This window comes from Tauraco erythrolophus, chromosome 17, assembly GCF_009769465.1.
Source record: "Tauraco erythrolophus isolate bTauEry1 chromosome 17, bTauEry1.pri, whole genome shotgun sequence".
Classification (NCBI taxonomy): domain Eukaryota; kingdom Metazoa; phylum Chordata; class Aves; order Musophagiformes; family Musophagidae; genus Tauraco; species Tauraco erythrolophus.
The window spans coordinates 15,309,148-15,370,860 of NC_141481.1; the positions used below are offsets into that span (position 1 = coordinate 15,309,148).

At 43.9% G+C, this 61,713-nt stretch overlaps 3 protein-coding genes across 8 annotated transcripts; 2 read left to right on the plus strand and 1 right to left on the minus strand.

Annotated features, from left to right (window-relative positions):
* The first annotated feature begins 18,455 nt into the window (after nt 1-18,455).
* Nucleotides 18,456-26,561, plus strand: KDM8 (lysine demethylase 8). Its single transcript, XM_086622557.1, has 8 exons — nt 18,456-18,962; nt 19,273-19,439; nt 20,249-20,381; nt 21,261-21,302; nt 22,068-22,217; nt 24,785-24,877; nt 24,988-25,729; nt 25,851-26,561. Exons 1-7 carry the CDS (start codon nt 18,456-18,458, stop codon nt 25,150-25,152), a joined length of 1,257 nt encoding a protein of 418 aa, XP_086478683.1. The 3' UTR covers nt 25,153-25,729; nt 25,851-26,561.
* Nucleotides 26,562-26,598: 37 nt separating this feature from the next.
* NSMCE1 (NSE1 component of SMC5/6 complex) lies at nt 26,599-42,476 on the minus strand. 4 transcript variants are annotated; one of them, XM_086622559.1, is made up of 8 exons: nt 42,445-42,476; nt 41,265-41,408; nt 32,559-32,680; nt 31,526-31,603; nt 29,382-29,528; nt 28,299-28,415; nt 27,277-27,397; nt 26,599-26,816 (listed from the first exon to the last, which is right to left on the minus strand). In XM_086622559.1, exons 2-8 carry the CDS (start codon nt 41,380-41,382, stop codon nt 26,734-26,736), a joined length of 786 nt encoding a protein of 261 aa, XP_086478685.1. In that variant the 5' UTR covers nt 41,383-41,408; nt 42,445-42,476; the 3' UTR covers nt 26,599-26,733. The 4 variants fall into 4 exon arrangements, with proteins under 4 accessions (XP_086478685.1, XP_086478686.1, XP_086478687.1 ...); XM_086622560.1 differs by lacking the exon at nt 42,445-42,476 and adding an exon at nt 41,764-41,893 and having other exon boundaries at nt 41,265-41,340; XM_086622561.1 differs by lacking the exon at nt 42,445-42,476 and adding an exon at nt 41,871-41,885.
* A 743-nt stretch (nt 42,477-43,219) lies between these two features.
* Nucleotides 43,220-60,366, plus strand: IL4R (interleukin 4 receptor). 3 transcript variants are annotated; one of them, XM_086622114.1, is made up of 10 exons: nt 43,220-43,257; nt 48,286-48,399; nt 52,570-52,708; nt 53,592-53,746; nt 54,813-54,967; nt 55,575-55,731; nt 56,504-56,603; nt 57,222-57,291; nt 57,431-57,507; nt 57,613-60,366. In XM_086622114.1, the coding sequence occupies exons 2-10, from the start codon at nt 48,330-48,332 to the stop codon at nt 59,789-59,791; spliced, it is 3,102 nt and encodes a 1,033-aa protein (XP_086478240.1). In that variant the 5' UTR covers nt 43,220-43,257; nt 48,286-48,329; the 3' UTR covers nt 59,792-60,366. The 3 variants fall into 3 exon arrangements, with proteins under 3 accessions (XP_086478240.1, XP_086478242.1, XP_086478241.1); XM_086622116.1 differs by lacking the exon at nt 43,220-43,257 and having other exon boundaries at nt 47,634-48,399; nt 57,583-58,058; nt 58,161-60,366; XM_086622115.1 differs by lacking the exon at nt 43,220-43,257 and having other exon boundaries at nt 47,634-48,399; nt 57,613-58,352; nt 58,407-60,366.
* The last annotated feature ends 1,347 nt before the right edge of the window (nt 60,367-61,713 follow it).

Here is a 61,713-nt window from a genome sequence, read left to right on the forward strand (position 1 = left end):
AAAACACAAGGACACACAGGACTTTATCACCTGAAAGATGATGCCTGGGATCTCCTTCTACTCCAAAACAAGTACAGTTGAAACATACAACAATTTTTAGGCAGCAGTGTCAGCCTTGGCTTTTTAACTCACTATTTGACCTTAACTTGCTGCAGTGATCAGAACGAACACGGCTTGCTCGGCGTCTGTGGCACTCTCCCACTTGTTAGCTGCCCGGGTCTTAGTGCACAAAGCACAGAGCAGCAGGAACAAATGAACAGTCCTGGCTGAGAGGAAAGCAGCTGAAATACCCTTATGAAAATTCAATGCTGAAAATGCTCTGAACTTAATTTTAATTTTTTCAGGCTTATGTTGAAAATAATTACTATTATTATTACTATTATTATTACTATTATTATTATTATTATTATTATTATTATTACCACCAAGCATTTGACTTAATTTTTAAACGTGATTATAAACCTGAGAATAATTGTGATATCTTCCCCAAGGTGGGCATCAAAGGTAGAAAGTTGTGTATTTAATTAATGAGGCTGCAGATTGGATACAGGTACTCACGTAGCTTCTAAAGCCCAAAATGGGACGCTGGAAAGGATCCAGGTATCCCTCAAATCAAGAGGAGAAAAAAGAATTTCAGCTGTTCTTGCCCTGGTCACTCTGTCAACAAATCAATGAAAGAGCTTCAATACCTACCATGAGAGCTTCAAATGCTGCATCATGTCCTCATCCTCAACAAGCTACTAAGAAGCTTCCCTGTTCTCTAATTTCTGTTCCACAGAAGAAGAAATTTCTTCTGAACAATCTGACAACGCATTGGCAGAATAGGCTCTGCACAAGAACACCATAACTCCTTATCTCTTGCCAGCCTACAGAGATGGTGGAAAGGCTATGGAGCAGTGACTGTGCATCCTAGAAGGCAACAACTACAAGTCAGTGCTTAGCAAAGACACAGAAAAAAACGGTGAAGGATGAAAAGCCATGCACGGAAAAGTGCAACTACCTTTTTCTTACTACCTTAGGTTCCTCATTTTTTCTGCACAATCACTATCACACATGACAGTGACTCCTGGCACAGTTAGATCATGGCCTTCTTTGGCCAAACACTGCACACATATGCACCGTGTGAAACTGTCTTTAGCACTGGAGGTTTATATTCCACTGGATATATTTCTTCTGAATACCAGAACAGAAAACAGCAGCTGACAGGCAACGGGCTTTAAACTGAAAGAGGGTACATTTATACTAGATCTAAGAAAGAAATTTTTTACAATGAGGGTGGTGAAACACTGGAACAGGTTGCCCAGAGAAGCTGTGGCTGCCCCATCCCTGGAAGTGTTCAAGGCCAGGGTGGATGAGGCTTTGAGCAACCTGGTGTAGTGGAGAGTGTCCCATGCCCATGGCCCATGGAACTGGATGATCTTTAATGTCCCTTCCAACCCAAGCCCTTCTGTGATTCTGTGACAGCAGAAAGGTAGACCTTGTGATAAAACAGCAGTCAGACCTACATCACTTTACTGCCCATGAGTACTTTGGTGCTTGTAAAACTGTCCCTGCACCACATCTCCAGACTGAGTTCTCCTCGTTTTTCCCAGTGAGGCCAGAAAACGTCTCAGGGCTAGTGTCACAACAGCTCTCTCCAAGCAGTTAAGGAATCAAACACCAGCATCCTTTTCAGCTACTCAGCCCTTCCCTCCTTCCTATCCAGAATCTTTTTGGCCAACTAACTAGTCAGAAGAGAGACACACTCTGGGCAACTTCAGGAATAAGGAAAAGTCCTAGTTTCTTGCAGCAAAGTGCCAGAGTTTCTTATCATCTGGATACACAGAAGAAATAACTGTGCAGTATACAAATCACCTGTCACCATCCTCCCTGGAAAACTCATTATTATAATAGTCTAATCATTGTGATATCCACTGGCGTTACTCCCACTAACGTTAATCCTGATTAGTTCATCTGGTATTAATGTGGATGTCACAAGTACTTCCACGTGATCTTCCAGGCTTCTTGTGTGCTTAAGACCACCCTGGTTTCTGCTTTGAGGAAAAAAGCTGCTCATTCATCACCTGTAAGAGTCAGGCACCAAAGTCCCAGGATTGATTAACTAAGCTGATCCCTTCCCTTAGGTCTCCCAGCGACTTCCTCTTAGTGAAAAAAGTGCTTCGCACGCTACCATTGTGCAAGCTACTCAACAACAACCTAACGACAACTACTAAGCTACTAACAACAACCTGTCCACAACTCTGGAGTCTCCAAATCTGATATGTAGGGCCAGTCTTTTAAAGAGAGGGGAGCAGCTGAGGTTTCCCACACGCGCTCTTCCGTGTCCGTGCTCTCCCCGGACAGCGGAGGGGAGCAGCCTGCCGGCAGGTCCCCAGGCACCAGGCATTCCACAGCCCCTGGCAGGTGGCACAACTGCTGGGGAGAGCCACGTTCTCCTGTAGGAACAGGAGTGGGGACAACTCGCTCTGCTCAGCCCAGGCATCTTATCGCAGAGCCAGGAGTTTTACCACCAGCTCCTCCGACGCTCTCGTACGTTCCCCTGCCTCAGGCACGGCCGGAACGCCCAGCAGGCCCCAGGCAGGCGCATCCGCTGAGCCGCGCTGCCCTCTGCAGGGCGGCCGCGCCACGGCCGGGCGCAGCGCAGCGCGCAGGGAGTCCTTCGGCCTGGGTTCATAAACAGGCACATCGGGAACTTAATGTCAGCAAAGACAAAGGGCTTCTCAAAAGGAAGGGCGTTTTCTAGGGCTCTAAACACACTCATCTTTGGCTCAGGCTCACAGGAGCAGGAATCGTCTTTTCTTCAGGAAGAACGTGCGCCCAGGGATGCAAAGGAAGACGAAGAGTAGGGCAGTAGTGGCAGTATGTACCCACTGCCTGTAACTGGGGGAACGAACAGACGGAAGGAGATGAAAGGGTAGCAAACCCCATACTCTCTGCTTCACGTTCTGGTGCAGCGGATGGGACACGCATGGGGATTCCCTGACGGCACACGCCGTCACACCCATGTCACAGTGAGCTCAGCTGCTTGATCACAGTCACGGATTTGAAACGCTGGTGCCGTCCTACTTCGACAGAGGACTTTACAGCTCAAAAAGCAAAGCACCCGGCAACAGGAATGTATTGGCCCAGAACCAAAAGGATGGACATGTTATGCATAGGAGAGCACGTGCACACTTCTCTGGGGCTTGTCCAGTTATAAACTCCTGAAGTAGCTGTGGAGAAGGGGTGAGTATCAAACAACAGGGACACAGCAATCAAAATGCAAACATTAGTAGAATAAATGAAGGGGGAACCAGGGAAGATTTTAGCATTACATCGGAATGGGGAAAGACCAGAAAGAAAGTAATTGAGATAATTTCAACTAGTTACTTTTCATTAATGAGCTCAAATTCAGCACAATGAGGCTGTGTTTCAAAGGTGCAACTCCATCTGGGAAGGTCACGGTCTAGCACGTGCTGCAAAGGCCTGCCAGTAATGCTGTCTCAGCAAAGGGCTTTTAGCCCAGCCCTAGGCAAGAGGAAAAAGCGAGACCCATCACATCCAAAGCAGCTATCTGGAGGCAAGCTGTGGCACATTTCAGAGATCATGTGTTTATAGTCCAATGATGTTTAAATCTTTTGCTCTCATCTGTCACCCAGGGACATCTTTGCATTTTGCTATTATTTATCACCAAAGTCTATTTTCATTCCAGCCCACAGAGGCTAGTGAACAGGGTTTCTTCATTTTTATTTCAGAGAATTATTACTTATGTTGAACCCATTTGTCTCTAACAGAGATGTAAGATGTAGTTCCCTAGGAATTCAGATGTTATTTAAAGTTCTTTTCCAATATCCAATTTGCCGTTTATTTATTTAGGGAGCTATTTCAGCAGGAACCTTGCTGTTGAGAGACACCATGGCTTGTTCACAGCACTGGTCCTGAAGGCAGCCAGGAGCTGGGGAGTCAGGCAGGCGGCAACATTACAGATTAAAGCAGTAATTACAACAGAGAATACAACACTAAATAAAAGCAAAAATAGCAAAGACAAGGGAGGAAAAGGAAGCATAAATTGGGAAAAATACACCGATGCTTAGGCTAACCACAGTGCAGGAACTGGAGTGGGCTCCTGAGCGAGCACTACATAGCCAGGCGTCACCTCATTTCAGCGTAGCTCTCCCCGTGCATGTTGTGACCACGTATGTGGCTGCTAGACGGGCTAGCCACCTTTCCAGAGGCTATCAGCTATCAGCCAGGCGTGCACAGACAGGATGGCTCCTGGACTACCGTTCAGCAGAAGGGCTTGTCTGGCTGCAGTGGAGCACAGGGCTGGTAACTCCCAGCAACAGACACATGAAGTCCTGACTCTGCTCTGTTGCAGACCCCATGTGCAGCCTTGGGCAAACCTCTTCACTGTCTCTTCTGTCAAAGGTGCTGCGTGACAATGACACTCCTCACTGTCTCACAAGAAAGTGATATACTTGTGACTGTCTGATCGAAGAAGAGGGACTGAACAAAATCTTGCAGCCAAAATTCCCAGGCCCCCTCGCAATACAGCTCACAGCCAGACATGCAGTGAGGAAAGGAACCAGACTCGGTACAGTACCAGGAGCTGAGTAGCCTCATTTGCATGGAACTTCTCTGGGAATAAGGCTCCTTGTACGGAGAAGCAGCCAGGTCCCTGTGCACAGCACCACATTGCCAACCGGACACTCCCTCTGCACCGCTTGCTTGGTGGGACCAAAAAAATACATTCTCCTTAACTGCAGGGGCTTCTGAACCAGCATTAAGAAGGTACATCCATGCCCCAAACACAACGTAGCTGCTAATTATTCCCACTGCTGTTAGTTTCCTTTGGTCTCACTCTCTGATTATTTAATGAGAAGTAGATTATGCAATAATTGAATGTTGGAACCAGAGACCCCCACCCCAGCAGGGGATACACATTATTTACCCATAAATAATATTCCAAGGGTTATTACCATGTAAACTGTGATTAATTAAATTCACAGGAATCATTTCTGAGGCATGTAAATGGGAAGATTCCTGCAGAGGAAAAGCTGGCGAGCTGGCTCCATCCTGACAGCAACACAGCCATGAAGTGAGAGGAAGCCCTGAACTTACCCCATGACTCTTGTGCTACACAGTGAGCAACAAAGCATGCAAAGGAATGGGAATGGTGGAGACTGGAGTCAGTGCCTGCTTAACCCGTTCAAAATTCCCATCTAGAAAGGCCACAGCCTCCTGACCATCTCGGTTCCTCCATGCTAGCCGGCTGCTATCCCCTTGCAGGGGCATTAAGAACACTCCCTAAAAAGTGCATAGAGTTAGATCCCCATCCACTGCACAGAAGCCTCCATAAACATTCCCATGGCCTCACCAACTCTTGCAGAGAACTTGGAATGGATCCCAGATGCTGGCTGAATCTCTTCTTCCCCTTTCTTCCTCCACCCCAGTCAATCAGGAAAACCGCACCAGATCAGGGGCTCGCCTACCTATATCCAGTGGACTCTGACATCCACGCAAAAAAAGACACTTGTCTCCTGTCTTTAGATCTGTCTTCCAATGCTGGTGATACAACTTTCACTGCAAGAAACAAACTCATCGCAGCCTAAGGTTGCAGTTATCTCTGATGAACCAGAGGCAAAGTTTAGAGGTAAATAAAAAAACAGCAAAAAATATTGGCACTAAGTGTAAATCTATGTCATCTGCAATTTCTTACCTAAAATGTGTCAAATTTAGGATAACAGACATGTAAGAGTGACCACATGAGTTCAAACCTAAAGTCCATTCAGCCCAACATCCTGCTTCTGGCAACAGACAGAAGAATGTTTACAGAAGAATATAAGAATTAGAAAAGCACATAGCAGCACATCCCTAACCTCTAGTGGTGTGCATATAGTTCGGAAACTTTTTGAGTCAGAGTGGGATGGGTCTTTGGTATTTAATATTCACAGATAGATATTTCTTCCACAATTTTATGCTTTCATTTTTTGAAACTTCTAGCACCTACAACATCCTGGCGCAAGGAGTTCCACAGCTCCAGTATGCACAGTGTGAATAAGTATCTCCACTTTTTTTTTTTTCTTTGAGTTTGATATATGTATTGTCATGTCCTTCTCTCCACCCAGCTCCTTCATGAACAGAGGCAGTGAACAATCATTCCTTCCTCATCCTTCTTATTCCACCTGATATTATACACATATATTCCATTTAATTGTCTCTTTTCCAAGGCAAAGCTCTTCTCATAAAGAAGCCATTCTAGATCTTTGATCATCTTTGTCTCACTTGTCTAACATTTTCTAGTTCAATTCTTTGCTTTGTGAGATGAGGGGACAGCACTGCAGAGAGTATTCAAGGTGTGCAACACCAGGAATTTATGTAAGGACATCACCCTGTTACCTGTTTTGTTCCTTCTCTAAGAACTCCTAACATGTTATTTACTTTATGACTGAGCGCTATGCCAGCACTGCTGTACAAGTATTTATTACAATTCCAGGTCTCATTCATGACTTAACAATCACCTCTGTACTCATCACTGTACACACAAGAGTAGGATTGTTCCTCCTTCTGCTTATCACCTGCTATTTCTCTACACTGAATTACATCAGGTCAGTCACTCACTACATAGAGGAGCTTCCACAGCGCTCTGCAGTGAACTCATATTTTTACTACCTTGAATAGCTGTGAGTTGTCAGCAAACACACAGTCGTCATTTGTCCTTTTCTCCAGACCACGTACGAGTGTGCCGAACCGCTGAAGCACAGATCCCCACAGGATTCTTCTGGTGACCTCCCTTCACTGTGACAACTGGCCATTTACTCCCATAGGCTTCTCAAGTTATGTGCCCATCGGGGACCTGTCCTCCCATCCCAGAGCTGTTTGCTTTATTTAGAAGTCTTGCACAAGGGACTTTGCTGAATTCTTTTCAGAAATCCAAGCAGAATATATAAATCCAGTTCTTCTGTCCCCCATGCTTGCTGCCTCCTCCAGAGAGCTCCAAGAGATTTGTGAGACATGCCTTTCTCTGCAGGAGTCCTCAGCCTTCAGTTGTCACATTTACTCACACGCTACTTCATGCGTTCCTAAAAGAACAAGACACTGATTCCTCCCTCACTCCATGCTGTCTCCAGGTTTTCCCTGATTAGGGTACAATGACTGGTGCACAGGGAGTTTTCCCAAGTGCTAACTTTGACATACCCTGGGAATATTCAGCCAAACATTCCCATGAAATCCTGCCTGAAGCTGCACTGAGCAGCACAGGACAGCTGAGAGAGGTGCCCCCGCTCCTCTCGGCGGAAGCGTGTATCAGAAAGGTCCGAGGCGGTGCAACGACGGGAAGGTGAGCACTCTCGTCCCACTTGCGTGACGGTGCTCCTTCTCCAAGGGCACAGGAAAGCTCCCTGGCTCCAGGGGGCCAGTCTGCAGCTCTGCCATCGGCAGTGGGCTGCTCATCTGCATCCACTCACAGCCCTTAACATTCCCTGCTGCAGGGGCTCCTAAAACCATCTTCAAAACACGGGGTTCGGTTCCACACTCAGAGGCACAGGAGCAGCAGGGAGCAGAGTGAAACACCATGTGTAACTTGGGAGCCATTTCTCACAGACTTTGTTTAATATCTTTGAGTGAAGAAGACAGAAGAATACAGGATTCATCACTTGAAATTCTACATAGTGACAAACTAGCAAGTGCATTTAACAACCAAAATATACTTTATAGACAGTAATGGATACTGTTAAAGTGTAACCTGGTATTTGGGTTATCAAAGGCAGAGTCTATCAATTTTTGGTTTTGTATTAAAGTTGTTTTGCCCATCTGTTGAAAGTGGCTCATTGTGATTTCACAGGGCATTACACTTTATGTCTCATTTGCTGCACCCAAAGGAATTTCATTCTGCTGCATTAAAAAATACCTTGGGACGCTGGCTAAGCTTTTAACTTTCCAGAACATGCTGTTTCTTGCCTGTCTCCATCACAGCAGTTGCCTTCTTTGAGCGTCTAGTTTATACATACATACATGTATGTAGTGTAATTCACATATCATATCGCCTTTCTTACAACGAGGATTCTGTCTCTATCCTTTTGTGCCAAATCCATGGTCATCAGCCCAGCTTCTACCACACTGGTCTGGACAGGATACACCTGATCTCTAAAGCACATTTCGCTCTTAGCAGTGCTTTTGCTTTCCTGTGCACTATACGCAGGTGGGGAAACAGGAAACTGCATCAAAGTTCATTTTGCTACAGATGTCATACAGATGTGTACTGCACACACAGAAACACCTGGGTATGTGTTCCCTCTCATGTTCATCTTAATTTTTTCTTTTAAGGTAAAGTACAGGCCATTCTAGCTGGGGTTTCCCATGCCAAAGCAGGAGTACTTAATAGATGACCATCCTGGGGTCCAGGATCCATCCTGGGCATGGATGAACAAGGAGCTCCTGGACAAACTGAAACACAAAAAGGAAGCCTACAGGGTATAAAGCAAGGACAGGTAGCCTGGGAGGAATACAGAGAAGTTGTCTGAGCAACCAGAGATCAGGTTAGGAAAGCTGAAGCCCTGACAGAATTAAATCTGGCCAGGGACATCAAGGGCAACAAGAAAAGCTTCTATAGGTACATCAGTGATAAAAGGAGGACTAGGGAAAGTGTGGGTCATCACCGGAAGGAAACAGGGGACCTGGCTACCCAGGATATGGAGAACACTGAGGTACTCTATGACTTCTTTGCCTCAGTCTTCACTGGCAAGAGCTCCAGCTGCACAGCCCAAGTTGCAGAAGGCAAAGGCAGGGACTGGGAAAATGAAGAACCACCCACTGCAGGAGAAGATCAGGTTCGAGACCATCTAAAAAACCTGAAGGTGCACAAGTCCATGGGACCCGATGAGATGCATCCACAGGTCCTGAGGGAACTGGCAGAGGAAGTTGCTAAACCACTGTTCATCGAATTTGAGAAGTTTTGGCAGTCCGGTGAAGTTTTCCCTGCCTTGAAAAGGGGAAACATAGCCCCCATTTTTAAAAAGGGAACAAAGGAAGACCCGGTGAACTACAGGCCAGACAGTCTCACCTCTGTGCCTGGCAAGATCATGGAGCAGATCCTCCTGGAAACTGTGCTAAGGCACACGGGGAAAAAGGAGGTGATTGGTGACAGCCAACATGGCTTCACTAAGGGCAGACTGTGCCTGTCAGATTTGGTGGCCTCCTATGATGGGGTTACAGCGTTGGTGGATAAGGGAAGAGCAACTGATGTCATCTACCTGGGCTTGTGCAAAGCATTTGATACTGTCCCACACGATATCCTTGTCTCTAAACTGGAGAGACAGGGATTTGACGGATGGACCACTTGGTGGATAAGGAATTGGCTGGATGGTCACACTCAAAAAGTTGCAGTCAACGGCTCGATGTCCAAGTGGAGGCCAAGCTCTCAATGCCTCTAGCTCCCTGCATGCTTGCCCTTCCCGTTACTGTCATTATTATCACATTGCCTCAGATCTTGCTGTCATTGGACCCTTATTCTGAAGGATCTGGCTACAAAGTAAATTTGAGGAAGAGTTAGTATATTGCTCAATCTAAGCTTCCTACTGGGTCTTCCGCAGCTGCGTTATTGCTTCACAACACTGTTAACAGGAATTGATGTTTTAGATCGGTCGGCGAGCTGAACCTGCGGTGCAACACGCACTGGCAAAAGCAGCGAAGGGGTGAGGTCCTGCACAGTTGTATGGTCTGGTAGACCATCTTTTCAGAGCAGCACTACACTCCACAGTTCCAAACACAAGCTGTGTGTAAAGCGTAGCTAGGTGACTCATCGTGAAATGTAGCCCACTCCCATGATGATGCATATTACATCCTTTTAAAATTGTTATGGAGAGAATTTCCATGGCAGAGGAAGCTGCACAGCATTTTCACGGATTGTTACAACATGAAGGGATCCAGAGTGCATGCTGCTTCTCTTACCTTCACTGCAGTGACCCAGAAAGTTCTCTTCCCCAAGAGCTCCAGCCTGCTTGAACTAGAGAGTTGCTCACAAATAAACACAAGATGTTCCTTCTCAGAACGTGGATGAAAATACACTCATCCTATTAATTCTCCTCACCATGGCGAGTAGCTGCTCATTTCCAGAGCACAACGGGAGCATGACCTGACTTTGTAGGACGTCAGGCACTCCCGCCCTGGCCACACACTCTGTATGGTCTGTGAGCAGCTTTGCTACCACTGGCACCATACAAGGTGGGTATATGCAGCTGCTCAGGAAGAGTCAAAACCAAAATTCCACTCTATGGCAAGTGCAACATCTTGGAACTAGTCAGGAGGAGGCAGCGGAGCAGCAGCGGCTTCTGCCACTGCAGCAAGCGTCCATCCACGATCTGCCTGCATGGAGAAAGAACTGTCCAGTGTGAGAACAACAGGGAACAATGCTCAGAACCAGCCCCTGATTCCGCTGGGCACACACAAAGCCACAACAGAGCGGTGCTTCAGTTTTTTCTGCCACAATTCAAGCGGTGACACCAAGCTACATGCAGAAGAGAGAGATGCCCAGCATCACAGGCAAAACTAAGTCTGAGCTTGATGTGTTTCTCTCCTGCATTTTCTCACAACCTCCAATATTACTATAGTGACGCACAACATCAGAGAATATAATTGCTGTAGTGATTACTTACAGCCATTACATTAAGCTTTAAAATGCTCCTTTCAAATTGAACAATGTTTTTTCAAAGTCAACAGCTGGTTCACAGCTTGAAAGCAACAGTTAAGATAAATTAAATAAAAAGGGTAATAAAATCACAGACTAAATTTAATTTCTGAAGCACATGCAAACTCCAGCAAAGCCTTTAAAATATCTTTTAAAAACATCCACAGAAACAAAAGTCAATACAACCAACAATTATACAGTGCTCATTAATAAGAATGCGATGTATGAACAGAAATAACTGTGTACACTTCTAACTACACTTAGAGCACAAAAACAAATTCATGCAGCATTTATAGCCCTAGTCTGGGGGATAAATCAAACAGAAGTTTCAAATGAGATTTGCAGATCTTGGGAGGAAGAAAAAAAAATGTTTATATAGATATTCTTCCTCTTAAGGTACATACATATATATAAAGTGTGCTTAATGAAAATGGCGTGTCCCTGCCCTTAGGATGAAAAGGTGATCTGGTGTGCGCTCAAGATCAGTGTAATGCCAGGAGCCTTTCTCAGCTCTTGAAATGCCCTACTGGAACGGCAGGCAAGACTTACATTTCTAGAATGTACGACTTCATTTAAATGCCAAGAGACTTTTCTCTGGCCTGATTTTCTGTTTGCCATTGGGAGAACACTATTCACCATTCCAACAGCCTCTGCTTGGCTAGCGATGAAGTGCCAAAGCTACACATCCATTGGGATGAGGCAGAGAAACGTAAAGGAGCCATGCCCTGGCTTTCTTCCACACTTCTGTCAGAAAGGCTTCCCACCTTTTTTTTTCCCCACAGCACCATTCCGAACAGGCCAACTCATGGGCAAGCTGCCTCTTGGCCTCCGTCTTTTATATTGTTGATCAGCTGTTCAGCATTTTACATCCTACTGCACTTGAAAAAGAAAATGACAGAAGAATCAAGAACACGTATTCCACCCTCCTTACTGCAACTGGGTTTTTTGCCGTACCAGAAAGGCTGTTTCTCATCAACGCTCATTAGCAAGAAGAAATATCCCCAATCAGTTTTCCTTGTAAATATCTCCAGTAGGCAGACAGATTTGGTGTCCCAGTTTTACAACAGAGGTGCACGAGGTGTATTGCAACAGACAGGTGTATCTTCTGCGTTACACACCACTGTCCCTCCTGCCTGGCTGTCCCTCCCTTGCAAGCACATTAGAGACCATGACACAAAGAGGAGATTAGCCAGCCACTTGCTCTAAAATTCACTGGGACTACCTGTGCAGTAAAACTGCACTAATTACACACCCAAAGAATGAGATGAACATGTAAAAGAGGATGTACCTCATTACTTTTAAGGAGAGGCATCTCTGTGAAAGGAGATGACACCAAGTATTTCCCTACACTTGGTGCACAGGCAAGATTTTGGCAGGCACTCAGAATGAGAAGACATGCTGGCATACATTCGGTGTGTGATTCACCTCATCTACACTTATCTGCTGAAAAGGCAAGAAGGTCATCTAAGCTAGTCTTCTAGCTTCCTTCTGTAGCCTGAGCAACACCCACAAAGCACAACTTATTCCACTTGCTTGCCTACCCTACGTATCCCATCTGAGGCCGGGATGGGTCCCTCTCAAACAACTCAAAAGAGCCCAGAGGATCGGCTTAGGCTGGACACCCAGTGCAATCTGGCCTGGGCTAAAATTAAATCTCTTACCTAGGGTCTGCTGAGACAACAGAAAGAGTACTTACTGCCATAAAGATTTTTTAAAAGATTTGTTGTAAAGATTTTTTGTTTCTTCTAACGTTGAAGGAGCTGTCTGAACATGTTTGCAAATACGAAGGAGGTTCAAGTTGATATAAGCAAAAAAAGAAATAACTAAATTTTAAAAATAGTCTAACTTACATAATTTCCATCCAGCAAAGGTAACTAAGGCTACATACGCAAGCAATACTAATACTGACTATGTCTCAGTTGCATCTCAGCACTGACACATATGTCCCAGATGGATCTTACATAATGTTTTTGGAAAAATAAGCGTTTTCCAGTGATTTCTGAAAGTAGAACTGGGTGTGCTCTTATAGCTTGCTCCAGAAAGAACATTGTGTGTCCTACACTCACTACAACGAAATGCATTCCAAAGTGCCATGCAAAATGTCACCTTATCTCGCTTAAAGTATTCCATCTAGTAACATCAGAGAAATTATGGCAATATGTTGTTCTACATGAAAGTACATGACAGAGCTATTTGTGAGACCTGGCAGCTGCCACTCTCGGCAGAGCAGATGGCAGTGATAAAAACACAATGCAGGGAACAGGTTGATAGAGACGTATCCGTCATTACGCTTTCGTTGCACAATTACACTCAGCTCCAAGATACAATTGAAATGTATGGCTGTGTCACTCCCGAGCAGGAAGACCTTGCTTATCTGAGGAAAATAACTCTTGCAAAACAATTAATCGTGTACATATTATTAATCAGAATCATTCATCTCCTGTCCATAGGAGCAGAAAAAGCAGTCAGGAAAGACATGCAAAGTCTTTAAAGTCTTATGTGTTCAAACTTTTGTTCTTGCAGAGGGAGAGACAACCATTCATCCCCTAAGAGTCAGCCATGGTAACAAACGTTCTCATGGCAATCATCAATTTACACTCCCATCTAAGGACCAGAGGGCATGTTACCTACCATTTTTACTTTTTTAAAAAAACTTTTTTACTTTTTTTTTTTTTGGGGGGGGGAGGTGAGGAGGGCTGTTAAATGATCGTATTGCTCATGGAAGGTACCAGCCAACCATTCGTGGAAGCAGAAACAGTCTACTTACCCTAAGGCACACACGGCAGGGCAGCAGCAGTACCAGCCTTCCCCCCCTTCATCCCTGCCCCAGGCAGAGGGCCATTGCTAGCGCTGACACTTCTGTGCTGCGATGGCCCATAAAGGCATATGCCACCCTGGCCAACCACCAGAACATCTTCCTGATGCAGAAGGCTGGAAGGGAATGGATTGCCGTCATCTCATAGAAGCACCACAATCACAAGCAGCAGTGCCTACCAGCATGGAGCCAGTAACACCGACGTGGCAGAGCTTCAGGTGCCCTTGGCCGCACAGCGGCTGGACATCAGCCCTGCGGGCAGGTCAGAGCATCGACATCAAACTAAACAGTTTCTCTCACTTTGCGGAATGAAGGATCTACAACAGACGCCAGTTTGGCTTAGATCAACCACTGGAAATACTGACTCAGAGAACAAGGACGCTAAACCATAATCGTAGCCTGTTAGCGCCATTAAGACACTCGGTTATAGTAAGGCTTTCTTTTTAAACAGGCCAACTAATAAAATCAACTAGAATTTTAAGTTCTAGCTGAAAATCTGTTAGCTTTTGTAACAGAGAATCTAGACTTGGGACACAAACATAAAATGTATATATATTGTTTACTTTAATATATTACCTTTTTTAATGTTGATTCCATCCTTGCTTATTAAGTAATCAGAGTAATTAACCTTGCAGTACATGTGTACTAGTTTTGAAATGTGTGTCAACTAAACAATAAGAGTGTTTTTAACACTATATACGTTCTTACAAGATGTTAGTGGCGACCACTTGTTATCTTCCAAGATAACAAAAATTAATGTCTAACAACACAGTAATTAATGATACGTACCGGTAATTAACACGATAAAATATAATATGGTTGATACACAACCAATAGATACATCTCAATGCATATATAATTGAAATAGTTAGGAATAAAGATTAGCAGGTTTTAAACTTTTGTATAGTCAGAGAAAAAGCTGCTTTCCTAGAAAAAAAAGTGCTGATATCTGTCACTCATTTTGCTTCCACTAGAACAAGAGATAGTAAGCCTGATAAGAACCTGTTAAGAGATTCTACTTGAAATTCACATACAAGATTTGCTGTACGATTACATTTAAATCTTGTGTGGTTTACTGTGCAAGCCTGCATTATATCCTGATACAATTTCAAAAATTTGAGTTAGTTTAGGAAACAAATAATTAAAAAACTGGCATCTAACCAGTTCGGTTTATGTAACAGTATACAAGCCTAATAAAGACAGCAGAGCTGATAAGAGGTGGAACCCCAAAAGACAGTTACGAAGTATAATTATCAGAAGATGTTATTCAGCTGCCCCGTCTCACTCCTGCAGCGCTCGCAGCTTGGCACCTCCCATGGAAGGTGGTGACCTCGATCTTAAATGCAACTGCCTATACCAACACACGAAGGGAATTCACTCTACGATGGTTTGAGAAGTGGAGAAGTTAATTTATACCAGAAGGCTGACAGTCCCTAACTCCAACTCACAACTGCACTATTATTCATCATAAAAATACCTGATTGTTAAAATGTGGCTGCAAACCTTGGATCTCTGCAAGGTCCACCTCACTCCTCATGCCCTGAACTGGACAGGCTTCATCTTGCAGGTTGTTTTTGAACTTTTATGCTTTCCACTTGCAAAGGTATCGTGAAATTCTGGATCTATGCTCACCTGACATGACTACAGAGACCTCTTCTTTAACAGCCCACTACAGGTACTGCTAGATCCTCTTTCCTTTGCACAAATAACTGGCCAAATAACACCTTTTAGAGGCTAACATGTTTTAGAGTCCCAGCTTTACACACCATAGAGACACAATTTATGCCACCCTTGTGGCAAGCTAGAGGGTAAGCGTAATAAGATGTATATAAAATTAATATTTCTGAATATACAGGATTTATAAAATATTGTGACAACCATGAAAATATTATTAAATGTTATGAAAGTTTCAATATAACTTCCATAGTTTCACCTTGGTTTGTCTTCTTTACAAAATGGGAAGGAGATATATCAAGAACATAAATTTTCCTTTGTTGTCATAAATTTCTTTTTATTTAAGAGCAATGGCAGTAACTCTGATAAGCACAATGTAAATTCCAGCTTAGGAAACCATCACTGCCGAAAGTCACAGTGGAAAGAAACACTAATTCTCAGGACAGGCTTTCCCCATCAAGGTGCAACAGTCATTTCAGGACTGGTCTCGTCAACTGTCAGGATAAGGGCAGATGTCCCACAGGAAGCATCTTCCTTTCGCAAAGCACAGGTAACAAGGAAACAGAGCACCTCCCTTGCTAATTCCAGAGTGCCAGGCTGCCAAAAGGCACACGGAGCTCCTGAGGAGCTGAGTGGCAGCGTGAAGTCCTGAGGAGATGGAAAATCTTGGGTGCTGCTGTTGTGCTCCTGCAGTGATTGTCCAAGCAATGACTCGGTGTAAGAACATACCGAGTTCACAACATGCTCATACGAGCACCAGAAAGGACGTGAGTCACAGCGCACCTGGGATTTGAGACAAGGTGCTCCAACAGCAGTTTCCTCCCGCTCGGACCCTTTTTTGGCTACTCTGCTCATGCATCGGAGAGGCAGCTGACGGACGCCCCCAGAGAGAGCTGCTGTGCTTGCGTGCCCCTGCTCACGCTGGCCGAGCACTGCAGATGCCAGAATGACTCCCAGGGTGCTCTCCGGATTGCTGGATGTGGCACGGCGGTGGAGAGGGTTTCATCTTTAATAAAAACTCCAGACAAAGTCAACCCATCTGATGCTCTTTGGCCACCAGCAGCGCAAGAAATTTACACGTCCCTGCTTGTGTTTACATATTTGGGGCATCTGTTTATTTTTTATTACTTCTGGCCTTGGCCCCTATACTCCTTCACAGATCAAATAACTGCTTTCCCTATTTGCTAATTCCAACAGCTGGTTATTACTCACCAGACTCCTGATACTACTCGCCTGGGGAAGAATCATAAATAAATGTGTACAAGCAAGCAGATGCTGTCATTTTAAAAATTGATCCACCTAGTAAAAATGTCCTACTTGGGACTTCAGTGGCGAACCACTGAGCATGTGTCTTGACATCATTTTAACAAAATCCAAAAACAATCACAGGACTCTGATCATTAATTTAAATTAGTAAATGAGGAAAGAGTGCTATAAAAGAGAACAGTATTGCAAATAAATAATTGAATTCTGAACAGGCCAAACACCTGCTTTTTCCAATTAAGACAAAGGCAAGATAAGATACAGGGCATTTTTTTGATATTTGGTGTAACTAATCACTTCTCCACCCCTGGCAGACAAGGTAACATCAAGTAATGGTGTGCCCTGGAATCTATGACTGTAAACAGAAGAGAGAAATACAGATGGTTTATCAGACTTTATTATCTCTCTTAATTGTGTGCCTGTTTATTTGGGTGTTTTTAAATCGGCAATTTCTTTCTGAATGTCAGGGCTAGGAGAAAGTGAGCTGCCTGGAGCATATTTTAAAAATACATAGAATATAAAAGAGCACAAAAGGTGCTTCACAGACCATACCGCAGGAAGCAGCAGGGAAAAAAATCTCAGTACGGACTTCTCCTCCATGTTTTAAAAGGGACATCTTTCTGCAAGGTTAGGCAGTTTGGCTTTCACAATCTCTAAAAAATCAACTTCTGATGAAAACAGCAGAAGTTTCAGCGATGGTGGCACAATCCACAGGGAAACAGAACTCTCTTTCACATCAATTTCTTCAGGTTACACAGATGACAATAATCTTTGTTTGTTGCAGCAGGAATTAAATTACCTCTCATTGACTTACAATGGAAATGTCTAGCACTGAAGTCATCCACCTCCTTTGTCAGACAGCTCACCAAAAAAAATCTGCATTAGTTTACAGACAATTCAAAACTAGTATGCATGTACTGCAAGGTTGAATACTCTGATAGCAAAACTTCCCAATTCAGCTTTTGCAAATCTGTTGTGTTTTTTTTTCCAGTAAAGACAATTTCAACCAAACTCCTAAGATGAAGTATGATATTATGAGCTTTTAGTGGATTTTCCTCCTAGACTAAAGGCCAAACACACTACAACAAGACTTAACACACACCTGAAAACCTATCTTTATTGGCTTAGCAGATACACAGCTCAGCCCTTTCAAGACCACTGATGCTGTATCAGCATTCAAACCATTGTACCAAAATATGTCTGACTACAAATAATTGTCTTCCAGTGTACACTCAAAAAGAAACACTGAACATCCCTGAGCACCCAAAAACTAAAATCTACTCCCAATTGGTTTTTCACCTACAGTAAAACTGACAAAGCTCATGATGGCCTTAATGCCCCACTGTTGCGCTAGAAATCACGTGTTCAGAACTTGGTGTTATTTAAAATACCAGAAAAAAAAATCCCAGCTCAGGGCTACAGCATCCCGGAGCACAGGGTTACAGCACCCCGGAGCTCGGGGTTACAGCGCCCCGGAGCACAGGGTTACAGCGCCCCAGAGCACAGGGTTACAGCGCCCCGGAGCTCGGGGTTACAGCGCCCCAGAGCACAGGGTTACAGCACCCCGGAGCACAGGGTTACAGCACCCCGGAGCACAGGGTTACAGCGCCCCGGAGCACAGGGTTACAGCGCCCCGGAGCACAGGGTTACAGCGCCCCGGAGCTCGGGGCTACAGCAGCCAAGAAGAAACTCTCAATCACGAAAACATGTTCTGAAAAACACCGAAAAGAGCCGCGCAAAGAAAAGCCTCCAGCTGCCACCGTACCAGCTGCCGGCAGCAGCCGCCGAGGCGCGATATACGAGAGAAATAACGACCCCCGACACCGGCGGGCCCCCGCCTGCCGGCCACCGGCCGCCCTGCCCGGCAGGGCCCACCCCCGGCGCACGGGCAGACCGCGCGGGGCTCACGGCGCGGACCCGCCCCCTCCCCCTCCCCCTGCGCGACGCCAACGCCACTTCCGCAGCCGCCGGGGCGGAGCCGCGCGGGGGGAACGGCCCCGCAGAACGGCCCCGCCCCGCAGCCGGCGGAGGGGCGCTGCCATGGCGGCACCCGGCGGCGCGGAGGGCCCGGCGGCGGGCCCCGCGGCGGGCCCCGCGCTCTGGGCAGAGGTCCAGGCGCTGCTGCCCGGCACCGAGGAGGAGCTGACCTTGGCGCTGAGCGGCGAGGTGGAGGACTGCGTTCTGCTGCTCCTGCGGCGGGCCCGCGCGCTGCTCTACGGCGCGGCGGGCCGGCCCTGCGCGGCGGCGGCGGCGGCGCTGCGCCGTCTGGGCGACGTCCTGCGCGACTGCTCCTGGGAGCGGCTGAACGCGGGGCCGTGGCGGGAGGTCAGCAAGGCCTGGCGGCAGGCGTACGCCTACGGCTGCCTCTTCGGGGCGCTGGGCGAGGTCGCCGCCGGCCGCCCGCTGGTGCCCGCGCTCCGCCTGTGCGACATGGGGCTGCTGATGGGCGCCTCGGTCCTGGACAACGTCCTCGCGCGCCTCGTGCGCGTGCTGCAGGCGCACGTGCCGCGCGGGAAGCGGCGCGCGGCGGCGGAGGGCAGCGCCAAGGTACCGCCGCGCGCGCTCGCGCCGCTGCCCCGGGCTGCCCCTTCCGCGCGCGCCCCCGCGCGCCCCTCCGCTTCCCGCCGCCCCCGGGGGCTCCCCGCAACCCCGCCCCGCCGCCCCCTCGGCCCCCGCCGCCCTGTCCGCGGGCTCCCCCCGCCCTCGGGCTCCCCCCGCCGCCGGGGCGAGGCTGGTCCCCTCCGGGCGTCGCCGTTCCCCGCTCGCCGCCGGCCCCGGGACCCCCCGCGCGCGCGGCCTGGCGCAGGGCGGCGGCCGAGGCCTTCACAGCCGCTGGAGGAGGACGTCTGTCTTCCAGAGGGTCCGGATTGAGCCCCCTCCAGTCCCGGTCGTGCAGCCGGAAGACGCGCTTCCGCACCTTCGCTGCCCTTCGCTGGAGCACTTCAGAGACAACTATCTGATACCACAGAAGCCCGTGGTCCTGGAGGGGATTATTGACCACTGGCCGTGCATGAAGAAGTGGAGGTGAGAAATCAGAGTGTCTTCCCTGTCCCGTTAAGGGTGAGTCGTTCCCTGTGTCAGGTGCCTTGATGTCGGTAGAGCAGTAGAGACCTTCGCAGAAGACGGGTGCCATCCAGAGTGGGTTTTGTTGGCAGCACCTTCCTGCTGTGGTGTTGTCTTTGCTCTGTAGAAGTTGCTCCATAGAGGAGGGAAGCGCGTCAAACCATCCCCAGCATCGCACGATAAGCGCTCCGGTGCGCCAGGGAAAGCGGTCCTGGCCGGGACGGTGCTGGGAGGCAGCGCCCAGCCCTGCTCCCGGGGCTGCGCAGGGGAGCACTTTGCTGGGTCGCTGGTGCTGTGTGGCTCAGCTGGAAACTAGGGACGAGCACACGTTGCTGACTGTTCCAGTGAGCTGCTTACATCGTAAGCTGGTCTGTGTCAGACACAGGTCAGTGATTTTCATGTCTCAGAACTTGCTGATAGTGCCATGGAAGGTGAATTGCAGAGATGCGTGAGTAAGCATGATTGGCCTTTTCATTCACAAGTACGAGCATCGATGTTTGTTCAGTGGAACAACAGTTAAATGAGGTAAACAAGCTTTTAAAACAAAACAAACCTGGCAGTTGTGGCATAATAAACACAAACTTGACTGCTTGTTTCCTTGCTGCTAGCATCCTTTTCTGCTACCTTTTGTCTCTGGTTGGTTGGTTTTAGAGAGAAGAAACTCATGGTAATAGAGTTTTATTACTCTAAAAGATTGTGATTGATTGGCCTGCATTCCAGACTAGTAAGAAGAGCGGTACAGAAGGGTAATGGAACTTTCTTTATTTCAGTGTGGACTATTTTTGCCAAGTAGCAGGGTGCCGTACAGTCCCTGTGGAATTGGGTACTCGATACACAGATGAGGAATGGTCTCAGAAGCTCATGACTGTCGGTGACTTCATCAACCAGTATATTGTGAATGAGGTCTGTTACTCTCGTTTTGTTTCATCTGCAAATACAGCAGTGTGTTACTGGTACAGAATTTCTGCTTACAGCAAACATGCATAGAGGTGATGTCAAGGGAGGGGGTATGCTGTTAGCACAACTCTGAATTAAAAGGTTTGACACGTTTTCAACATTCGAAGCTACAAATAGTTACCACAAAAATAGCTAGGTTTGATTTTTATATATAATCAAATGTACAGCAGTAGAGTTTGAATAAATAGAGAACTTCTGCAGCAAAAGCCTGAACGGAAGAGTCTAAGGATAAGGGATCCTCAGCCAGCAGTTTTGTTGCTCTCAGTTACTAAGCTGCTTTGTGAGATCTAGGGTCAAGATCCCGATTCATGTGCCACTGGGTAAAAAAAAAAAAAGTTGATTAGCAATTGAATGTCCTTTTACTTTCCCAGCTGAGAATCCGAAGCCCTCATTTCTGTTTCCTAGTCTACTGGCAGGAGGGACCATGTGCCATTGCAAATTGATCTGTGGTGGATCCTGGAATAAAACACCGAGATACAGGGAGTAAAGGTGAACCAGCAAGGTCTAGCTATGAAGATGCAGAGTGTTGTCACAGAATTGACAGCAGAACTGTCGAGACTCTGTAGGATTATAGCTAGGCTTCTTCCAGGAACTCAAGATAGATAACTCGTTAATTGTGGGGATATATCTGCGCTCTTAAAATTCCAGTGTAGCTGTAAGTTACTGTTTCAGAAGAACACCTTATACTAGTCAACTGTTGAAACAGCTCTAGTACTCTGAAGTAGGACATTGGAAATGGATGTTATCTGTAAGTAAATTAGCTGACTGAGAAGTCTTACCCTGTATGTCACTTTGCATTTTTTTCTTTCTCTACTGTAATTTCAGAACAGTGTAGGATACCTTGCCCAGCACCAGCTTTTTGATCAGGTAAAACTGAGTCAATATTTTATCTTTCTGCAGTCAAGTGTTTCCTGTGTAGCACAAGTCATCTCTGAGGATGTCAACTCTACTAGATGGAAGGGCATATGGAGAATTCACAGTATTGCTTAAGTTTCTGTTCCCGCAATCTGAAGGAACAGAGGGAGGGGTTTGTTCCATTTGGCTGAAAGGCATGGAAACAAAACCATTTCAGGGGTGAAGACATTCAGTCTTAGTGCTGTTTCTGGATGATGTAGCATATACTTAAAGGGATATCACCTGGAAAGCTGCATTTCCTCAAAGAATACGTAAGTCAGGGAAGAGATTTGGACAGGAAACAGTCTTCAGTGGTGATACGTTCACTGTATTCTGATATGTCATTCCAGTTAGCCAGAGATTATGTTCGTGGGAGATGTAAGAAGGAATCTCAGAGAAGCAAGCCTAGTGTATAAAAGATCAGCCACTCCTTTTCCACGAACAGCAAACCTGCTTGTTCTTGTGGGTTTCTCCGGTTTCTGCTAAAGCAAAGGGAAGAATGAGAAACCCCTTTGTTTCTCCCACCTCTCCTTCCAACAGAATCTGCTTGCTAGGACAGAAAGTGTGAGGACATTTCCTGCAGGTTCCTAACAGTTCAGCTACTTCTCTCCTGCCTTTGCTGGACAAGCAGGTTATTTGCTTTCTTTGTGTCAAGCCTTGTTCCTCTGTTCTATGAATTACATACCTTTGGCAAGTCAGCACGTACCCTTTCTAATGTTTATTTCTTTATGGGAGTAGATCCCAGAATTGAAAGAAGATATCAGTATCCCGGACTACTGCTGCCTAGGGGAAGGGGAAGAAGATGACATCACCATTAATGCTTGGTTTGGTCCAGAGGGCACTATCTCACCTCTTCATCAGGATCCCCAGCAAAATTTTTTAGCCCAGGTCTGTACTCTACTGACTCTACACATGCCATTAATAGTATAGCTAGAAGAAATGCCTATGGTGTGTTAGAGACAAAGGTAGCAGACAACTTGATGAACAACTGAACGATAGAGAATATGCAGATACTATTTTGCTCTTCTATTGCGTTTGTTACCACTATGCTACTTCTAGGCCACAAGTGCTCCTCACAGTGGTAGACCATTACTTACCCTCATTTTACAGATGGTAAATGGAAATCACAAGAAGCAGCTTTTCCAAGGTACCACAGGAAGGAATTTGTAACAGTTGGGAAGAACCTGAATCCTGTCATAGTGTACCAAGAAACTTCTTTTTTTTGGAACAGCAAGATTTTGGGGTAGACTTAGGGGCATACTTTAATCCACTTCAGGTTAGCCAGTAAAATACCTACTTGTGCGTGAGAGTCAGATGAAGTAATATTTGCACCGTGACCTCACTGCTGTTAAGTGAGTTACTGTCGGTAGGCTTCTTGGTGATGACTTTTAGTGCAGAGTAACACAGTAAAATGCTGGGCCCCTTCGTGGTGAGCACTCTACTAAAGTCCAAAGACACATTCCTGGTCCAAGCAGTTGACAACTGTACGTCTTCAAACACTGAAGGGTTTCTTGCTTGCTGGAAGATTGCCATTTCTTCCTCCATACCATCAGTCTCTTTGAAAAAAAAATACGGCTTACACTTTCCTTTTCCAGCAGGATCATGACATTGAATGCTTTCTACTTGTGTTTATTTATGGGTTGAGCCTTAGTTCCTCTGTCCGAAACAGCTGCATCTTGATAACCTGTGATTTCACTTGGAACTGAGGCTTAATTGAGGCCTTCCTAAAGTGGGTTTTTATAACTGCTGTGCAATTATGTACATACTGTATTTCTCTTCCCCACTAACCCACCTGAGACACGCACACATGCACCTGCATTCTGAAAGTGAAGTGCCCTACTATACATACTAGGTAAAGCTTCCTGTGAATTTTTTTGGGTGGAAGTCCATTATAGGAGTTGTTGGACTGAGAAAAGATACTTCCCTTATAAACTTCAGAAGTTGTGTTCTTGTGCCTGAAGAATGGGAGAGTATCTCCCAGTGCTGTAAAAGAGTCTTTGTAATTTGGACAGCAAGTGATGGGACAGTTTTCATTTTTTCAGTTAAAACTGCCCTGCCTCTTGATGCCATTTAAACTGTGGCTGTGGAGTACAGGAAGGCACAAGTACAAGTAATGAGGTGGAATGATCCCTACTGGCTGAGTGGTAGCTGCTGCAGAGATGTTAGTATTTCCATTAAGGAGGAAGCCAGTATCTGGAGACGCAGGCTGTGGACCATTCACTTGTGCCTTCAGCCTTGCAGTATACAAGGCCCTAACCCAGCGAAGGAAGGACCCACTAATAGCTCACAGCAGTCCAGGTAACACCCACCCCCCCAAAACAATTCAAGGATTCAGAAGATGTGCTGTCAGAGCAATAACAAGCATTTTCCTTCCGTCCATAACTCGCTGAAAATAACACTTGGTTCTTTAGAGAGCTAATTAATATCCATAATCTCTTAGGATTTGAAGGGTATCCTAAAAACACATGGACAGCCATGGTTACTCAGATCAATGCTCTAGCAGTTTGACCAGTGATAGTGAAGAGTAGCACAGGCCAGGAACACATGGATACTTGTCCAGCCCTTAAAACTACATTTATGTGCTGTCCTTGAAGCAGTGAACTCTAAACATCTCGCATCACGACTTGGGTATTGACAAGACTTCAGCACACCCTGGTATATCATGTGGAGAATAGAGGAAAAGCAGCTTGATCAGGAATCGTTTGGTAGCATAATGCCAGTCCAGAGTACTGTGGTCAGTCAGAGCACGGACTTACCCCTTAATGTGATAGTTCCAAACAAATATGATCATGCCTGGCCCTTGAAGAAACCTTGAATCCTGGCACAAGCAGCATGCATATTCACCGTGTACCTTCTGTGGGTGTTCCACTGGTACCGGTGCAGGAATCAGCTTTGGCTCGTTTCTTCTGCCACTTCCCTCCAGGCTCTGACGACTTGCAATTCGCTGTAGCGCTCAGGTCAGCCGGCCCGTTTGCCCGATGAACTCTAGTCTTCCAATTCCGCACTCCAATGACAGGACTGATTTAATGATGGCACAGAAATAAGCTGAAGGAATATATGAAAGCTGAACAGTCACGCCGTGGGTACCTCTGATGTGAACTGCGCTGAAGACACAACATCCTTATTCTTAGTTCTTCTGATTACTTTCTCGCTACGTAAAGCTCAAATAACGTTGTATAAATGGGGTGCCTTAAACTTTGAATTTAAACTAATTTGGTTAAAGGCATTTCTTGGTATTTCAAATTCTTATCTGCTCCAAGGGAACAGGTACTTCAATTCCAATAGTCTGCTTTGTTTTAACTTTTTATTATAGCAGTGTCTGTTTATTACTTACAAAGACAATGATGTTTCTTGTCATCAGGTGTATTTTACTGTTAAATGCCAGCTAGGGCCTACAGTTGCCAGTAACGTGCAGGTTAATGACAGATGGAAAACATTTATTGTAATATATACAGGTATTCGGGAGAAAGTATATCCGTCTATATTCACCGCAGGATTCAGAAAACCTGTACCCACATGAAAGCCAAATTCTTCACAACACTAGTCAGGTAAATAGTTGCCCAAAATTTTAATATCAGTAATGTTACTCTATCAAGCCGTGTTTGAGTAAGGACATTCTACTGATGATTGTTTTGGGTCTTTTATGTTTTTTTTATAGGTTGATGTGGAAGATCCTGACTTAGTTAAGTTTCCCAATTTCAGAAAGGCTGCGTTTCAGTCCTGTATTCTGATGCCCGGACAGGTTCTGTTTATTCCAGTTAAATATTGGCACTATGTGCGATCACTTGATATCAGCTTCTCTGTCAGTTTCTGGTGGTCGTAGCTCTGAAGCATGCATGAAGTCTGTTAGCCTTGTAATAGCAATTAAAAATTGGAAAAAGTAGCATCTGGCATCTTCTCACAAGAGCGTTATTTTTAAGCATGAGAATGTTCTTCCCTATTCAGTGGTTAGAGGTGAATTAAAACCAACAAACTCTTGCATCAGCATGGTGGAAGAATCTGGATGGGTAAACGGAATGAAGATGCTACAGCCACTTTATTTTTGTGGATGTTTCTAATATGAACTCCTCATCAAGAGCATCTTTAGGTCATCATCTTTTATGCATGTGTACATCTCAAACAGCTCTACATACAGGCGCTGCTAGGACTCTGCTTCGAACTGTGTCTGGAACATCAAGTTAGTGTTGCCTTCTACGTGGATTTAATAACAGTAAAAACTGGAGTTACATGAACAATGAGGGATGGTGCTACCCAAAGGTTCAATACATTTAAAAGAAAAAAAAAGCTAATATGAAGCAAGATACCAGCTTCCTATATGGAAAAAGTTACTAGTGTTAAGGCCTAGGAACATAATTACTTGTAGTTACTCCATAGTTTAATTGCAGTTAAATAAACTTGTCGTGGGTTAGGTTGAACCGCCCCACACACACACACAGCCTCTGAGTAAAACCAAAACATGGAGCTTTTCTAGCTGTTAAAAAACCAAACTCTGTCCCAGCTAAAACTAGGACAAAACTGAAGCTTAATCATACTTTGATTATCATCAGCTGAACTGCTGACACTCTGCCTTCTGCAGTCCGTCACACGTTTCCACCACGGAAAAGGTATGCCACCATGCCATTCTGGTACCTGGCACTATCTACTCCTTCTCTTTTTTTCCAAGTCACTCTTGAAGAAAAAAGCATCCTTACATAAAACTGAAGAGTGAAGTGCTAATACTAAAAATTAGAAGAATCTTAAGATGATAATTTTTTTCAATGCTTTGCAGACATAAGCTGGTGTTGTCCCAAAAGTCTTGTCCTACTCCTTCCCAATCATTCTGACTGTGGGAGTATTCCCTCTCTTAGCACAGCTGCTTGTGACTTGGCCTTATGTCAGATGAACTCCTCTGCGTCGAAAGGAGGGACAAAACCCAAGCAGCGCTGCCAACTGAAAGCATTCAAACTCCAGATCAGATGTTCAGCCAGCTGCCTTAGTGAGAAAACCACAAATGCTGTGCTGATATTCCACCCACCTGAAGCCCTGTGGTGGTAGTAACAGGTTTAGTTTTCAGTTGTGCAACTGGACCTGTAAAAACAGGGAATGCCGTTGCTGAGAAAGGCTTCTTTTAATAGTTGACCTGCACACATCAGCTTGCAGGACTGACTACAAACATTTGCATCTTTAATTCCCAAACATGCACTCAGAGTCCCAACCCAAGAGTATGGAGAACCACATAAACAAAACAGCCTCTAAGCGAGCTGTGCAGGTGTAACCGCGAAGGAGGACATGAAGGTCAATGATATTTTTATTATAAGATTCTTAAAACTTCAGGAGAAAAGTAGTACACTGAAACTAACGAATACAATACAGTCTTGCATTCTGCAAGGGTGGGGAAAAATTATTTCACTGAGAGCAAGTTTTACTAGCATCGTCTAGTGCTGAGAATGAAGCTCTTTTCTGCTCTCCCTGTTTTCGATGGTGACTGCAAGTCTATCCGATTCATACCTGTGAAGGAAACAAAGGGAAGGTTAATGAAGACATGCAAAAAAAGGATGATACTGTATAACCTCCAGATTTTTAAAATGCTTTATGTATTCCTGTTCAGAACGTTGAATTTCCCTGGCTAAATAGAGGAATTTTGAAGAGATTGTGCTCCTCTTAGAAGCTCAGTATTTCCAGAAGTTTTAGTGTCATGTTTTGTGTCTGTCCCCTACTCCTCCCACCGCCACACTTCAATGTTGTTAGAAACATGCCCAGGATCTGCTGGTGACCATAAGGCACAATCCGTGCGCATCCAGGGCCCAGTGTTGCCCGTGGATGGTTTACTGCCTGAAACATACAACTGAAGTCAGGAATAACTGATATTCAGCTACAGTTGTAAATAATACAGGCAGTTCCACTGAATATCACAGCCCATTCTCTAGTATTATTATGCTCAATTTTTTTTAAATAGGTTGCTTGGTACCTGGAATGTCACAAGACCAGAAATCATTACACTGTGGACAGCGTGGTTCGATCTGAGCTCGAAAGTACTTTCTGACACAAGGTAAATGCATTCCAATTCCACAGGATTCACACACTTGGCTCTGAAATCAGAAGTATTAATAAAAAAAAAAATAAATCCTTCAAACCTATCTTTCAGTTTAACATAAAGGTGCTATAAAGGGTGGCAGATACGCAATGCTTTATTCCAGAGAATGGTTCATACAGTACAGTTGGTGGATACTCAAAAGTCAAAGCTGGTAAATGATAAAAGGTTTTTCCTGGAAACTAGGAAATATAATTTCCCTATATGGACAAAGTTTAGCTTGAAAGACAAAGAACACTGAGCTATCTGGGTACAATAAAGGGGACCAACTGGGATGAAAAAAGTAACATACAAGCATGTTAGTTGGGAAGATGAGAAGATGCAGGGTCAAGGAGCAAGAGAAGGCAGTAGTTTTGGAACAGGAGTTCGGGTTGTAACCACTTAGACTAAACTGGTAACTTAACGGATATCAAAATATAGTGCTTTAGCGTGCAATATATAAACATATGTGTTCATTCTGAAGTTCAAGACACAAGCAATTCCTGACAAAATTCCAGGACCAAAGACGAATGTGTGTCAGATGAAGACTGCTATTTGTTAGGTCCAAAGATAAGATGGCAAACACTGGACTGTTACACCTATTTAAGGATAAGGTTCATCTCTAACCTGCTGGCTTTGGAAAGCAAGATAGTACGATAACGTTCATTCCTCGTTGGGTGAGTTTGCTTTCTCCAAATATAAACTTGGAGATACTGCTCCAAGTTTTTTTTTCCAAGGACAGAAGATAAAATACCTACACTAAAAAAAAGAAGGGATTTTCTTTATATACAAGGGCACCATTACCACACTACAAGACCAGAATTTTTCAGTGCCTGCCTAATACTCGAAGTATCACAAACTTCAGCTGCAACCACTTAAGTACCAGCAGATGCCTACTGAGGTAATAAAACAAATGTTACCTGGATGGCAAGGCTGTGACAGATGTTACACTTCCTTGCTGCATCTTGGTAGTTGCTGAGAATGTATTGTTCCATCTCAATTATGCAGCGAGTATGCAGAGTATATTCTCCATTTCTCTAAGGAAACAAGTGGCAAGACGAGCAATTTTAATTCCTTTTACCTTTTTTTCTTTCCTAACCACCTGCTAGCAAGCATTTGACATCCACTTTTTTCTGACATTGTGAAACCAACATGCTGACACTGATACAATGTGAAGCTGAAATACTTTTGAAGTAGCAGAATTAATTTGTTTAGTCGATCAGAAAAAAGATCTCACACCTTTAACAGAGGTCTCGTCCTTGGAAGGTACAGATGAGGAAGTGTGCTCTGCTTAACAAAGACATGCAGTTTTGGGACCCTCCATTTGCACATTAGTGGCAATTCTACTGGCTTTCCCCAAAATCTAGGCATTTACTGCTGAGGTATCTTCGAAAGTCTCTGCTAAATCACTCTAACGTAAGTGAATGTGTGGCAGCAGCTTGGAGATCTATGATGCAATGAATCCAGGAGAAAAGGGACTGAGGTCTTACTTGTCTTCGCAAGCAACTGCAGTGTCCACATGGTAAGCTAATCTCAACTTCTCCTCTCATGACGTAAAGGAGATTTCAAAACATGCAGCGGCCCACGTGTTTCTGGTACAGGAGTTTTCAACACAATTCAGCCTTGCTGCTTGTCAGGATATATATTCTAAATCACTGATTTAGAAGAGCTTTCCCCAGCTCTTGCTCCAAGTTCAAGTGTGTCATGCTGTGGTGTACAAAGGATGTCTGTGTGTGGCAGTGCAGGGCTGTACACACACACACCCCTAGCTCAGGTACAAGAAAGTGAAATCATGTCCTGTAGAGACCTACCCAAGGAGTTTTTCCTTGTAAATACACTACCTTTCCTGCAAAAATCACTGGAGCAGCAATAAGCACAGGCTTCAAAAAAACACTTTTGCCATCATTCATTAAAGAACAGCTCCAGTTCCAGCCGTTGCATCCATAAGAAACTAATAGCTGGACCTATGAAAATATGAACACTTGAAAAGATACGGCAGTTACCTCAGAGAGCCATTTATCCTCCACAAAAACTTTCAGCACTTGTTCTGCTTCCTTTTTCTTCATTTTCTTTGTCTTAAGTTGGTCAGCCAAGTTTAAAATATCTGTCGAAGAGGCAAAGCCATTTTCTGATAAAATTATTAGGTCCATCTACAGAAAGAAACATTTTGAACTATTAAAAAACCCAGTGCAATTAGATAAGACACACCTTAGAGTAATGTGCAGCTTTTTCAGTATCCATACGTATGAGATACACTACAGCATATGGCTTGAACCACAACTGTAAAACAAAGGCCAAAAGCGGAAAAAAAATCATTGGTACCTTGACAGTTTGAATCTTTGCCAAGAAAACATTTCCACAATAGAACTGTACGGTGCTGCCTAAACGAAGCTGCGTTCAGGGACGCCCAAGCGTACTTCATCGGGGGCCCAGCTTCAGTGTCTCTACGCAAACGCACGTAGCATGGGGAATAAACAAGAGTTAGAGATGTGTGCGCCTCAGGGTTATGATCTTGTTGGCATCACAGACAGGTGGTGGGATGAATCCTATGACTGGAATGTCAGAATGGAAGGATACAGGCTCTCTAGGAAGGACAGGCAGGGGAGATGTGGAGAAAGTGTCACCCTCTATGTCAAAGACCAGCTGGAGTGCCTGGAGCTCCACCTGGGGATGGATGAGGAGACAACCAAGAGCTCATGGGTCAGGATTGAAGGGAAGCAGGGAATGGGACATAGTAGTAGGGGTCTGCTACAGGCCACCTGACCAGGAATATGGAGCAGACAAGGCCCTCTTTAGACAGATAGTAGCAGCCTCACGTTCATGAGCCCTGGTCCTCATGGAGGACTACAACCACCCTGAGATCTGTTGGAGGGACAACACAGCAGGGCAGAAGCAATCCAGGAGGTTCCTGGAATGCAGTGATGACAACTTCCTTCTCCAAGTGACAGAGGAACCAATGAGGAGAGGTGCTATGCTGGACCTTGTTGTCACCAACAAGGAGGAGCTGGTGGGGAATGTGAAGCTCAAGGGCAGCCTTGGCTGCAGTGACCATGGAATGGTCATATTCTATGATTCTCAGAGGTGACAGATCTGTTTCTTTTTATCTGCTCTCAGTCAAGGTTCTTTTGAGGAACAATCTCCCACTACTAAACTAAGTTTGTCCACTCTAGAGTCATTAGTACTGCTGAACCTACCTGGCACTTGAAGCTTACGGCAGTATTACCAATCTTCGGAGAACATCTCATTGGAAACATTCCTGCTGCTCATTATCACCGAGCAGCACACAGAGTTTTTACACTAGTAGCAGTACATGCCACAACAATGCCATCTCTGCAGTGCTGACATGGCTGTATGGGTGCTTTGCCAATAATGGGGAGGGCAGGGAAATCTCTAGGTACTATCCATATAGATTAGACTTTTGCAGCTGTCACAGAATAGTCAATACACCTCTCTTTCCAGTTTATACAGAAATTTTAATGAGTGTGGAAAAAAAATTTAGAAAGTCTGATGGCTGGAGAAATTAAGTCTTCAAAGTTCAAGACACTATGGGAACAATTCACTAAAGCATGCAAGACACGTAGCTATGATCACAACGCACGTTAATGGCTGTCGATAAGAAATTAGACGTCAAACGTCCTGGAATCTCAGCCCAATATTTCTGTATGGAACCTAAAAAAATTCTCCAGTGCATGTTTTCTTGTTTAAAAAGCAGCATTCTGACTAGTTTATTAAACACAGAATTAATTGGCTAAGCAATAACAATAAACAAATGTTTCCATTCAAATCAGCAAATCCAACTTGTAAGTTACTAGCATAAAATTCGACTGTATGTTACTAGACTACTGAATCCAGTGAAAAATTCAGCAATCACAACTGAAAATCCTGAAGAAAATACCTGAAGCAGGTATGTCAGGTCACTAACTCCAAGGAGCATTTCCCTTTACTCATTTCAGTTTACCAGTAACTGACTTTCAACAGGGAATTGTTACTTGCATATACTCCCATCCCTGCCTCGCCGTTCAATTCGGGGTAAACTTTGGTAAGATGGCAACTAGTTCCTGAACCACATCTACATTCATTTCCATTCACTTTAAGATGGTACCTTTAGAAATAATGTGATTTATTAACTAATAACTGACATACTTACTGTTTTTCTGAACAATTCTAATTCATTTTCTGTATAGTCAGATGCCATTTTAGTTACTTCAGTTTCTGCCAAATTCACCTACAAAAAAAAAATATTCAAACTGAAATAAATTGCCTTTGTATTTCTACACCACAAACTGTAAAAGATCCTCTGGGGTAAAGAACACATCATCTTACAATTAACAGAAATGTCAATTCTTTAAGTGGCATGAAAGAGGCTATTCCTTAAAGATGGAATTCGATGGTACTTGAGTCCTTTCTTTAAAACCCTGATCTTTCAGCCACACGTTCTCCACAGCTGCCTCTGCTCAGTCCAAGCTCTTAAACAATCCCACCTCCCCCCTATAGAGCCAATATAGAAAATAATAATATATTAGTTATACTATATAGAAGAATAGTAGATACTATATACTATATATATACATACTATTTAGTAGAACTAATATATTACACCAGGATACTGTGCTAGACAGTAGCATTAACTATGTTATAACAAACATTTTTGTTTCATTGTGAAAAACTGTTACTGATATTTCATATTCTTATTGCACATGCTACTGCTATTTACTGCTAGCTCAACTTAATTGGCAAAATGACTCAGAAAGGTTAAAAGCAGGAGCTAATTTTAGAATACCTCCTGTATGGTCTTTTGAAATTACTATATAACCTTCCCTCTGACACAAGCATCTAGGGAAACTTTTTATAGGCCATTCCTTAAGCAATGTTTTTGTGCTAGGTTGACTTTTGAGTAAGAGAAAAAGAAAACTAATGTTGGAGGGCTCTCCACCTTTTCTAGCTTAAAAATTCCTCTTCAGAAAGAAATTCTCCTGTGAAAAAGAAATATCACTTCAGCACATAAAGCAATGTTCATGCTAACTAAATCCGACGCTGCTGCAGTCCTTGCTGCCGTGTTCCATCCGCACGCACGTAGGCTGCTGCCACTTTATCCTCCCACTTCCCTGTTCCACACGTAGCTCCTACAGCAGCTGCTGGCACAGCACTGGAACAGCCCCACATAACCCACCCATACGTACTAAAGCATAATGTGCTCTCCCGTCATCCTCCGACATTCCTTTCCGGATCTGCATAAACAAAGGCTGTAGATGGCTGTTGATAGCACTGATGAAATCATCCAGTTTATCATGCGCATAGTAGACTGAAAAAAGGAAAAGCACATACACAAAACCCTCAAACAACTACATATCAAGCAGATCTTTTTATGTCTTATCTGCTGAATCATGTTTTTCCTCCATAAAAGCTAAAAGTCAGTGAGGCAGAATTCCAGCAGGTCTGTTATATTCAGCAGACATACCATTCTCTGTGCTGCTGACTACGAGCCTTCAGAGAAGCTCAGCTCCTTCAAAGTCAGAGTTTAAAGAGAGAGTCCAGATATTCTGCCTCACGGTATGGAACCCACCACATCAGTCCATTAATCACGGTGACTTGAACTAAGCTGAATTGAAAATAAAACACGAGCAAGAAAAAATATTGTGCACAATACAAAAATATACTTGCTTGCTTTCATTTACACACAAGAGATTCCAACAGATTCCTTGTTTCTTTGTGTTCTGTTTCATGAATTAATGGCATGCAAATGATCAAGTTACACACCAGAAAATTTAAAATTCTAGCGTTGTAGAAGTACAGGTAATACCTTGTGTTCTGTTCTACAAACAAATTAAATACCAGCATAAGTTCTATCCTAGACATAATTAAGATGGACTTTGCAGTCGTTCCGTGGAAGCAGATGCCATGGCTTTTGCTTGCACAGCAACAGCACACACGCTCAAGAGTTTCCATCCAAAACAAAATGATGTCAGTGACAAAACTGTTGACTTCACCAGGCTAGGGTTTAAAAAAGAGTTGAGTAACAGCTCAAAACTTTAGAAAAATGATCGATGTCTCAAAAACACTCCCAGTTATCACTAACTTGATACTATTCTCAGTTGCAAGAGCCAAGCACTTGTGTAACGGCATCAGACAGGTCCCACGCTCAAAACCCCACTATACTTTACGGCATAGTACAACGCACAAACATCAGTCACAGCATACTCCTGCCCAGAAAGCTCACGATTCTGATATATAAGACTCCTTAAGTGAACAAAACCAACAAACAGCAAGAACACTAATACAGTAAGGATAATATTAAAAAAAGGATAATATTAAAGAAAGGATAATATTGAAGAAAGGATAATATTAAAGAAAGGATAATATTGAAGAAAGGATAATATTAAAGTAAGCCACCTGCCTGGCACCACTCTGCATACATCAAAGCCAGGGAACGTTAATGACAGATCAAAAGAAGGTAAGTTGAAAGATAACAGAAGAATATTCTTTTGTACAACAGATGAATGGCTGCTCTAGTGTATCTTCTGTCAAAAAAAAGGGATACAAACTCTCCATAAAAAATGAACGGGAGACAGATCACACCAAAAGCTGCACTTTAAAATTTTAACATCTAAAAAGCTGGTCAATTTACAATTTCAGATTCAGAAGGAGAAATTATAAATGCCCTTTACTATTTGGAAAAGCTTGTAACTTACCTCTGTGAAATAGTTCTTGTACAGGCAGCCATAGCAACTGATTGAATAGAAACTGTTTATTCAAGTATATTGCTACTGAAAACAAGTCATTTACTGTCAACAGATTTGATGAGAAATTAGACAAACCAACCTGATCTTCATTCAGTAAGTATCCACAATATTTGTATTCTGACTTTGCATGTACAGGAATCTCTTTCTCCTTTTCTCTTCTGGTAAAATATCTCAGAGGTGTCAATACTACTTCAAAAGACTGTTTTTAAGAAGATCTTGTTGTAACATGAGCGTGTTAGATGCCTTACAGCCAGGACTACCCTACTTCCAAAATACTGGATTAAATGTTAGAACTAAGTCCATTTCCAATAGCTTCCCCTGTAAACTGTGATACCTTTAAAAAACAAAATAAAATCTAAAACTTTAGTTACAATTGCTGTAAATTATTTTTTGTAACAGAAATAAATAATTTCCTGCTCTAGGGCATAAAATGAAATCTCAACTAATAACTATATCACAGATGTACTTCTTGTAATCTGTTTTCAGTCAAATAAAATTAAAGCAAGTAGCTATTCCGGTACCCAATTATGAACACAACAAAGTTGTTCACAGCATTTAAAACTGAGTATATGCAAGAACCAGGTATTATTCTTTCTGCCAATAAACAATTCTCAGCCCTGAGTGCTTAATAAAGGTAACACATGACAGCATTAGCAAGAGAGCTCATTATGTTACCCTAGAACACTGCCTGGGAGCATTTTCTTTAGAAGAAATTATTTCAGTTCAATAAGAGCAGATGAGGAAATAGGACACATCAAACAGTAAATAAATGGAACACAATATTCTGGGGTTTGGAGGGGTTTTGGTTTTGTGGGGTTTTTTACCCCTGAATTTAAACAAAGTCTTAATAATAAACTCCACAGAAAAACTGAAAAGATCCCTCACTGAGGATAAAGCAGAGGTGCTCAGAGAAACCAGAAACTTTCCTGAATGTGTCTGTAAGCAAATTATAAACAGCAGCCAGCAAAACAAATGAACTTACACTCGTGGTGAATTATCACTTTTCAACAGGCACTGTTTCAAACTTTCTTGCTTAAAGACAAGTGAACAACAGAAACCTTTATTACTAAGATTAGTCTGAGATGCCACACCTTCATGATAAATTTAAAAATATACTGGCACCATTGTAAAATTAGAGCTCCCATGTTTACAGCAAAAGACTACAAATAAGCTGAGTGAATGCTTCAAAAGGAAAGAGAAAGGACCTTTACTCATATAAAACCTAAACACGCAGTTGTAATATCTATGTCCTTCACCTTCCACGTTCTCTGTAACCAGAAGACTAAGCACAATTCTAGTCTGCAAAGTCACATGATGAAAATGTCGTGTTTTTCCTCTACTTTGATGACACTGAGCAGATGTAACATAAGCCACCGAGAAGACGTGTTGTTATGTACAGCTGATTTTCAAGATCAAACCGTATTTTAAAAACTCATAACTATACAACAGCTTTTGGCATAGAGTTAATCAGTTTGCAGGCCTTATAATTAAACAAAAATCTAGAACAAACCATGAAGAATAACATGGTAAATTACTTCTGATTTTAAGTCACTGATGATCAGTTTTCATTTCACGGAAGAATAAAAGAATAAAACATTCAGAAAAGATAGTTTCTTAGAGTAAAAAAACATCATGCGGTTTGCATCCCCGTGTCCCGTCCCCCCCCACTTCCTTCGGTTACTCTTTTAGTACAAAGAAGATTAATGTAAGAAGCAGCTCCCTATCGGGATTTGGAAATGCTGCCATCTAACTTTCTTATAGCTAAAAAAACTGAAGCAACTGGACCATTATCAGTAGGAGAATCTAAAAGCTTGTTTACAAAGTACTTTAAAAACAAAACGTTCTTAATTACACTTTGCAACAATATGTTGTACAGTATTTTTTTCTTCTTCTTTTAAACAGCATCAAAACCAAGCCAGAACACTTCCTTCTAACAGCACAAAGTGTTACACGCAAGTACACAGAACCAGGCAATCCCTGCCTCAGACAGCTGAACGACATCTGAACTATGGACTAGGCTGTCATTCACTGTTAACTACTTCATACGTATCCTTCTTTACATCGTTTTACACTCACAGGAAACCACTCACATTAAACCTCTCTCTATACGTACATCTACGATACGTGTTCCAGCCTTCCCATGAAAAACAGAATCACTGGGAAAAAGAACAAGTCACTGTTTCCAGCAGCATACTGCAACACAACAACCTAGAATAAAAACAATCGGACTGCAAAGGAGTTTAGGGAGGGAAAATACTCAGTTATTCCAGTGGTGCAGATAGATTTTCACCAGCACTGCAATACTGATACCCTTGAAAAGTTGTAATAAACTTCAGTAAGGACTCTTAGCCAAGACTTCAGTTTTGAAGTGTAACCACTAACCCACTACCTGAGTGATGACTAACTCCTACACTGTGCTACAATGCTGCTTTAGTACAACGTGCGACTGACACATCCAATCTTTTTTCAGACTTCTTAAGCCAGGAAGTATTGAATTTTGACCCAAGCGATATAGTCAGTCTTCATTACCAGAGCATCTAAACGAGTAATCGATAAGCTGCTTCTACATTTTATGTTTCAATCCAGCTACAAGTCATCTGATGCGCAGAAAACAATATTTAGCAGAAAATATGGCCTGTGTTACAGGGGACACAAAAATAAATTACTTCGTTCTGCCCTTAAATTCTATGGATAAGTAGGTACCGATCACAGCAAACACAGAACAGCCCCTGTAGAGTGGGCAGCACTGGGACAAGATACAAGAATCCTCCTAAGCCTGGCAGGAGCATGGCTGGCAGAACTGGTACGGGGCAACATGATGCAGATGAGATGGGAGAAGTACAGCCATCCACCAGAAAACCACCTCATCCTCACCAAAACATTTCCTCGGGATTCACTTCTCCCACAACATGTAAGAGAAGTAACTAAGTGCATTTAAAAACGTTCACAACACTGATCAGGAATCGTGTGACCTCGCTGTCTGCGCTCCCACTGATTTTCCTCAGTCCCTTTTCTGTCGGTGCTTTGTTATATTCTTCATCGTCTACACAAAAATGCCTGGTTTGAGCAGCCAAGAGCCATGTTTTCTTTTTCTAGTTTTGACATACCTGATGGACTATAAAGCAAAATATGAAAACAACAGTTCAGTGGATTTGTCTGTTGTTTTGCAATGCAAACACTTCTCTGGTAACACAAAACATAGACTTCAGATGGTTATCTGCAAATTCCACCACAGATAAGAGAAATTCCCCTAAGTTCTAGCTGAACTTTGCAGACAAGATGTAAGCATAATGAGCACACTGGGTCACACATAGGAGCAGCTGCTGGGGCTTCTCCTAGAATACTGAATACTAAAAGCCATACAAAACATGCAAAGCAAACATGTTTGTCTATTCTGTGAATCCCTGCTTCTCATGGATAACTTATTTAGTGAGTCCTTCAACAGCCAAGCACGAAATGCATTATGCTCAAGAAATCGGTAGGACTATAAACTAAAGTTGACACTAACAGTTATTTTCTTCTGAGTTCACCTATCGAGCCAGTTAAATAAAATACAAAACACAGTTAGACAAAAGCCAGTCTGATACAATCCACATTAATAATTAATTGCTATACTCCTTCTGTAAATCCAAATAGGCAGAAAAAAAGTTTTCTCTCATTCTTCCATTTTTCTAAACGTCCTTTCATATACAGACTATATCAGCCATTTTTCTAATGAACTTCACTGTAATACAATACACAGTTACATTTTGTAATTAATTTTATAAATACTACCTGATATTGTCCTTCAGTAAATACAGCCATTCGTTTGAAAGGCAACTTGATTTTGTTCCTGCAAATTATCCTTAAGTTCATCAAATTACAGCAAAAGAAAATGTATCTCTGTTTTCTGTTAACCTTCTGGCCATGAAGAAGATGGCAAAGAAAATGCTTGTGAATGACCATGTCTTTGGAAAATAAAATGCTGGTCACAAAAATGCCTAATATTGTTCTATTTAAATAGTCATCAAATGAAGATGTGCTGAACCCAAGAAAAAATAGATCAACTTGGAAATTTATCAAGGCATAGAGAGCACACGAATCTCAATATTTATTTCATGATCTAAAAAAAAAAAAAGTCATGCTATTTCAGAGAGAAATTTGTTTTCCAAGGCACTGGCACCATCTTTCCAGCTGTACTATTTACAGTAGCATAAACCCAGAGCTTCAGTTATTAAAGAACTTCAGCTGGCTTGGAAGACAGAAGGAAAAATAACTACAAACTCTCCTATTTTTACTGTTTCCTGATCTCAGGCTGGGGTTAGGGTCAGAATAATATTCCATGTATTTTCCTGCTACAGATAGTGTCTTGTAAAGGAATCCAACAACAGCCAACTGAGATAGTACCACTTCCCTGAGGACACAAACAAAGGGAAAGGGAGTTTGCACCACAGACACGCACGTAGCCACTGCAGAAGGGATGCTGCGAATGCGGCGGTCCCTCCGCTGCCACGCAATGCCAGGGATCTGATCTGCACGACGTCCTCAGCTTTGCGCTTCCGTTTCCACTATGACGTGTTTCACAACTAGAGAGGCTGTAACAGCGCAGACAGAAACAGCCTGCATGAAGGGATCCCAGTAAAAAGTACTAGCAATTCCAAATTACAATAACCTTCCTCAACAAGCCTGCAATTCATATCCTAACTGCATCGCACACTTTCTAGAGGTCCTACGCAGCATTTCAACAAATGTCTGGAGCTTTGCCTTCAGAGCTGTGTGCAGATTTTAGCACAGGCACTTGTCTGCTAACAGGAAGCACGCAGGTGATACACAAAAAATACGGTGCCTCCTGGCCAAAAGGCTCAGGATTTTGAAATAAGCAAGAAGAGAATGTGCCAAACACCAGGAGGGAAAGTTTTTAGATCATTTTGCTCAGAGGCTGGACGGGCTGGTTGACTTGACTTCATTTGACGCAGCTTTTTAAACCTTTTGTATTTAAGGAAACCAGTGTCACAGATAGGAGACAGCCCTGTTATATAACACTTACAACCTTCAGGAGAAAGGAATTAATTCAAATGAGCTAGTTTTAGTAACATTAGCTTTGATCTGATTTGAAAACTACTGTTCCAATTGCATTATTAAGCTGTATTTTAAGAAACTACATCAAAATCAGAACTTTGTCTAGAAACAGCCCAGTCAGGCTGTTGCCTCATAAAAATGCCATTACCATGATCTTGTAAACTGTGATACTGCTAACTTTGCCCCTAATAAGGATGGGTTCACCAAATCGTTGGTTCTTTTATTCATAAAACAAATAGGAGGGGGGAAGCGTTCCATTCAGCAAGTCAAGTTCAACACCTTTTGCCTCCCAATATGACAAAAAACTTTCCTAGGTAGAGCATTCAGCAAAACTGTAACAGTTAAAACTCCCACACTGTACCTGCATAATTTCACAAACTTTTCCATTGCACGTCAATTGTCACTATGCAGAAAAAACATCAAGTAGTTGGCAGGTAGCAGCTGCAAGGGAGCCATTTTTTTCTAAATCCTTCTATTAAATAAAGCTTCCTAATGAATAGTAACTCTATCAGCTCTTCCTGCAGTAGAGCTCACTGGTCCTGCATACTGGAAACACCATCTAGCTGTACCGTTTCTTTTTGTTAAGGTTTTTTGTCCTCACCACACAATAAACTCATTATAGCCATGCTATTGGCTTAGGCCATCTCCAGCATTTATGATAAATTCTTTTACAAATCACAGTGGCTTGGCTCTCACAAACACAGGATTTAACCTGCAAAAAGCAATGGTGTTTTTCCACAGTTTCATTTTTTCAGTCAGAAGTTTGGGCTGGTGTTGAAATAAGCTCTTTTGGCTCAGGAGAGTTTGAAAACCTATGGAGTCTGACTCCTTTTAACTAAGGAAAATACATAAATAGCGCCGTCGCCCAGAAAGGACTCCACCGGGCAACAAGGCAAGGAGTTCACAACCGGTTGTACGCACCAGTGACCAGCGCCTCTTCTCTCTCGCCAGAGAGAAAGAACAGTTAGCAGCGCTGATGCTGAAGTTACTATCCCAGTTAGCCACCAGCGACTGAACGGTTCCGTTCTCCCGCAGTTACTGGTTCAGCTCTCGACAGACTTACACAGATGTCCTGAACTGACTGAACCCCGCAAATAACTGTCAAGGCGGCTTTTATTTTTAAAGGTGTAAATACTTGAGAACTCGAAAATAACCTGAGATGAATATTTAGTGCGTATCAGATCTCAGAAGGCGCAACTCAAACAGCGTTTGCAGGAGTTACCTGCCTTTCAATAGTAACGGTTTAATCACTAATTTGAACTGCATTTGGGTGCATCCTTTTAAATGGCACTTTTTGTTCTCAAACATTACTTGTCCTTTTCGATTTTCTTCATAAATAAAAGATGAAGACAGAGGAATTTTATTCTTTCACTATTTTCTAAGAACCAGCAACCGACACATCTAATACCTACTGATTAATTAGCACTAAACACCTCATTCATTGCAACTTTATTCCAGTTTGTGCCCACCATGTTTCAAAAATTAGTGAAGATGAAATACAGATCTCTGATCTGTAAGCAGATGGCAGAAAAAAATCCTCATCAAGTTGATTACACTTTTCTATACTATTTAAGTTTGAACATGAACTTCAAACAGATTTGATGGTATACAACCGAATTTTTGTTACATGTGCCATAAAATTCATCTTGGTGTAGCACATATTAAAAATAACCAGGTGACCACATAATTGGTCAGATGTGACAGATTTACTCAAGATGGGTAACAACATACATTTCATATCATATTCCAAAGGAAATCTTTCCAAATAAGTATGAAGGAAAACGTTCTGGAAATTTCAGCACTATCAGTGTCAAAAAATATGGGTTTTTTTACATGCATAATCTATAATAAACCTCTTTGCTAAAATTAAAAGTGCTCTGTATGAGTCTGAACTGATTAAAACTTATTTCTCACTGCTGTGTTACTCTATCTTTTAGGAAAGAGAAAGAACACTCACATCATTCATATTTTTAACACTTTTTTTTTAGATGGTGTATGCTTTTCAGAAATCTAATTATTTGTAAGCTGCACCGGGAAAAAAAAATAGTTCTTCCATCTCCCTACTTTTTCTCTGAAAGAGAGACATACCTTTATGGATTTCACAGCAGCGCCTGTGCAATTTTCTAGCCTCTGACCCTTCCATTATCCCATGAGACATCAGGACCTGCAAGAAGCGCCGATGAGCATCAGTTATCTGAGCTGCCATTGCAATATTCCACCAGGCTTCAAACACTGCAAGAGATGTAAGCTGGAATCAATGCATACGTTCACGTAAATTCAAAATACACAGTCCAAGCATGCATAAGATTTCAATTAAACTCTCTAACATCGAATCAGGGGAAAAAAGCAGATCCTCCAAAGCTGTTCTCAGAATACAAGTGGTGACTAACTCCAAGGTTCTAGAAGGATGCAAAAGCCCAACTAATGTTAGTTACAGAACAAAACACAAGCATTGTGCTATCACACCCCAAACCAAAACCAGTAGTGTTGTATGCGTACAATAAACAGAACACCTTGCATAGTTTTGTGCTAGATGCTTCTGCTCACTACGTATCCTAATAACTCGTCTAATTAGAGCGCAACTTACTTCGACAGAAAATCTTCCTTTAAATGTTCTGAAGAACATCAGAACTAAATAAAAGCATCTCAAGAAATTCCTTGATCACCGAGGCCAAATAATCGCTAATCGCTCACGAGAAAAAAAGAAGATTCCAGACTTCCAGGCTCCTGCAAGCCCAAGGACCAAGCTGCGAAATGCCGGTGCGCGCTGCGATCTTACGGTCTGGCACTCCCCCTCCGCCGCGGGCACAGACGGCCCCCGACCAGCGGCACGGAGCCAGGAACGTGCTCGGGGGGCAGAACCGCGCACGCTGCCCCCGCCGCTCCCGTCCGCCGGGAGCGCGGCCGGCACCCCCGGAGCGCGGCCCGCACCCCCGGAGCGCGGCCCGCACCCCCGGAGCGCGTCCTGCACCCCCGGAGCGCGGCCCGCACCCCCGGAGCGCGGCCCGCGCCTGCCGCCGCGCGGGACTCGCTGACGGGCGGACAGACTGCGCGAGGGACAACGCTTTCTCCTCAGCCTTCTTCCTCGAGCAGCCTCAGAGTGACCGACAGCCCCCGGCCGAGCTCCGCCCCGCCCCGGCCGCCACCGCCCGCCGCAGCCCGCGGGGACGCCACGAGCAACCGACGGCGAAACTGCCCCATCCCCGCCCCTGCGGCCCCCACTGCCCGCCGCCCCCAACCTCCGCCCCCCCACCCCGCAGAGGCCTACCCCGCCCTCAGCCCCGGGCCGCTCGGGCCCCGCCGCCTTCTCGGCTCCGGCTCCTCCGCACCGCCTCCGCCGCCGGGGTCCCCGCGCTCGACAGCTCGTCGATCGCTACAGCCGCCTGCCATCGATCGGCTCGGCAGCTCCGGGACGTGGCAGCGCCCGCCCATCGCTCGTGCGGCGGCCCCGCCCCGTGCCGTGACGATGGTGTCGCGCGGGCGGGAGGGGGCGGGGACAGAGCAGCGGCCCCGCCCCGGGCCCGGGCCGTCGCGGGAGGCCCCCCCCCCCCCCGCCCCCCCCGCCCCCCCCGCGCTTTGCCCCCCCCGCGCGGGGAGCGGCAGAGGCGGGCGGACACGGCGCCCCCGCCGTCGCGGAAGGGCGCTGCCAGGACGGGGCGGCCCCAGCCGGGCGCCACGGGGTTCTTCCGCCCGTCATCTTCGCGAGAGCCGCGCCAGCCTCGGCGGTGCGGCGGCTCTTCCCCGCCCCGGGAGCGCGGCCCGGCTCCGGGCTCCGCTGGGGGCCGTCGCGCGCGCTTGGCCGCCTCCGCCCGGCGTAGGCGGCGCCGCGCTGGCAGAGGGGCGGCGGGGCCCGGCGCAGCCCGAGGGAGCGGCGGGACGGGCTGTACCAGCGCGGCCGACAGCCGCTCCGCCGTGCCGCCGGCGGGGCAGTGCTCCGCGGCGGGGCGAGGACGCAGATCCGGGGAGCGCGGTGCCTGTACCGGGGCGGACCCCCAGGTGCCGCGGGGCAAGGACCGGCCCCCACCGAAGCCCGGGCGCGGAAGCCCGCCGCGCCGCTCCGCCCGGGAGCCGACCAGGCAAGGTACCTACCGCGGCTCCCCTTCCCCGCCCGGCTCGGCGGAAGGAAGGTCGCGGTGCTTTCGTTAGCTATGGCTGGAGCTGAAGTTGTACGATTTGCGCTTCGCGGCTGGCGCGGTGCGTGCCGTCCCCTCACCGACGCTGAAGCAGAACTCGCTTCTCCGCGCTCCCGGCGCGGCGGCGGTCCGGGCGGCGGGGGAGCGGCCCGGGCTGTCCCGGGAACGCGCCGGCCGCGCCGCCGTGCCGAGTTGGCTGGCGGTGACACGGGACGGGGCGGACAGAATTCCAGCCGCTGCTCCGAAACGTCCCTCCGTCCGGCAGGGGTCCCGGGCGGCGGGTGTCCCTGGAACGCGTGGGCTGCCCGTGGTGCGGGCGCCGCTCGGCGCGGGCTCCTCCCGGACGGAGCGGCTCGGGGCGCTGCTGGAGCCCGCGAGGCAGTGCCAGCGCTGCCCTTGGCAGACGTGTTTTTCCTTTCTGGAGGTTACTTAATTCAGGCCCTCCCTTTGAAATAATTTAAGACAAAACTAGTATAATTCCCAGAAACTGACAGATTTCCTTTCTGCTGGAAATGCTGCCTGGTGGGTGCGGGAAGCACGCTTAGCCGGGGCCGTGTCCGGGAGCGGGGCGCTCCCCGCGGGGAGTCTGCTCGGAGCCGCAGAGCTGTTCCCCAGCCTCGGGTCCCGTCCTGGAAAACTGCTCGCGGCGGGCGTGGACTGTAAGAGAACTTAAACCGATTTATGCTAAACGCTCAGAACCAGGAGTTCAGGAATGTAGGGTCGGGAACGAGCTGTTCTGGTCATTTAAGTCTATAGACATTTTGGATTTATTTTTTTTTTTCCAATATGCCCGAATTCAGCAGTTTCCATGCTTTCTGTCAGTTCTAAATTGGAAAATATCTACGGTTTTCTTGCTGCTTGCAGACTACGATTTGCACTTTGTCAAATTATGTGGAAGTACTGTATTCCTTAAAGGCCCAAATGACCTGTTGTTACGCCCTTTGCTGACTTTTGTCATCTCAATATGAAAATATGCTGGAATGCAGAAACTTCAGCTTAAATCTTAAATAAAAATTGGCCAGTTTAAAGTTTTTTAAAGAGAATCCATCTGCTTATTTTGAGAGATTCTTCTCGGATTTATGAGGAGAGATTTATCCAGATGTGCCTTGTCTTGCTCCAGAAATGCAGATATCATTTCTATGTTGTTGCGTAATATGACATTAATGCTAAGTATCTCAAACTACGTGAAAGAATTTGTGCAACAAGGATGACGTTAAGATGTTAGGAAAATTACTCATTTAAAAAGAACAAAAAAGAATGTCTTGCTCCATTAAAATCCACCATTCTGAAGTTAAATTCCTCATACAATGATGTGTGAAATACTGTGTTAGATAAGCAATATTATGTCTATTATGCTCTTTAAGATAAAAAATGTGACAAAGCCTCCCCACTAAAGAATCTGTGATCTAAGGACCTGGTCACGGATCTGAGTTTCTGCTTACTCAGCGCTTTCCACTGCAGTGGTCTCAGCAAGAAGAGGTAATATTAACACAATGGTGTATTAGCTGAATTGCAAAGAAGCATATGGGAGTGGTTTGCTGTTCGGTTTAGATAACACAACGCAGGAACTACTGAATTTTATCTTTTGGCCCTTCATTGACCAAAGTTGCCATCCTTAATTATTGGAACTTCTAAATATCTTCTAGTCTGCCTTTTCGTCTAAACCTTCTCCTCAATGTAGTATACAGGACTCCCTCCTCAGCTCCCAAATTCTTGTGAAAACCCGCTTTGTGTGAGCCGCCTGCGCCTTTCACCAAACACGCTTTGTGCGGTTGCCTGACAGTCACATTGCGTGTCAGTGAGTTGGTATCACGGTTTGTGTTCCCGTAGGTCTGCTGTTCTGTATAGGCACTTAGAAAAAAGATAAAAGCGGCAATAAAAAAAGATGGAAATTACTCCCTAACTTTCTCATTTTCAAATTTTTATACAAAGTAAGTTGATGAACTTTTGCTTTGCTGCTGATTTCATTTTAGTTTGCAGTTACAGCCAGTGTTTTAAACCAGAAAAAATAAGACAAGGTGTACCTTAATTTTAAAAGGAGCCAGTTTTAAAATAGGGAGTGGTCCTTTACCTGTACGGTTGCAGCACAGGTAAATTAAGCAGTCTTCTGTAGAAATCACTGTCACCTGTCTTTCTGGCATGAGTTACTCTTTAAGGGTAACAATTTTGCAAATCATGTTTGTAGATTAAATGTGATCATAATTTATTTAGAAGCCCAGACCAGAATTTATTACTGTTTTTCTTGATAGTAGATTAAATCTTTTCAATCATATCATATTTTTTTTTCAAGAGACAGAAATGATAAACGATCAAAGCATATAACTTGTGCCAGTAAACATGTAGCTCTGGTAGATATTTCTTCCATAGTTTTGGGGAAGTCATTTATGTCTTTTTACACCTTACTTTCCTCAAGTATATTGGGTTTACTAGGTTTGCTGTGATTCTACTAATCTCTTATGTGTTACATACTTGATATTTCATTGTTTGATATAAAGAAAAACTTAAGAGCTATTGCCATTTTAAAATTTTCTCCCTTTGTGTTGGATTTATGTTCCACTACTCTTATTTAAAAAAAAAAAAAGTTTACAGTTTCATTAGAGCTGTGGGTTGACTCCATTTTCATCAACATATGCAGATCTTTTCTCCTACGGGGGAGATATTTTGGTCTGACATCTGCTGATTCATACATGCTTATGGGATAGAAGATTGTCTAAGAGTTTCTTGGAACTCCAGTAATGCAAGTGTTATTTAACAATGGACTGGAAAGCAAACACTTCCTCTCTTGAGAATTCCAGGAAAAAGGAGGAAAAGAACCAGGTTTTGTTTGTTGTGTTGGTTTTTTTTTTCCTGAGAAGCAGCAAAGGCACTTGTATTCTTTACAAAAAAATTCATTACTATGCTCAGTCACATTTTGTCTTTTCCCAAAAAGTGAAAAGCTCAGCTCTTGAGTAATAGTTTTCTTAAGCGTTTATGAGAAATTCATCTTTCAATTATGTCCTTTTTTACTAGTTGAGCTGTAACTGCCTCAGAGGAGGTCACAAAAGAGTTTCCATTCTAATCTTCTATTTTCACTAACAATGTTCTTATCCCTTAACCTCTAAGGTTGACATTTTCCATGTTTAATCTTTAGAAACTTGTTTTAAAGAGTGGTCAATCATGCATGTGAGAATGGAAGAAATATGGTATCTTTAAATGTGACGTTTCTGACAAGCCCAGAAACTTGGATTATGAGGTAATTGCCTTGGAGCTGAATCTGATATACTAAAGTAAAGACTGATCATAAGTGAAGTGCTGGTACTTCTAAATATATTGAAAGAAATTAAGATCTATTGCTACATTTCACAATTTTGTTTATGTAGATACATGTATCAGTAAAAGGTGTGGTCTTCTCTATAAAAAAAGTGAATTTCTGTCCCTTCCTCAACTGAAAAAGAGCCTGGCTGTTGCCTAGCTTATATTTATTCTGTTTGAGTATTTGACAGCAAATATTCAGCAGCTATGCTTGAGAATCTTCCCAGTTTGAGAGAGGAGTTATTTGAGGAGATGCAGCTTTGGCAGCATGCCTTTGAGGCTGCACATCCTTACTTGTGCGCAGTGCCCACGTGCATGCTGCCAAAAGGCCATTACATTTTTCCTAAGCTAACCACTTAACGAGTTTATACCGCAGCAGAGTTGCTGATCCCTTGCCAATTCCTTTTGTCTTGTGTGCTGGTGAAACTCAAATCTGTTAGAAGCGTCAAAGGTTGTTCTGCTGCTGTAGTTGGAGCAGAGGATATTGAACCGCCACCACCATCAAATACATTTCAATGGTCTCTTCTGTGTGAGAATCTAACAAAACTGCAGAAAGCCCAACACGACTTTCCTGCTGAAGGAGATCTTCGGAGAAGATCACTCACTTCACTCAGTCACATAGAGAGAATCGTGAGGTTTTGATATCAAAAATAACATGCCACCTGGGAACTTTGCAGATGTGAGCAGAGCAACTGTAGCATGCAGGTACTAAGAACACTCTGTCCCGGCTTGGAGATTAGAAAATACCAAAAGCATGAGAGGAAGTGACATATATTAACAGACAATGTGCTGCTGGGTAAGTTTTATCCCTCTTACACTGAATGCAAAGTCAAGGTTATTGCATATTAGTTAGCATGACTTTACCTACAAATTTACCAAAATTTTAAATGCATCACGTACACTTCTAGTGATAGGAAAGTTCGTGGCCATATCTAATCCGGAATATGATCTTCCACTAAGTGGCTGTGTTGCATCAGCAAAAAATCTTGAGGGAGTAAGTTTTTTGAAAATCTTAAATTAAGTATTTCCTCTGTTTTCAGTTTACTTAAGCAGCTTCGCTATGCTTAAAGAATTCTAGTATGTAAAAGCTGCTGAATATTCCTTCTCTGAAGTTGTGCTGATTATATCATGATTAGGAACGCGGTTTATGACTTCTTTCTAATTATTCACTGTTTTAATGAGTCTGCATTCTGTTGAAGCAAGGCTCAGAGGTCTTTGCTAAAATCTTTTTCAACAGGATGGTATTATCTAGGATACTGGTGATAGGGCTTGGGGAAAACATTTTAGTCAATGGATCAGACACTTCATTCTTTAATTCTTTCAGTTATCTGAGTGGAATCATAGGGCTTTGGTGACATGTTGGTTGTCAGTGATTTTGGTCTAGTTTTTACCTTTTTAAAATCTCACATATAGCAGCTTTGCTTTTCTAGTAGCTGAAAAGTGTAGGTTTGCTACCAATGTCAGACTAGTGTTCTCTGTAATTAAAACTTTGCAGAAAAGTCTTCCAGCTCATTTGTATTATCCTTATTTTTCTACGCTTCTCATTCTTCCATGAGCTAACTTTAAGGGGATCAGGCACTGCAGGGGATCTGAATCCTAACATCTAGCAGAGCAGTAGGAAGAACTACACCCTCACCTTAACTAGGACACTGATGTAAGCTTATAATAATGTTTTCTGTTGGCAGAATTTCAGCACAACTTGCCCTACTGAACCTGGGCAGTGTCAAGGATGGCAAGACTCCCAAGTGCTGCACTGCATACTCTGTGGATCTTTTTCTTTTCGTATACGACAAACAAAGGTATGTTTGTCAATGTTTTAAATTATTATACTGATGTTTTTATTGACATCATTTTCCCATGACTAGTAGGCAATGCTATTACCATTAATAAACTAATATAGAGTGTAACTTCAAATGTCAGAAATCTCTGTGTACTAGAGTAAATTCTTAGCTTTTTATTCTTTTAATTGATCTTTTCGCTAGCTAACTACATGTTTTAAGTTTCTTCTTCTTTAAATTTCTTCAACATGATGTTTTTGTTGAGGATTAAAAAAGCAATTCAGTATTTCAGTTCCCTTTTTTAACTACATGAAGTGAAAACAAACTCTGTGCTGTATGTGGTTTCAGAAGGAAATTCTGAAATATCTGAGATTTAAAAAAAAATACCATGTACCAGAGATGGAAAAGGGAGAAGGTCATAGGAAAAGAATACAGAAGATAATGCAGAGTTCTGGAAAGACATGAGGGCACCAAAAGGCGAGATAAAGTAAAGCTGCTTGTCGTCATAGCTTAACACAGCAGGAAGAGCTTCATTTAATTGAAGTTTTCTTGAAGGTGTAAGATCATTAACACATAGAAAAATAATGCTGTTCATCTTTAAAGGGCTTAAAATGTTAGTACTTCTTTTAAAATTGCATCTTAAAGTGGAAAAAAAAAAGAAGCTAACAATAAAAATTCAAATGTCAACCAAACATAAACAACAGCAACAGGATAAATAAATAATGGTTCTTTTAAAATAAATGAGCAGTGTGACTGTTACAGTATTGCAGTTTAGTCTCTAATTTGCTGCTCTTCTGATGATTCTTGCTCTTTTTTGAAGAATCAGGGGTCACACAGAATGAAAGGGAACTAAATATGGTGCTGCGATCCAGAAAAGATGAGTGATAGTTCTTGTCTACAAGATAAATGTTTAGTCTTAGTAACTAAACCAAAACATTTTCTAAATATTTGAACACTAATGAAACTGAGCTGCAGTCAGTTTTAGGTTTACAGCCAGTCAATATACCAGGCAATTTAGATTACAGTTTTTATACTGTAAAATTGCTGTACATCCTCGTTTGCGTAAGTGAGCCCCACTGAGGTTATTGAGCTTCCTCAGGTGATCCAGGACTGCTTGGTAGTCAAGTTTTGTGGGAAAAAAATTGCCTTTTAGAAAGGCAAGTGAAAGTAATGGTGGATTTTAATGAGGGTGAAAGACCATACCCTGACAGTACTAAAAATTAACTGTTTGTTTGAGTCAGGTTTTTATTAAAGTACTGGAGGTTCTGGTGACAGATCCCATTGTATGTCGTGTATCATGTCCATTGAAAGGCATCTGACCGTCATGTTTATTATGTTTGCAGATACTGTACTGTATCAGAGTACGCAGAAGTTACATCAGAATAAATAACACAAGTAGAGTACAGAAAAGTAGAAATGTAGGAAGGATAAAATGAAATTAGGTATTTTTGACAACAAAAGATCTTGCTTGGGAGAAATAAGCTGAAACTTAGGTACCCATTGGAAAGAATAAGTCTGTGAAGTAGCAGTGGCCGAAGGAAAAGGATCTTACAGGATACGAATTGTTGGCAACTTAATCTTGAATTTGCAATGTCAATGACAAGAATGGAGAGTTAGTAATGTGCTGGGCCATGGAAAAAAATTATTTACATACTATAGAGAAATGAAATCATGTCTTTATATGGCCCTTGTATAATTGCTACAAGAGACCTTCTAGCAGAATCGCTTAGGAAACTATCAGGAAAATATCGATTAATAGGGTTCTAAAAAACAGCCAAAGCTATTCTAAATTTTTACAGGGAATTGAGATGTAGAACAGGCAAGAAGGTTTTATATCTGTACAACTCCTGCAAGAAAAGGGAGATATTGTTAATATTTACCAATTACAGAGAAGTTAAAGATCAAAAGAAAATACAGTTAATATTCAAGGATCACCTCCTCTAAGTTCAGGAGCAGTACATCCCAACAAAGAGGAAGTCAGGCAAAAACACCAGGAGGCCTGCATGGATGAACAAGGAGCTCCTGGACAAACTGAAACACAAAAAGGAAGCCTACAGAGGATAAAACAAGGACAGGTAGCCTGGGAGGAATACAGAGAAGTTGTCTGAGCAACCAGAGATCAGGTTAGGAAAGCTGAAGCCCTGACAGAATTAAATCTGGCCAGGGACATCAAGGGCAACAAGAAAAGCTTCTATAGGTACATCAGTGATAAAAGGAGGACTAGGGAAAGTGTGGGCCATCACCGGAAGGAAACAGGGGACCTGGCTACCCAGGATATGGAGAACGCTGAGGTACTCTATGACTTCTTTGCCTCAGTCTTCACTGGCAAGAGCTCCAGCTGCACAGCCCAAGTTGCAGAAGGCAAAGGCAGGGACTGGGAAAATGAAGAACCACCCACTGCAGGAGAAGATCAGGTTCGAGACCATCTAAAAAACCTGCAGGTGCACAAGTCCCTGGGACCTGATGAGATGCATCCACAGGTCCTGAGGGAACTGGCAGAGGAAGTTGCTAAGCCACTGCCCATCATATTTGAGAAGTTTTGGCAGTCCGGTGAAGTTAAACATAGCCCCCATTTTTAAAAAGGGAACAAAGGAAGACCCGGTGAACTACAGGCCAGTCAGTCTCACCTCTGTGCCTGGCAAGATCATGGAGCAGATCCTCCTGGAAACTGTGCTAAGGCACACGGGGAAAAAGGAGGTGATTGGTGACAGCCAACATGGCTTCACTGAGGGCAGACTGTGCCTGTCAGATTTGATGGCCTCCTATGATGGGGTTACAGCGTTGGTGGATAAGGGAAGAGCAACTGATGTCATCTACCTGGGCTTGTGCAAAGCATTTGATACTGTCCCACACAACATCCTTGTCTCTAAACTGGAGAGACGTGGATCTGACGGATGAACCACTTGGTAGATAAGGAACTGGCTGGATGGTCGCGCTCAAAGAGTTGCGGTCAACGGCTCAATGTCCAAGTGGAGGCCAGTGATGAGTGGCGTTGCTCAGGGGTCAGTTTTGGGGCCTGTGCTCTTTAACATCTTTGGTGGTGACATGGACAATGGGATTTAGTGCACCCTCAGCAAGCACCCAAGCTGTGTGGTATGGTCAACACGCTGGAGGGAAGGGATGCCATCCAGAGGGACCTTGACAGGCTGGAGAGATGGGCCTGTGAGAACCTCATGAAGTTCAACAAGGCCAAGTGCAAGGTCCTGCACGTGGGTCAGGGCAATCCCAAGCACAAGTACAGGCTGGACAGAGAACGGATTGAGAGCAGCCCAGAGGAGAAGGACTTGGGGCTGCTGGTTGATGAGAAGCTCAGCATGAGCCAGCAATGTGTGCTTGCAGCCCACAAAGCCAACCGTATCCTGGGCTGCATCCAAAACAGCGTGGGCAGCAGGTCAAGGGAAGCAGCCCCTCTGCTCTGTTCTCATGACATCCCTCCTCCTGCAGTACTGTGTTCAGCTCTTGGGCCCCCAACACAAGAAGGACATGGAGCTGTTGGAGCGCGTCCAGAGGAGGCCACGAAGATGATCTGAGGGCTGGAGCACCTCTGCTATGGAGACAGGCTGGGAGAGTTGGGCTGTTCAGCCTGGAGAAGAGAAGGCTCCGGGGAGACCTTCCAACAGCTTTCCAGTACCTAAAGGGGCTGCAAGAAAGCTGGAGAGGGGCTTTGGACAAGGGCATGTAGTGATAGGACACAGGGTAATGGCTTTAAACTGAAAGAGGGGAGATTTCGTTTAAATACAAGGAAGAAATTTTTTACATTGAGGGTGGTGAGGCATTGGAACAGGTTGCCCCAAGAAGTTGTGGATGCCCCATCCCTGGAAGTGTTCAAGGCCAAGTTGGATGGGGCTTTGAGCAACCTGGTGTAATGGAAGGTGTCCCTGCCTGTGGCAGGGGGGTTGAAACTGGATGATCTTGAAGGTCCCTTCCAACCCAAACCATTCCATGATTTCTGTTTCAGTATTACTACTGGAGACCTTCTTTCTCTCCAACACTATAGACATTGTCTCCAGAAAGGTGAAGATGTTTGGTGACATGCATCTCTGTTTACCCAGAACACGGAAAATAACAGGGCTTTCACTTAATTTATAGGGTGTTGGTAGCTCTGTTTAGATGGAAAAGTTAATGTTTCTGCTTGGTCCAATTTATGCTTTTGATTCTCCTGCTTTCTCACTGTGTGCTGCTTCTCTCTAGTTACAGCTGCAGGACATGTCCAGGAATTTGCATGCTTCACTGACTATGACAAAGAGCTGATTTGTCACTGGAGGGTGCCTGCACAAACAAATTGCTCCAAAGAATTCCTGCTCTACTACAGGAATAAATCTTTTCTGCCGTAAGTGTTTAATAAGATATTACATTATCATTGTTGGAACTTCGTATGTCCTGTAGCTATTATGAGCTTTGATTCCTTCCAACTAGCATGGATGTCTGCGACAAAGTATAATCCAGGTTGTTCTTCTTGCCAGGAGGAAAATGAGTTGCTGCAACTAACAGCATACTCTGTTCAGTGGTCTGCTCTTCTCCAGACCTCTCTGCACTCTCAGTACAGAGGGGTGATCAAGTCCTACTTGTAGGAGTGCAGGGCTCTCATAAGTTTACTCAGCCTTCACTTCATGTGAAATTTTGCCTCCTTCAGGAGAAATCTTACCTGATTTACGAGTCTGTAGCCTATGTGAAAGATACTCTGCCCTGGAGCCCAGGTCATTATCTCTGCATACATCTGACTCTGTGTTCAAGTCAGATGTTGTTCCTGTTCTGCAGCAGGGTCAGTCATCGTCTTCTGCAAAGGAAGGTGCATCTGGGCTCTCTGGTTCCTCTGCACGTGATTTCTCCACACAGTCGTCCAAATAACCTTACTTTGTACACTGAATAAACCTGTGCCTATACTAGCAAGCTGTCAGTCTGCTCCTCCAGAGTTGGAAGTGTGATGAAGGGTGTTAATTTTTCCTCTTAGAATCAATGCTTAGCCTTTCTTTCAAGTTTTTTTGTTTGTGTGATACAGATATCCAAGGGGTGTTTGGGGAGGGTGGGTTGTTTGAGAGTTTGAGGGAGCTCAGGTTTGGTTTCGGTATGTTTGGGCTAAACATTTCTAGGAACAGAGCTCATTTGTCTCAGATTTTATTAGCTCTACACATTGGGAAGCTTAATTTCACCTTTTCAAAGAAATAGTGTGCTACACTCTCTAAACATCACATAATTTTCTGCCTGTTTTTCAGAAATCATGTGTGTGTCCCTGAGAATGGAAAAGACAGTTTAAGGTGCACTTGCACAATATGTCCAGATTATTTTGTATTTGGCCTCACTTATGTTCTAGCTCTGCAGTTCAATGGGACTGATATGTGGAATTACAGTGTTACCCCAGCCCGGGTTGGTAAGAAACTGTTTACTTTGTCACCAGGACATCTGGTTCCAGGCTTTGCAATCCTAGCTAACTCCTCCTTCATGTCACTGTAACAGTTTTTCCTTATCCAAGGTGAATAGTGCTGTGCTGACTAACTGGCAAAATCCGTTTGGCTTAGAAACCTGATTCTGGAGTAGATTCTTAAGGAAAGAGTATAATAATGGGGCAAGCAGAGAGTGATTCTTCCTCTAGCTGTACCCTCTCAGCTGCCAGCCAGCAGCGGTTTGGGGGCTCATGCTGTCACTTACAGCTGTAGAATTCAAGGATGAAGAGGAATGTGCTACTTTCAGTTTCTAGAAAGACACTGGGCTATCCCTACTGAAATTTCTCCCATTCCTGTCTCTGTCATACTGTGATTTTTCATGCTAGTTAAATCATCCCCCTGAACAGATTTTTACAGTAATTGCTGTTGGATTATAACAGCCAGTGATAAAAAGTTAATGGCTCTGCTCTTTCACAGAACAGAGTGTAGAGATACAGTTTATGTCTCTCTGTAGGCGCCTAGTTTGTTTAGAACAGTGTGCTTGTTCGTGACATCTGTCACCTCAAACACGCAGCGGAATCCTTCGCATGCCCGAGGCGGGCATTCAGCTGCATCGCCGAGCTGCTTCGTTTCCAGGTACCCGACTGTTGCTGCTGCTTACCCGCGGAGTAAGCAGGGGCCTGCAGCGGTTTGCTCGAGGCACGTAGGCAGGACGGCCTGGCTGTGAGGTGGGCAGGAGCTCTGGGACTCCCCCACGGCACAGCGATTGTCAGGGCGCAGGTGGTTTCTGTTTTTCCAGGCTGAAAGCCACATCCAGTGCACCGAAGGGCTGAACCTGCAGTTTGTTCAGCCAGCTCGCAGTCAGTGCTTGTTAGCGAGCACTTTACAGTTGCTCTGTTTTGGCCTCTGTATCCTGTGCTGCAGCGTGGTGAGAAGGGCTGAATGCAGTGGCTGCGATGAGTCTGGTCTCTGGTGAATGTTTGCCTCTCTGCTTCGCTCCGTCAGTGCTTTCCCAGTGCCATGGTCTCCTTAATTGTATTTTTTAACACACAGTTAAGCCAAGGGCCCCCAAAAATCTTGCCATTGAGAAAGCTGAAAATGGTAATTTCAATCTGAGCTGGGAGGAGAGCTACTCTCCTCCATCCATGCTCTCTGGACAGCCGGTCATCTATGAAGTGAAATACTGGAGGAAGCAGCACCCAACAGAGGTAAGAGACAACAGTCTCTTCATTTTCTGTCTCTCTGGAGCTTTCAGGTTTAAAAAGTCCTCTGAAAAGTCTTGAAACCGTTTAATGAATAATGGTGTAAGGGCCAGCAAAGGCGAGTCTCACAGTGTTCCTCATCACACACTTGCCACAGGTCACATTGCCCCAGGGTGGTCCAGCTGGGCTTTAAAGGATCGGACATCTTCTGACTGCCACCCCAAAATGGTTTGCTGCTCATAGTAGACAGGGCAGAGACGGAAAATACAATGCTTCTGTTCCCTGAACTTTATTTGCTCCTTAGACATCAGGAAGCTGGAGGCTATTCATGACCCCGTGGTGCACTTGAGGCATTTCAGACACCCTCCTGAACAATCCAGCGCTTTAGGACTGGCCTGTTTCTGGTAGGGAAGGAACATACATGGTGGCATGTCACAAACACTGCCCACTCATGACAACAAAACGCAGTATCACAGCAGACTGGGTGTACAGTCATTCATTTGTTCCTTTGCGAGAGGTTGCTGAAACACAGAACACTATTGTTATTTAACTGCTGTCACTAACTCTTCACCTCATAAAGAAATCAAAGTGAAATTTCTCACTTTTTTTTCAGGTTTCTGTAAAAGCAATTAACTACCAGGCAAAAAGCCTTGAAATTCCTGTGAGCTCCTTGAGGAGAGGCTATGATTATGTTGCAAGTGTAAGGTGCAACTACACAGACTACCCGGCCTACTGGAGTGAATGGAGTGAAGAAGTTGAATTTCACTATGGTAAGTATTGTACCAAATAACAGCATGATAAAAGGAAGGTGCAGTTTTATAAACAATATCATGTATACCCTGCTGCTCTCTTCTCAAAGGAGAGTTATGGAATCGTATCTTCATCCTTTTGAATGTATCGTGGATACATCTGTAAGTGCTTCCAAAGAGACTAAACGTAAAAAGGCAACTCCTGGGGAAACTAAGGAAGAGAAGACGAAGGGAAGAAAAGGCTGAAAGGGGTTGTGTTTATTCTCTCTAAGTGTTTCGTGAAGTAGACACCAGGGAAGGATAAGAGGTATTTAAACTAAAGAATAGCATTGATGTAAGAGCAAGTGGATATAAATGAACAAGAGCTATTTAGGCTGCAAATTAAGCAATACTTTAACCATCAGAGGGCTGAGGGTTTATAAAAATCTCTGAAGAGTAAGAGAGGACAAGAAGCATAACTGCACTATAATGGAGATGATAATGCCATTTTAGGGACTGTGTGACAGGTTTGTCCCCGAGAGCTGATGAATGGCCTCACAGTACATGTTGGCTCTCCCAGCTCCTAACATTCACAGTAACTGACTGCAGTACCTGCACTGGTCTTTCAGACACGCCACACACCATCGCCACTGGTAGCTGTGTATGTTCTGTTGTTTATCTGCTGGAGGCTTTATTTTACATCCTCTAAAGGAGCGTTTTTTTTAAGGTGCAAAAGCAGAGCAATGAGTTTAGTGTTGCCAGTACATGTATTTGTATGTACACACACGTGTAAATGTACATGTTTATTTAATAGATTACCGAGTAACAGCTGAAGACATTCTGCAGATGGCTGTCCCCATATCCTGCATACTGATCATGGCAGTATCTGTCATTTGTTACTTCTGTTTTACCAAGTATGTATCATACTATTCATGGGTTTTATAAAGTAGCAGTTTGCACAGATATTGATATTGCTATGGATTTGCTGAATGTCTAATAGTACAGGCATCTGATGTTTTGTTTTTCCTCAGCACGTTTGTCTCGCTCTCTATGAGCAAGCATTTTATAAACACGAATCAGTTGCACTCTGTCATTTTCTGAATAGATAACTGAATGTTCTTTATTAATCTTACTAGAGCAGGCTTGTTACAGCATCCAAAACAGGCTGCACTTATGGGATTCGTCAGTTTTGGACTTCAGTCTTTGCTGGAGTTCCAGTAATGATGATTACATATCTGTATTTCACTTTAATTTTTTTTAGTGGTAATGTGAAAGTGGAATCCTATCTGTTTTGCACATCATTTCAAACACGATCAGAAGAACATGTGACTGGCTGTGCAGAGCAGGCACGCACCAAACACACAAACATCTTTGCACTAGTTTAGTGAAAAGCAGCACTTGGAGATGCACAGAACAAGCACTTCCTGTTGCTGCAATGCAGATGGCTAAGGGGGAGAGAACAGAAGAGGGAAGTGTACGCTAATGAAGTTAAAATGCAGTCAAAGCAAACAATTTTAATTCTTCCCTTGCAGAGTGAAGAGAGAATGGTGGGATCAAATCCCAAATCCAGCAAAGAGCCATTTGGTCGTAAAAAATGTCAAGGTAACTTAAAGGCTTTGCAAAAGATACCTTTTCCAGATCACCAGAAGTAGGATATGTAATAAGTGCTATTGTCTGGCTAGTGCAGGGGATACTAAATACAATTCACACGTGTCCTAAATCTCATTTGTGTTTCTATTAGTTTTCAGTTTTGTGCTACATTGATGAAATTAAGTTCCCTTTCCATGACTTAAAGCAGAGTCATATGGAAAACCAAATGTAAGTAAGATAAAGGGGAAAAAAAACCTCCTTTGCTTTGCAGTATAAAATAGTTTCCTATTACATAAACATTAACTCTCCTTTCCTTTTGACTTCCAAAAACAGAAGTTGCAAGAACTGTCTGGCTCAAGGTTTGTCAAGCCAAAACTTCAAGGGGAAAGATAACATCAGAAACGTTGAGAAATCTTGCAGTTGCCACAGCAAGTCCGGAGAGTGGTTTCCAAAAGGCAGCAGCACAGTTTTAACCCCTGAGACAATTCTGGTTGAAGAGTCTATAGAAATCTGTGAATGTTTGACAGACATTGAGAGCCAGGAAGAGACTAGTGACCAGATCACCATCTTTGAGCCTTGTGCGAGCAGTGTTAGTGCTTTCAGAGAGCACGCTGAACACAATGATGTGCTAGCCAGCATGTTTATTGACCTCCTGACAGATGAGAGCAACATGCAAGACAACAAGGACCCAAACATCATCACTGGTGAGAATAAAACCTTTGAGAAACTTGAGTCAGAAAGTCAGGCACTGCAAAATCCAAAAGAAAGTGCAGCCCGGAGTCAGCAGCCATGTGATGTTTCTCATACAGTCTCCCTTTTCACCAAAGCCTCTCAAGATGATTACAACTGTAGCACAGGCAGCAAGAAGTCAGAACAATCAGAAGAATCCTTTGAGTCTGGCTATCAGAGCTCCAGCATAAATTCTGCTTCTGTTGATGCAGGAGATCTTCAACATACGTTTCATCAAAGCCTTGTTCCATGCAGTTCAGAAAGTCAGCATGACTCGTGTGTCCTGATCCAGGAATCTCCAAATAAACCATCCTTCGGGACCAAAAGAGACGCAATAAGCAACCTTGCACACAAGAGTTTTGATACGCTTTTGTCTCCATCCATGGAGCTGTGTAGCTCTGCATATAAGAGCTTTGACACCCTTATGTCTCCATCTGTGGAGCCCTGTGGTTCTGCCTACAAGAGCTGTGACACCCTTATGTCTACATCTGTGGAGCCCTGTGGTTCTGCCTACAAGAGCTTTGATATTCTTGTGTCTGCATTCAAGGAACCAAGTAGCTCTGCATATAAAAGCTTTGATACCCTTATGTCTCAGTCTATGGTTAACAGTGGCCTGACTGTGTGTTCTGGAAATGTGTGCTGCTCACCACCTTTGACACAGTTTTCAGAGACACCAGAACTTAGCTGCAGAGGTCAAATTTATCGACCCCTTAGCAATCAGGCATTTTATATCAACTACAGATCTTCCTGCACTGAGCTTGATTTTCAAAACACTGGTTCAGAACATACTGATGTTCCATCTTTCTCCACACATGCAAATGACAGTGCTTCAGCTTTCCTACTAGAGGAGGAAATACATAAGCAAGTAACGTGTCAAAGTGTTCAAAAGAAAGCCAATATAATTTCTTGTCCCGTTGGACCTCAACCATCTGGTTATCAATCTTTCGATAATGCAGTTAAATGTAAGGGTACATACTGTGACAATGACAGTGAGGTTATCTCTAGGTCACTACATGAATCCTTCATTTGTCTTTTATACAACAACCTGAGAGAAACACCTCCAGATACCACGATCTGTGAACCTGGCCAGAGGACAGATGACCACATCTGTTCGATTGTACAGGGTTTTGACTGCAGCATTGTCCCAGGTTTAGCCTCTAGTGAGGACGTCACACAGACCAGTGATGACAGCCTTTGGATCATCAACTCTAATGAGCTGTCTAGTGATGGCAAAGATGAAAATACCAGCAGAGATGAACCGCTGTTGCATTTTTTAGAGCTGAACTGTCAAGATTTTGACAGCAGAGAAAGAACTATAAAGGGGACAAAACCCAACAGCTTGAACTGTACTGGTAAAAGAGCACAAGAAAGCAGCAGTAACAGACTAAATACTGACTTTCACTGCCACATGCACAGCCGCTTGAGGGAACTTGGAAATGCAGGGGAAGATAAAGAGGTGACAAAGCATGTGGTGGGCAGGAGGGGTGGCTCAGTAGCCAACTTACCAGAAGAACCACTGGACAGCATTGGGCTAAATTTAGAGACAAAAACTGCAGAGCCCCTGGAGCTCCTGGTGTCAGACAAGTTGTCACCTCCTCTTTTTGTGGATAACTCCTGTCCTTCTGATTCTCACACTGTTCACAGTGAGGGATCCAGACTGGCACCTGCAGTTAAAAAAAGATCAGTAGAACTATTGAGGGAAAACAACAGGAAGAATGAGAAAAAAATGAAACTTGTACAAACCCTTGCCCAAGAGGACAACTGCTACATGAAGGTAGCCTAGCCACACTTGCCAAGACTGAACCAAACCAGTCTTTGGAAATAAACTGTATGGCAAATTGAGAAGTTGCTTGTTCTTCCAGTCTTGCTTGAAGTGAGGGCTGCTGCGGCTCAGACATGGATTCAGTAGGTTGTAACACTCATACTTGCTGCAGGCGTGTGACGCAGGCCCCTGGGGACAACGGGGCTTGACGCCTGGCAGCTGCAGCCACAGCTCTGTCCGGGGGCGAAGCCAGAGCTAAAGTTTCTCTGGCCATCATTGTCCTCTAAAAGTGAGCAGCCCTGCATAAAGTACAAGGTTCTAGTACGGCTCCTGCGGTTATGGCCCCGGCTCTGTGTGTCGCGTGGGAAGCGAAGGTGGTGCGGAAGGGGCTGACGCACCTGGAAGTGAGACGTAGGTGCAGGTCGAAGGGGAAGTGACAGACTTGCACTGACAGCATCACACGGCTTCCATAATTTATTTATTTGGGGTGGGGGGAAGGAGGGGGTCCTGTGTGCCTAGCCCCCCATCATGGGGTATATGTTTCTATACTTGCGCAGTCAAGACCTGAAATAAAGATTACTGTCATCTGAGCTTAAGCAATGCTATTATTGATGATTAGTTTCTTTCTCTGTAGAAGCACGCTGAGTTATTTCATACTTCTACATTTCTAAGCAGTGTTTTAATGTCTAATCAGACATTTCTAAGCAGTGTTTTCCCAGAAGATTTGTCCAGTGTATGGTCAGACTCCCTAAATTAATGAAGCATTTTTTCAGCTTCTTGTTCTTGTCCAGTCAGAATGGGAATTATGCCTGCAGCTTTAAGGCAGCATGTACTTTTGTTGGATAATTGTTCCAGAACTTTTATTCACGACTGAACTTTTCTAGGGCATTATACTGTCATGAGGATGGAGCCAGGCTCCTCTTAGTGGCATCCAATGATAGGACAAGGGGAAATAGATCCAAGCTGGAACATAGGAGGTTCCACTTAAACATGAGGAAGAACTTCTTCACAGTAAGGATAACAGAACACTGGAACAGGCTTCCCAGAGAGGTTGTGGAGTCTCCTCTGGAGATGTTCAAAACCTGCCTGGACACATTCTTGTGTGATCTGATCTAGGTGGTCCTGCTCAGACAGGGGGTTTGGACTGGATGATCCTTTGAGGTCCCTTTCAATCCCTAACATTCTGTGATTATCATATATTTTGTTATGGTATATTGCACCCTAGTGTGCTGGTAGTGGCAGAAAATAGTTAAGAACTGTTAAGTAGTTAGGTGTGTACTAAAATACATGTGTATTCTCATTATTTAGAAAACCCTATTTGCATTGCCATTCATAAGGAAGGAAACTGTAATGTTAAGCACAGAAACTGGTTTAACATGTTTTGTAAGTAAGATTTTTTTGTACTGCAAATCTCTCTTCAAAGTTCAGGTTGGCCAAGTAGTAGAGATATCTATGCATCAATTTTGCAGCAGTAAAAAAGGGTACGTAAGCCCTGGAAGGAGACTTGCAGTGAAGTGTCTGTATTTAGATGTGGTAGTTACTGTTTTTATAGGCACTAGTTTCTAGCTCCTTTTGACTACGGTGGTGGTTAGTGAAAGATCTTACTGCTTGTAGCTGAGGTGCTGATGAACATGTTAGTTGTTTTTACTGAAAATAACGAATTTTATTTTCACTCAGGTTAGGTTTAATTCTATTAGAAATACTCTATTTTTGCTTGAGGGCAATCACTGCTGTAGTTAACATCAGGACAAATTCTGTGAAGTGGGAGGGCTGCGAGGCAGACAGATGACAAAGCTTTCCAGGACCCAGCAGCCAAACCCACACTGAAATGGTGCAACAGGAAAATGCACAGAGGCCATGGTCTGCCTTGTGAGTAAGCTGAGTCACTTCCCTAACTCCAAGCAAAGTCAAGTTTAAGCAAAATTAAGTTATTGCAGCTACCT

Excerpts from the sequence above, each read along its gene's own strand:
- KDM8 (XM_086622557.1), top strand. The coding sequence starts at position 18,456 with ATGGCGGCACCCGGCGGCGCGGAGGGCCCGGCGGCGGGCCCCGCGGCG. Across the intron at positions 21,303-22,067 it reads AGCACCAGCTTTTTGATCAG|ATCCCAGAATTGAAAGAAGA; the intron begins GTAAAACTGAGT and ends TTATGGGAGTAG. Across the intron at positions 22,218-24,784 it reads AGCAAAATTTTTTAGCCCAG|GTATTCGGGAGAAAGTATAT; the intron begins GTCTGTACTCTA and ends TAATATATACAG.
- NSMCE1 (XM_086622558.1), bottom strand. Across the intron at positions 31,604-32,558 it reads GGAGAGCACATTATGCTTTA|GTGAATTTGGCAGAAACTGA; the intron begins GTACGTATGGGT and ends TTTTTTTTGTAG. Across the intron at positions 26,817-27,276 it reads CTGGTCTTGTGACATTCCAG|GTATGAATCGGATAGACTTG; the intron begins GTACCAAGCAAC and ends TTTCCTTCACAG.
- IL4R (XM_086622114.1), top strand. The coding sequence starts at position 48,330 with ATGGCAAGACTCCCAAGTGCTGCACTGCATACTCTGTGGATCTTTTTC. Across the intron at positions 53,747-54,812 it reads TGTTACCCCAGCCCGGGTTG|TTAAGCCAAGGGCCCCCAAA; the intron begins GTAAGAAACTGT and ends TTTAACACACAG. Across the intron at positions 57,292-57,430 it reads TGGTCGTAAAAAATGTCAAG|TTTTCAGTTTTGTGCTACAT; the intron begins GTAACTTAAAGG and ends TGTTTCTATTAG.